This window comes from Triticum urartu, chromosome 5A (assembly GCF_056163025.1).
Source record: "Triticum urartu cultivar PI428250 chromosome 5A, HENAU_Tu73, whole genome shotgun sequence".
NCBI lineage: Eukaryota > Viridiplantae > Streptophyta > Magnoliopsida > Poales > Poaceae > Triticum > Triticum urartu.
In genome coordinates this window covers 147,984,184-148,055,948 of record NC_141877.1, presented here as the reverse complement: position 1 = coordinate 148,055,948, position 71,765 = coordinate 147,984,184, and the positions used below count along the sequence as shown (strand labels likewise).

Sequence of the window (71,765 nt, the reverse complement as noted above, 5' to 3'; positions counted from 1 at the left end):
CGAGCTTCTCAAACATTCATAACGTCTGCATCTGCTCCTGCAGTAGTTCTATCACCTAGCGGTGCATCAAGGACATAATTCTTCTGTGCATCAATAAGGATAATCCTTAGATCACGGACCTAGTCTGCATCATTGTTATTATCATCTTTCAAATTAGTTTTCTCTAGGAAAGAATCATAAATAAAATGGGGAAGCTATACGCGAGCTATTTATCTATAACATAGATACGCAAATACTATCAGGACTAAGTTCATGATAATTAAAGTTCAATTAATCATATTACTAAAGAACTCCCACTTAGATAGACATCCCTCCAGTCATCTAAATGATCACATGATCCATATCAACTAAACCATGTCCGATCATCACATGAGATGGAGTAGTTTTCAATGGTGAACATCACTATGTTGATCATATCTACTATATGATTCACATTCGACCTTTCTGTCTTAGTGTTCCGAGGCCATATCTGCATATGCTAGGCTCATCAAGTTTAACCCGAGTATTCTGCACGTGCAAAACTGGATTGCACCCATTGTATGTGAACGTAGAGCTTATCACACCCGATCATCACGTGGTGTCTCGGCACGACGAACTATAGGAACGGTGCATACTCAGGGAGAACACTTATACCTTGAAATTTAGTGAGGGATCATCTTATAATGCTACCGCCGTACTAAGAAAAATAAGATGCATAAAGGATAAACATCACATGCAATCAAAATATGTGACATGATATGGCCATCATCATCTTGTGCCTTTGATCTCCATCTCCAAAGCACCGTCATGATCTCCATCGTCACCGGCTTGACATATTGATCTCCATCGTAGTGTCGTTGTCATCTCGCCAACAATTGCTTCCACGACTATTGCTACCGCTTAGTGATAAAGTAAAGCAATTACATGGCGATTGCATTTCATACAATAAAGCGACAACCATAAGGCTCCTGCCAGTTGCTGATATCTTTTATAAAACATGATCATCTCATACAACAATTTATATCTCATCATGTCTTGACCAGATCACATCACAACATGCCCTGCAAAAACAAGTTAGACGTCCTCTACTTTGTTTTTGCAAGTTTTACGTGGCTGCTACGGGCTTCTAGCAAGAACCGTCCTTACCTACGCATCAAAACCACAATGATTTTTTGTCAATTGTGTTGTTTTAACCTTCAACAAGGACCAGCCATAGTCAAACTCGATTCAACTAAAGTTGGAGAAACAGACACCCGCCAGCCACCTGTGTGCAAAAGCATGTCGGTAGAACCAGTCTCACGAACGCGGTCATGTAATGTCGGTTCGGGCCGCTTCATCCAACAATATCGCCGAATCAAAGTAAGACGTAGGTGGTAAGCAGTATGACTATTATTGCCTACAACTCTTTGTGTTCTACTCGTGCATATCATCTACGCATAGACCTGGCTCGGATGCCGCTGTTGGTGAATGTAGTAATTCAAAAAAAATTCCTACGATCATGCAAGATCTATCTAGGAGATGCATAGCAACGAGAGAGGAGAGTGTGTCTACGTACCCTTGTAGACCGAAAGCGGATGCGTTATGTTAACGCGGTTGATGTAGTCGAACATCTTCATGATCCAAACGATCCAAGTACCGAACGTACGACACCTCCGTGTTCAGCACACGTTCAACACGATGACGTCCCTTGAGCTCTTGATCCAGTTGAAGGTCGAGGGAGAGTTCTGTTAGCACGATGGTGTGGCGACGGTGTTGGTGATGTGGTCCACGCAGGGCTTCGCCTAAGCACTACGACAATATGACCGAGGTGGTAAACTATGGAGGGGGGCACCGCACACGGCTAAAGAACAATTGATGTGTCTTTGGGGTGCCCTCCCCCCCCCCCCCCCCGCCCCCGTATATAAAGGAGGAGGGAGGAGGCGGCCGGCCTAGGGGGCGCACCAAAGGGGGAGTCCAACTAGGACTCCCAATCCTAGTTGGACTCCCTTTACTTTTCCAAAGGGGGGAACGAGGGAAGGGAGAGGAAGAGGAGAAGGGTGTTGGGTAACGTAGTAATTTCAAAAAATTTCCTACGCACACGCAAGATCATGGTGATGCATAGCAACGAGAGGGGAGAGTGTTGTCTACGTACCCTCGTAGACCGAAGCGGAAGCGTTGACGCAACGTAGAGGAAGTAGTCGTACGTATTCCCGGTCCAACCAATCCAAGCACCGTTACTCCGGCACCTCCGAGTTCTTGGCACACGTTCAGCTCGATGACGCTCCCCGGGCTCCAATCCAGCAAATCTTCGGGGAGGAGTTCCGTCAGCACGACGGCGTGGTGACGATCTTGATGTTCAACCGTCGCAGGGCTTCGCCTAAGCACCGCTACAATATGACCGAGGTGTAATATCGTGGAGGGGGGCACCGCACACGGCTAAGGAACGATCACGAAGATCAACTTGTGTGTTCTAGGGTGCCCCCTGCCCCCGTATATAAAGGAGCCAAGGGGAGGGGGCGGCCGTCCAAGGAGGGCGCGCCAAGGGGGAGTCCTACTCCCACCGGGAGTAGGACTCCCTTCTTTCCTAGTTGGAGAAGGAGAAGGGGGAAAGAGGAGGAAGAGGGAAAGGAAAGGGGGGGGGGCCGCCCCCCTTCCCTTGTCCTATTCGGACTAGGAAGGGGAGGGGCGCGCGACCACCTCTTGCCTCCTTTCCTCTTCTCCCTTAAGGCCCATGTAGGCCCAATAACCCCCCGGGGGGGTTCCGGTAACCCCCCGGTACTCCGGTAAAATCCCGATTTCACCCGGAACGATTCTGATATCCAAATATAGGCTTCCAATATATCGATCTTTATGTCTCAACCATTTCGAGACTCCTCGTCATGTCCATGATCACATCCGGGACTCCAAACAACCTTCGGTACATCAAAATACATAAACTCATAATGAAACTGTCATCGTAACATTAAGCGTGCGGACCCTACGGTTCGAGAACAATATAGACATGACCGAGACACGTCTCCGGTCAATAACCAATAGCGGAACCTGGATGCTCATATTGGTTCCTACATATTCTACGAAGATCTTTATCGGTCAGACCGCATAACAACATACGTTGTTCCCTTTGTCATCGGTATGTTACTTGCCCGAGATTCGATCGTCGGTATCCAATACCTAGTTCAATTTCGTTACTGGCAAGTCTCTTTACTCGTTCCGTAATACATCATCTCACAACTAACTCATTAGTTGCAATGCTTGCAAGGCTTATGTGATGTGCATTACCGAGAGGGCCCAGAGATACCTCTCCGACAATCGGAGTGACAAATCCTAATCTCGAAATACGCCAACCCAACATGTACCTTTGGAGACACCTGTAGAGCACCTTTATAATCACCCAGTTACGTTGTGACGTTTGGTAGCACACAAAGTGTTCCTCCGGCAAACGGGAGTTGCATAATCTCATAGTCATAGGAACATGTATAAGTCATGAAGAAAGCAATAGCAACATACTAAACGATCGGGTGCTAAGCTAATGGAATGGGTCATGTCAATCAGATCATTCAACTAATGATGTGATCCCATTAATCAAATAACAACTCTTTGTCCATGGTTAGGAAACATAACCATCTTTGATTAACGAGCTAGTCAAGTAGAGGCATACTAGTGACACTCTGTTTGTCTATGTATTCACACATGTATTATGTTTCCGGTTAATACAATTCTAGCATGAATAATAAACATTTATCATGATATAAGGAAATAAATAATAGCTTTATTATTGCCTCTAGGGCATATTTCCTTCAAAGGGAAGGGGGGGTGCGCCCCCTCCCTAGTCCAATTTGGACTCCCTATAGGGAGGGGGCGCAGCTACCCCTTGTGGGCTGCCTCCCCTCTCCCCTATGGCCCATGTAGGCCCAATATTCCCCCCGGGTGGGGGGGGGGGTGTTCGGAAACCCCTCGGTACTTCGAAAAATAGATGAGTCACTCCGAACCATTCCGATGTCCGAATACAACCTTCCAATATATGAATCTTTACCTATCGACCATTCCGAGACTCCTTGTCATGTCTGTGATCTCATCCGGGACTCCAAACAAACTTCGGTCACCAAAACACATAACTCATAATACAAATCGTCATCGAACGTTAAGCGTGCGGACCCTACGGGTTCGAGAACTATGTAGACATGACCGAGACACATCTACGGTCAATAACTAATAGCGGAACCTGGATGCTCATATTGGTTCCTACATATCCTACAAAGATCTTTATCGGTCAAACCGCATAACAACATACGTTATTCCCTTTGTCATCGGTATGTTACTTGCCCGAGATTCGATCGCTGGTATCATCATACCTAGTTCAATCCCATCACCGGCAAGTTTTTTTACTCGTTCTGTAATACATTATCCCACAACTAACTCATTAGTCACATTGCTTGCAAGGCTTATAGTGATGTGTATTACCGAGAGGGCCCAGAGATATCTCTCCGATACTTGGGGTGACAAATCCTAATCTTGATCTATGCCAACCCAACAAACACCTTCGGAGACACCCATAGAGCATCTTTATAATCACCCAATTACGTTGTGATGTTTGATAGCACACAAGGTGTTCATCCGGTATCCGGGAGTTGCATAATCTCATATTTAGAGGAATATGTATAAATCATGAAGAAAGCAATAGCAATAAAACTTAACGATCATTATGCTAAGCTAACGAATGGGTCTTGTCCATCACATCATTCTCTAATGAAGTGATCTCGTTCATCAAATGACAACACATGTCTATGGTTAGGAAACTTAACCATCTTTGATTAACGAGCTAGTTAAGTAGAGGCATACTAGGGACAATCTGTTTTGTCTATGTATTCACACATGTACTAAGTTTTCGGCTAATACAATTCTAGCATGAATAATAAACATTTATCATGATATAAGGAAATGTAAATAACATCTTTATTATTGCCTCTAGGGCATATTTCCTTTAGTTTGAGTAGGGGATTACAGCGGGGTGCGAAAGAGTGGACCGCGTAAAAGAGATGATGATGGTGATGTTGATGAAGACGATCACCACGTCGATGATTCCCCCGATGGCACTCTGGTGCCACCAAGAGAGAGGGGGAGTGTTTCTCCCCTTTGTGCTTCCTCTTCCACGGCCTTTGCCTTAGATGGGGCAAGGTTCTTCCTCTGGTACTTGGCCTCCATGACGATGGTGACCCCTCCAGCTTCCTCCTCCATAGCCTCCGGTGATGTTGGCCCCCTCCGGCAGGGTGCTAGAGAGGGCCTAGTTTGGTTTTTCGTGTCTATAGAGGCTCACGGCGGCGGAACTTCTGATCTCTCTTCTGTTATGGTTTTTTAGGATTTATAGGAGGGGTTGGCGTCGGTTTCACGTTAGGAGGCCCCACGAGGCGATGATAAGGACTAAGGGCGTGCCCTAGGGGGGGTGCCCCCACCCTTGTGGTGGCCCTGGGACTCCTCTTCGGTATCTTTTCCTTCCAGTATTTTTTATATTTTCCAGAAAAATTCTCTGTTAATTTTCAGCTCGTTTCGAGAAATTTTATTTCTGCACAAAAACAACACCATGGTAGTTCTGCTGAAAACAACGTCAATCTGGGTTAGTTCTAATCAAATCATACCAAAATCATATGGAATTATTGTAAACATGGCATGAATACTTCATAAATTATAGATACGTCGGAGACGTATCAATGCCCTGCCCCCTACAAGAAGCCATACTACCGCAACACTAGGTTTGAAGAGGAGGAAGAAAGTGACAAAAATGAAGGAGAACAAAGCCCCAATAATTCAGAAGTGAAGAGGTGACATTACTGAGGTACAAAAGTGGCACATTTTGGACAAAAGAAAAATTATGGAAAGAAGCAGTGTAGGATGTTTTGCTTTTTGGTTAGGAAGTAGGATGGTTTGTAATGAAACCTGATGGTGGGATGTGGCTTTGGGTTTCACACAAACCATGCAAATGTAATGATACTTCCTTCCTATGTTGCACAACTTCAAGACCTTGTAATGTTGAACCCATCTATCCATCTTTGAGATCACTTTTAAATTCAATTACTAATAAGAGAAATGCCTTGCATATTACTATTTATTTATGCATTTGAGACTGCATATTACTGTTGATTTCTGCTGTCAATGCTATCAAAAGAAATTTTGCTAAAGTACAAAGAAACAAACAAAATGCTGCCAAATTTTACTTCCATTCCATTACCACAGTGCATGATCAAGATCTGGATACGTCAACAACCATTGAACACTGGATACATCATACCACCACATCACTTCTTAAAGCCTACATACACCAGTATTGCAATCAGTACAACAAATGCACCGAGAATACTCCTACAAGAAAAATGAGCTCATTCGTCTTCTTCAGTACATCTACATTGCATTTCTCCTACACATTCATCCTCTTTAGTACATCTTCAACAGTTCTTTGCATTTCTCATGCACATTCCTCTTCCACCTCTGTTTCTTCACTTGCAATGACACCATCCGAACCAAAACTGCTCAATCCACGGCTAAGGTACCCAACTCTGACTAGAAAATCCTCATAATTGTTTGGTCCATCTTCCCAGTAATAATGCTCGCAAGGATTTGGTGGAATCTGTGACAAATTGACTAAAAAATTAGCAAAAAAGGAACACACAAGAAACATCAAATCAAGGAAACAAAAAAAAGAGAAAATAAGCAAACTTACACGGTGACTGGGGCACTTGTAGAAAATCCCGTCAGGATTTGTTTCCAATTTACACGAGACGAATGGCACATCGAATATGACAACTAGGGCATGGTACCAACGGCAGCACACCCGCCGGTGCGGGCGATGAGAGGGGCGGCGAGAAAAGGGCTAATGCCGGAGGTGGAAGAGACGCTTGGACAACATTCTTCCCGCGATGCTTCACGGCCGAAGAGCTAGCATCTGCGGACATGGCGGCGACGGCGACAATGGCAGAAAGGGAGAGGAGAGAGCAAGCAATAGACCTAGGGACGGGGGAATGCGAAAACCAGAAGCTCCAGGGGCCGAATTGCAAAAAAGACCAAATGCCAGCCGCGGGAAATCTCCCGCCTGGGCCCGAGCGTCGACGTGACGGCTATCAAAGCACCACGCAAGCTAGTCAGATGAAAGTAAGACCTCGGATGAACAACTTAGAAAGAATTAGGACCCAGATGTGCATTTTAAAAGAATTGAGACCCAATCCATACTTTCTGAAAAGAATTAGGACTGCACTTGCATTTTACTCGGATGAGACCGTGAGAGACAGTACACTTATCACTTTGCTTTCTCCGCCAGCCGCCTCCTCTGCAGCACGCACCACCCCCACCACGGCCTCGCCCCGTCGCCCCCTATCGCCACCACGGCCTCGCTCCGCCGGCCCTTATTCCCACCACAGCCTCGCCCCACCGCCTCCTGTCAGCACCGCGGCCTTGCTCGCCGCCAACCCCGCGGAGGTTGACTCTGCCGCCACCATCTTACTGCCCCAGAGCAGATCGAGACGCGATCCGATGGACACGATGCGGGAAGGGGCATCTCAAATTGGACCGTGCGTCAACGTGCCCGCCTTAATCATCGCCCCCGTGCTTGGCTCACACGCTCCGGGAAGGAGTTGGCAGCTTGCGTACGTGCTAGGTTAGGTCCTAAAAATACTCTCTCCTGTTTGAGCTCGACTCAAACCCAACAAAACGTGGGCCCCGCCACTGCCATTGATTGAATTGGCTATGATGCCCGGAAAATACGTGCGCCCCACCAACTTTTGCTCTTTCCGACCAAGCCGCACGTTCCTTTCGGACCGATCGGACCGCCTAACCCCAACCCCAACAAGCCACCCAAGCCCCTCCGCCGCCGCCGGCCGGCAACCCCAGCCCTTCCTTTCTGCCCCCTCCGCCGTAGCGGCTTTCTGGATTGCCACCGGCTTGGGCCTCACCTCTCTCTGCGCATCTACTGGTTCGTTTCGGCCTGACATTTTTTTTTTGTTCCTGCTAAGCCCTAGAATTGGTTGTCTGGATTGATTTCCTTATTTTCTCCTCACTTTTCAAGCTCGGTGAAACCCTCTTGTCCTTTGAGAGACGCTACGCCCGTTGTGATGTGCTTATGTGACTATTCAAGGGGATTTTGGGGCATATTTGCGGCCTCTTTTAGGCCTGAAGGGGGTTGGAAGGGTTTGCAGGGGAGAATGAATTAGAAATGCGGAATGCACATCTCTGCTGTGACTCTGCAACATAAATTTTGGAGCAGCAGGGCATTTTACCATGTTATTTTGTACAAAAATTACAGTGTCATGCATGCATTTGTAACAGTTTACGACAACCATATGGGACATCAATATCACCTGTAGTGTTTTCTAATAATACGATCCCATGAATCTTCAATATGCGTTTTCCCCCTGAAAAAGGTTGCTGGAACATAATTACTGTTGTTTCATGTCCTATAACCACATCCTAGTAGTTTCCTTAATCAAATTGATCATTCTACTCCCTCCGTTCCTAAATATGAGTCTTTCTGGAGATCCCAATATAGACTACATACGGAGCAAAATGAATGAATCTACACTCTAAAATATGTATGTCTGTATACATCCGTATGTAGTTCATATTGAAATCTCTAGAAAGACTTATATTTAAGAACGGAGGGAGTAGTATATATTGCAGAAAGTTGTGTACCATTAGCTTTCCTGCAAATGCTTTTCTGTAACTCCTTGTTTTTCTATTGCAGCTTGCATATAATATAGTAGTACAGTAAATATGGCTACAAAAGTTCGCCCACCTTCTACTGACGCAGAAAAAATGGAGGTTGGAGAAATAGATACAAGAGCTCCTTTTGAATCTGTCAAAGCTGCAGTGAGCTTATTTGGTGAAGTAAGGTTTTCATCTGACAAATCAGCTGCGAGAAAGCCAAAGGCTCCTCAGGCAGAGGTAGTTACTTTGCAAGTTCAAATACTTAACATGCGCACATGCATGTTTGCCATGATTCACTCGCATAGCATGAATACTGAGGACACCTGCTTAACCCTTGACATCCTTATACAAGTATAATTTTGAAAAAGAAACGCATCGCGTGTTGTGAAAACTGCTAGCTCAAAATGTTGTGTCATAAATTTCATCACTGAGAAGTTCTAGATGTTTCTAATCTGTTGAAAGTATACGTGATTATTTTGGTACTGATCTTGCTTGTTTATCTCCTCTGAAATGTCTAATTATTTCCCATGCTGCATTTTGTTGTTGAGAAATTTACCCCCTTTCTAGTCAATTTAGTTTACAGCATGTTTCAGTGAGTAATATATGCTGTAATTTGGTACCCACTCAATGTTGTCACTTACATATGTTTTCCATTTATTTATTTTAATTGATGGTGACGGCGAGGGTGTCCTCCCATTTCAAATTGTCAGCCTTTACCTTATAGAAATAATGATTTTTTTAAGAATGTGGATTGTTTTTAAATTTACATCCTCGTGTTATGAGTCTTAAGATGATCCCTATGAATTGTGATCCATGTCATGTTTTTCTATCTAGGCTACTTAATTTTGATTGAAATTCGTAGGATCCCTTTGTACTGTTCCATGCAAAAATTCCCATTCATACAAATGTCTTGTAAGAACTCTGCGTTCTCCCTACGGTGTATCAGACACCCTTACCTTATAGAAATAATGATTTTTTTTAAGAATGTGGATTGTTTTTAAATTTACATCCTCGTGTTATGAGTCTTAGGATGATCCCTATGAATTGTAATCCATGCCATGTTTTTCTATCTAGGCTACTTAATTTTGATTGTAATTCGTAGGATCCCTTTGTACTGTTCCATGCAAAAATTCCCATTCATACAAATGTCTTGTAAGAACTCTGCGTTCTCCCTGCGGTGTATCAGACACCCTTTGGTGCAAACCCTAGGATTTCCAATCCTTTATGGCCCAGGAAGACATGCCATTGCAATTATGGTTTTCATATTCCTCTATGGAATCTTTGAGATCAAAGATACCCTTAAATTTGCAATTTCCCTATCAGATCAATCTGCCTACGCATATGTACAACAGCAAAGCCTTTCAGTCCCAAACAAGTTGGGGTAAGCTACAGTTGAAAACCATAAGATACCAAAATCAAGTCATGGTTCTGGCATGTAGATAGTTAAGTTCCACAAACCCTGCCCATGGCTAAATCTTTGGTGATATTCCAGTCCTTCAGACATGACATGCAGATATTTCAACCAACCAAAATACAATACCGCATTTCAGTCCCAAACAAGTTGGGGTAAGCTAGAGTTGAAAGCCATAATATATCTGGACCAAGTAGCTAACTTCCACGCACCCCTGTCCATGGCTAAATCTTTGGTGATGTTCGAGTCCTTCAGACTTGACATGCATATATTTCAACCAATCAACATACCATACCCACCTTGCCTTGCAATGCAGCGGCCACACATGATAACATCTTTGTTTTGTTCCTGGTAGAATATCAAGTAGCCTAATATTCATGGTAGATAACTTTATCTTTGGCCAGAGAATTGTGTCATTTTATGTAATTAGTACCAGTGGGAACTGGAGTTACTGGACTAATATTTTAAATTGGTTTGATTTTTCCATTATTTTGTTTTGTTTAATCTTTGGGAATGGAGGAAAAAAAGACGACTTGTTAGAAATTGCAATTGAAATTTTGCTCAACTGTACTAATTTTGCAGAAGTGACATATAGGCAGATAGTCGAACATAATTTGCATGATGGAAATTTGTATCACATTTTCAAATAATCAACCAGCTTAACCGCCCACTAGCTCTACATTTCCTGGCCTAAACTTCTTGGGTCTTCTTTCCAGTTATTTCACCTCTTCGCCTTTTTCATGACTTCTGATATTACTTGTACTGTCAGTCAGGAACAGTGTATTGTCTTTGCCCCTACATATCTGGCTTCTGCAGTTCACATATTACTGATGCAATTACATCGCATAATTGGCATATCTCTTCCTTATTATTCATGCAACACAGTTCACTGGCTCTATTTGGTATCTGATTATCCGAATATACTCTGACTCTGTTTTTTGAAACATACTTTCAGCAGAAGGTGTTAGCTAAGGAGACCGAACTTCATTTGGCCCAGAAAGAGTTGAATAAATACAGGGAACAACTGAGTAATGCTGAAACAGCCAGACTACAGTCCCTCTCCGAGTTGGAGAAAGCTAGAAAAACTGTTGATGAGCTAACTACTAAGCTGGATGCAATCAATAAATCCAAAGAGATGGCTATTCAAGCCACGGAAGATACAAAGACTCGAACCAAGCAGCTTGAAGGAGGCAACCCGAAGGAAGCTGTTCGAAAAGATAGTCCCTTGAAGCAGGAACTGGACAGTGCAAGGCAACAGTATGCGGTTGCTCTGGCAGACCTCGATGCAGCCAAACAGGAGCTGAGGAAGCTCAAGAAGGATTTTGAAACCTCATTAGATATGAGGCTGTCTGCTGCCCAGAAGGAAGAGGAATCATTGCACTCGATAGAAGCCAACAAGGAAAAGGCTGCTCAACTTCGTAATGAGTCTAAAGCAATTCAGGAATCGCTTATGCACATGAAGGCAGCTACAGAACAATTACAGGAAGAAGAGTCGCAAGTCCTTGATGAGAAGGATGTTGCTAGGAATGCATATAAACAGGCTTTGGAAGAAGCTGAGAAGAAATTGTCATATTTGAGAAATGAATTTGATCCTGCTGCTTATAAAACCCTTAAAGAAAAGCTAGATGAGACCAACTCTGAGATTTCATCAATGCAGAAAAAGATCGAAGATGCCCGTGCTCTAGATTTAGAAACTGTTGCTGCTATCACCACAGAATTGGATGATGCGAAGGAAATGTTGCAGAAAGTAGCTGAAGAGGAAAGCACACTTCAGAACTTAGTAGAATCACTGAAGCTGGAGTTAGCAGCTGCAAAGCAGGACCACAGTCAACTCAAAGAGAAGGATACAGATACTGAATCCATTGTTGCAGATCTACATGTCAAGCTTCAGAAATGCAAATCTGAGCTTGAGGTAGCTGTTTGTGCTGAATCAGAAGCTGCAACAGCTTCTGATGACTTGATGCTAGCTCTTCAACAGCTGTCGTGTGAGTCTAAAACTGCCCTGCAAGAAGCTGAAATGATGCAGAAGAGTGCAGCAGAGTTAAGAATTGAAGCTGAAGCAGCACGTGTTGCGTTAACAGAAGCGGAGGAACGGTTGCAATCAGCTTTGAAAGAAGCAGAAGAAGCAAAAGCAGCTGAAGCGAAGGCCCTTGATCAGATTAAGCAACTATCAGACAGAGCAAGTGCTGTTCAAGCTTCAACTTCTGAACCCGGAGGAAAGGTCACAATCTCAAAAGCGGAGTTTGAATCTCTTAGCCGTAAGTTAAAGGAGTCAGAGAAGTTGAGTGAGATGAAAGTAGCTGCTGCCATGGCGCAAGTGGAAGCTGTTAGGGCCAGCGAGAATGAGGCAATACAGAAAATGAAAACTGCCCGGAGAGAGATGGAGGACATGGAATTAGCAACAGAGGAGGCACTGAAGAGGGCGGAGATGGCTGAAGCAGCAAAGAAGGCTGTAGAAGGTGAGCTTAAGAGGTGGCGTGAAAAGGAACAGAAGAAAGCTGCAGAGTCCGTGTCTTCTGCAGAAGCGCAAGCACACGCAACCACACTTTCATCTGTACACAAGGCTCCTGCTGGAAAACCCACCGAGAAGAATGATGGGCATCAAAGGAACAGCAGAATGCTGTTGAGGAAGGGCTTTGTGTTGCCAAACATCACAGGCATGTTTCATAAGAAGAAGGGCCATGTCGATGGCAGTTCTCCATGATACCTTCCTGGGGAAAAATCTGTATGATATCATCATGGCTTTTCATTCTCATTGATATTTTTGTGGTTCTAGTTCATGTTTCCACTTTGTACAATATAGATGGTTGCATGCCATACTTTATGTAATATATTTGTGGTTGCTTGTAGTATGTTCCTGACATATAACTGCATCCTATGTATGAATGTTTTATCTGTTTATTTTCTAACTCCTTTTCGGTCTCTGATAGGTACTACTAGTAGTTTTTCTGCTTCTCCAAAAAAGTAGTTTTTCTCCTTATATAAACATGATAGAACCACGTTTGATTTCATATAATATGTGTACAAAACCATTTGATTTCACATAATGTTATTTCGAATTTGAAGTTTATTTGAGTTTGGGAGATTATTTAAAATAATTTCCAATATCGTAATGAAAGAAAGGAGTGGACATAATATGACTTCTCCAAATAATAGTGTTGGATATGTTTTAAATAGGATCCATTGCATTTGGGTATTTCAAAACCATTTGTGATCTCACAAGCGTGATAAGCAACTCAAAACCAATCCACAACAACAAAAAAAACATTTATGGTTATTTATAAAACCCTATATACTTATTTTAGGGAAATTACAAATGCCTAAATGAGGCATGAGCAAAATAAAAATTATTTACCGAGCTTAGTTTTGGCTGGAAATAATTTTACTATGTCCAGCACACTTATTTTTGTTTATTGTGAATTTTATTGGATTTATAGGAAAATGTTTGGTAATATTTTAAAAATCAAAACCTTTTTGTTATTTTAAAAAAAGAAAAAAGAAATCCTAGACTATATGGGCCAAATCCAGTCCATGACCCATTTCTCTTCATCTTCGCGCAAGAGCAACTTCACCTAAAGAAAACAGGTTGTAGCAGGGCCCAACCCAAATGACATCCTCCCTATCTCCCTTCCCGGCCTCACTGACGATTGAGCCCTACCCAAGGCATCATCCTCCTCCTCCGGTTGCTGACGTCAACCGACGAGAAAAACGACCCGCACCTCACCCCCTCTACCTCCCTGGCCCCACATGCTTCGAGAAGTCCCCCAATCCTCGCTCACGACCTCTTTCATCCTTAGTATGCCATCGAGGCCACTCTAGTGGCCATTACGGCAAACCCGAAAAGGCTGCCACCAATTCCACCGTGAGCAGCTCCATCAACCTCCTCCCCTCTCCTATATAAACCACCCGAAGCATTGCACGCTGCTCCGAACCAATCGCCCTCTCGAAGAGGAAGCTTGTCTCCACTAGACGGTGAGCAATTGCTCATTAGAGTGTTGAATCGTTGTCGTCAACCGTGACCTCGCAACCGATGGACCAGAGGCCCTCCTCTTCTCCCCTTTCTCTTCATTTTTCAGAGGCTCGTCTCTGACTTCTTCGAGGATCAAAGCTGCCGATAATGCTCCAAAACATTTGTAGACACGACAAAACAAAGGAAACAAAATAAATTACAAACTACGAATGCTCACAATGAAAAGAGTAAAAATCAGAAATCATGCATAATTGACATATACTTGGTTTGGTGCAGAGCTGGCCATCCGAGCCGTGCCTGTCAGGCTAGCCCGTTAGCACGGTGCCACGACACGAGATTGGCCTGGCCTGGAACGGGCTAATCGAACTGTGCCAGGCACGCCATGGGCCATGCTTGGGCCACTAGGCTGAGCATGCCGGGCAGCACACGACCAGTTTATCTTTTTATCTTTTTATATTTCTTGTATATATGGCCTATAACTAGCCCAATAGGTTAAATTGGCCCAAAAATAGCCCAACAAGCCAATAACACATGAGCCTACATGTCTAGCACGCCGATGGTTTGACCCTATTAGTAAAGGGGTTGTGCCTGGGCGTGAAGGCGCCCACGTGCACGACACACCCGTCTATTAACCGTGCCCCTGTGGGTCGTGCCGTGCCAGCCTGTTTGGACAACTTTGGTTCAATGAGACATAATATATGGAGATAACATGCAATAAATGGGCTCTAAAATTCGTAAAATATAGAGCCACCGGTTTGTGACCTTCTCAGTCATGTAGTCATTAGGGGTGTTAAATGTGACAAGCAAGTTGGCCCATCCAGTCGTTATGGCCTGATGTCCAAGGATAATTCTATGGAAGGGTGCATTGACATGTATCATTCAGGAGCACATGATCCCCATATTGTCGAGGGTGTCCATTTAGGATATTGAAACCTCTATTGTCGTCCATTAGTGTTTTCGTAAGCTGAACTCCAATAATGATGCGACCAAGGACTAGGGGTGATGGTGCCATACATCGGGGCACCTGACCTTCGGAGAACAAGGTTGCTAGGCCTGCCTCGGAGCTCGGACATAGCCTAGGCCCCTCGCCACTAACGGTGGGCTTCTTCCAGAAGGATATACATTAATTGTACCACAATACATGTACTCTGGTAGAAAACTTGGGTGCCAAGCCATGTAACATGACTTGGGCACTTGTAACCCATCTATATAAGGGGAGGTAGGGGCCTCCCAAGTCGGCATCTATCATCTCCTCATCTCTTCACAACAGAAACACAATCAATACACTCATATATGCAGGATCTAGGGTATTACTCCACCATGGAGGCCCGAACCTGGGTAAATCCGTGTCTTATGTGTACCCCAATCCGATCCTCTATGCGCACTCCGCCCCATGAGGAACCCTATGCAGGGATCTGACGGGATTTCGCTCCGTCAGTTGGCGCGCCAGGTAGGGGCTGGTGTGCATAGATACTATGTTCAAATGGGATTCTTCATCAACATCAACTTCAACCTCAATCAAGATCATGGAGAATCTTCCATGGAGGTTAAGGGCTCAACGTCAACATGGCCTTGTGACCTACAGAATTTCCCAGAAAACATATCCGTTTTCATCGTCCCCATATCCTCGAGCATCAGTTTGACGTTTCCTTCGGAGAGATTGTGTGGAATTACGTCTACAACAACCCCTCAAAATTTCAACACGACCCGATCTGCGAGTCTCCAGCAATCTCCGAAATACCAAGATACTAACGAATTTGAATGAGAATCCATGCGAGCTCAGGGAAACGAGTCCAGCGGCCAACTCCGACATCCTTTGGAAGATCCAACAGTTGATCTCATGCAGGTGTGTGTTGTCAACAACCCATCAAAATTTCAGGCCGATCCGACCGTTCAAATCCGGGACGAGCCCAAAGAGTGCATCAAGGTATGCGTTAGTTTCCTGCGTGAAAATAGATCCGACCTGAGTTCATCCTTCTTCATGGACGAGCTATCAAACTTCATCGCATGGAGACCTTCACCACTCGAAGACCTCCTCGGTGGACCTCCATGTCGGGGATCTCCATCGTGCGGACCTCCATGGCATGGACCTTCTCCGCGGACCTCCTTCGCCCGGACCTCCATGGCGTAGACCTTCGGCGCCACGGACCTCCATGGCATGGACCTCCACTACAAGGACCTTCATGGTGCAGAACTTCGGCGCCACAAACCTCCTCTGCTAGATGTCTACCGTCGGCCTCCTCACGCCAACCTAATCTTCATGCGTGGACCTCCTCCGTGGGAGGTCTACCGTCGACCTCCTCGCATCGACCTCATCTTCACCGCACGGACCTCCTCAGCCGGAGGTCTCACCGCACGAGCCCATCGTGTGGCTGTCAATCTGCAAACCTCGCAAGAACCGGCTCGAGGGCACTGTCTCACCGTTTACAACCAGGTGCTATCTATCTAATCATTCAACCATATGTATTACTATGACAAATAATGTCGATGTCTGTGGGTACTACTTTCTGCAGATAAATCAACTATGCTCCTATTGCATCGTTGGTTCGCCGCTCATGCCTCATCACTCGACGGACTCAGGCTACACCACACGAGCTTCCACGCGTGAACTGCTACTTGTGAACTGCGTTGGGATTTTCCCCAAAGAGGAAAGGTGAAGCAATATAGTAGCAGATAAGTATTTCCCTCAGTGAGAACCAAGGTTATCGAACCAATAGGAGAACCAAGCAAATCCTAGTCAAACAACACCTGCACACACAAGAGCAAATACTTGCACCTAACGCTAATTGTCAATCTGCTTGAACTTGTTACTTGCAAGGATTAAATCTGGTAGTGGTAGATAGATAAATTGCAAAGTAAAATAAAAGTAAATAAATTGCAGCAAGGTATATTTGATTTTTGTAATATGATAAAAGTAGACCGGGGGCCATAGTTTTTGTTGGGAAATGTAGCATGCAATTTCAAAAAAAATCCTACGCTCACACAAGATCTATCTAGGAGATGCATAGCAACGAGAGGGGGAGAGTGTGTCTACGTTCCCTCATAGACCGAAAGTGGAAGCGTTTGGAAACGCGGTTGATGTAGTCGAACTTCTTCTCGATCCGACCGATCAAGCACCGAACATACGACACCTCCGAGTTCTGCACACGTTCAGCGCGATGACGTCCCTCGCCTTCTTGATCCAGCAAGGTGTCGAGGAAGTAGATGAGTTCCATCAACACGACGTCGTGATGACAGTGATGGTGAAGTGATCTGCGCTGGACTTCGCCTAAACACCACGAGAATATGACCGGGGGTGTAAACTGTGGAGGGGGCGCCGCGCACGGCTAACAATTGATGTTATTTGTTCTAGGTGCCCTCTCCCCACATATATATAGGTGGGAGGGGGAGGGGAGGCATCCAGGGGCACCCTAGGGTTGGCCGCCGTCCCCTAGGGGCCCTGCCTTGCCCTGCGCCCCCCTTTCCATATATGCATGAAGGGGAAGGAAAGAGGGGGGGGGGTGAGGGAAGGAAGTGGGAATCCTAATCCACACTTTCCTTCCCTTCTCCCCTTTCCTTCTCGCCCCTATAGACTTATAGGGCGCACCAGCCCCTTGTGGGCTGGTGTGTTCCTTCACAAGGCCCTTATGGCCCATAGGATTGTCGGGGTACCCGAAACACCTTCCGGTGACCCGATACCCTCCGAAACACTTCCAGTGTTTGAATACCATCGTCCTATATATCAATCTTTACCTCTCGGCCATTTTGAGACTCCTCGTCATGTCTGTGATCTCATCCGTGACTCCAAACAACATTTTATCACCAAATCACATAACTCATATAATACTAAATCGCCATCGAACGTTAAGCGTGCGGACCCTACGGGTTTGAGAACTATGTAGACATGACCAAGACACCTCTCTAGGCAATAACCAATAGCGGAACCTGGATGCTCATATTGGCTCCTACATATTCTACGAAGATCTTTATCGGTCGAACCGTTAGGACAACATACACAATTCCCTTTGTCCATCGGTATGTTACTTGCCCGAGATTCGATCGTCGGTATCTCCATACCTAGTTCAATATCGTCACCAGCAAGTATCTTTACTCGTTTTAATACATCATCCTGTAACTAACTCATTAGTCACTTTGCTTGCAAGGCTTCTTATGATGTGCATTACCGAGAGGGCTCAGAGATACCTCTCCGATACTCGGAGTGACAAATCCTAATCTCGATCTATGCCAACCCACAAACACCTTCGGAGATACCTTGGAGCATCTTTATAATCACCCAGTTATGTTGTGATGTTTGATAGCACACAAGGTATTCCTCCGGTATCCAGGAGTTGCATAATCTCATAGTCGAAGGAATATGTATTTGACATGAAGAAAGCAATAGCAATAAAACTGAACGATCAATATGCTAAGCTAACAGATTGGTCTTGTCCATCACATCATTCTCCTAATGGTGTGATCCCGTTATCAAATGACAACTCATGTCCATGATTAGGAAACCTTAACCATCTTTGATCAACGAGCTAGTCAAGTAGAGGCTCACTAGGGACTCAGTGTTTTGTCTATGTATTCACACATGTATCAATGTTTTCGATCAATACAATTCTGGCATGAATAATAAACATTTATCATGAATAAGGAAATATAAAATAACAACTTTATTATTGCCTCTAGGGCATATTTCCTTTAGTCTCCCACTTGCACTAGAGTCAATAATCTAGTTCACATCGTCATGTGATAAACACCCATAGTTCACATCGCCATGTGACCAATACCCCAAAGAGTTTACTAGAGTCAAATAATCTAGTTCACATTGCCATGTGATTAATACCCAAGAAGCACTAAGGTGTGATCATGTTTTGCTTATGAGAGAGGTTTAGTCAACGGGTCTGTCACATTCAGATCCATATGTATTTTACAAATTTCTATGTCTACAATGCTCTGCATGGAGCTATTCTAGCTAATTGCTCCCACTTTCAATATGTATCTAGATTGAGACTCGGATTCATCTGAATCGGTGTTAAAGCTTGCATCAACGTAACCCTTTACGACGAACTCTTTATCACCTCCATAACCGAGAAACATTTCCTTAGTCCTCTTAGGTAACTAAGGATAATCTTGATCGCTGTCTATTGATCTAATCCTGGCTCACCATTGTGCCCCTTGCCAAACTCATGGCAAGGTACACAACAGATCTGGTACACAGCATGGCATGCTTTATAGAACCTATGACCGAGGCATAGGGAATGACTTTCATTCTCTCTCTATATTCTGCCGTGGTCGGGTTTTTGAGTCTAACTCAACTTCACACCTTGTAACACAGGCAAGAACCCTTTTTTTGACTGATCCATTTTGAACTTCTTCAAAACTTTATCAAGGTATGTGTTTTGTGAAAGTCCTATCCAGCGTCTTGATCTATCTCTATAGATCTTGATGCCTAATATATAAGCAGCTTCACCGATGTCTTTCATTGAAAAATTCTTGTTCAAGTATCCTTTTATGCTATCCAGAAATTCTATATCATTTCCAATTAATAATATGTCATCCACATATAATATTAGAAATGCTACAGAGCTCCCACTCACTTTCTTGTAAATACAGGCTTCTCCGAAAGTCTATATAAAACCATATGCTTTGATCACCTCATCAAAGCATATATTCCAACTCATAGATGCTTGCACCAGTCCATAGATGGATCGTTGGAGCTTGCACACTTTGTTAGCACCTTTAGGATCGACAAAATCTTCTGGTTGCATCATATGCAACTCTTGTTTAAGAAATCCATTAAGGAATGCATTTTTGATATCCATTTGCCAGATTTCATAATCATAAAATGTGGCAATTGCTAACATGATTCGGACAGACTTAAGCATCGCTACGGGTGAGAAAGTCTCATCGTAGTCAACTCCTTGAACTTGTCAAAAACACTTTTGTGACAGGTCGAGCTTTGTAGACAGTAACATTACCATCAGGGTCAGTCTTCCTCTTGAAGATCCTTTTATTCTCTATGGCTTGCCGATCATCGGGCAAGTTCACCAAAGTCCACACTTTGTTCTCATAAATGGATCCTATCTCAGATTTCATGGCCTCAAGCCATATGTCGGAATCTGGGCTCATCATAGCTTCTTCATAGTTCGTAGGTTCGTCATGGTCTAGTAACATGACTTTTAGGACAGGATTACCGTACCTCTCTGGTGCGGAATGTGCTCTGTTCGACCTACGAGGGCCAGTAGTAACTTGATCTGAAGTTTCATGATCATCATCATTAGCTTCCTCTCTAGTTGGTGTAGGCATCACGGGAACGATTTTCTCTGTTGTGCTACTATCCAATTTGAGAGAATGTACAATTACCTCATCAAGTTCTACTTTCCTCCCACTCACTTCTTTCGAGAGAAATTCCTTCTCTAGAAAGGATCCATTCTTAGTAACAAAGATCTTGCCTTCAGATCTGTGGTAGAAGGTGTACCCAATTGTTTCCTTAGGGTATCCTATGAAGACGCACTTCTCCGATTTGGGTTCGAGCTTATCAGGCTGAAGCCTTTTGACATAAGTGTCGCAACCCTAAACTTTTAAGAAATGACAACTTAGGTTTGTTGCCAAACCATAGTTCACACGGTGTCGTCTCAACGGATTTAGACGGCACCCTATTTAATGTGAATGCAGCTGTCTCTAATGCATAACCCCAAAACGATAGTGGTAAATCGGTAAGAGACATCATACATCGCACCATATCTAATAAAGTACAGTTACGACGTTCGGACACACCATTACGCTATGCTGTTCCACGTGGCGTGAGTTGTGAATCTATTCCACAATGTTTTATATGAAGGCCTAACTCGTAACTCGAATATTCGCCTTCACGATCAGATCGTAGAAACTTTATTTTCTTGTTACGATGATTCACCACTTCACTCTGAAATTCTTTGAACTTCTCAAATGTTTCAGACTTGTGTTTCATGAAGTAGATATACCCATACCTACTCAAATCATCTGTGAAGGTCAGAAAATAACGATGCCCGCCGCGTGCTTCAACACTCATCGGACCGCATACATCGGTATGTATTATTTCCAATAAGTCATTAGCTCGCTCTATTGTTCCGGAGAACAAAGTTTTAGTCATCTTTCCCATGAGGCATGGTTCGCAAGTATCAAATGATTCATAATCAAGTGATTCGAAAAGCCCATTTGCATGGAGTTTCTTCATGCACTTTACACCAATATGACCTAAACGGTAGTGCTACAAGTATGTTGCACTATCATTATCAAATTTGCATCATTTGGCATCAATATTATGAATATGTGTATCACTACGATCGAGATTCAATAAACCATTTACATTGAGTGTAAGACCATAGAAGGTTTTATTCATGTAAGCAGAACAACAATTATTCTTTGACTTAAATGAATAACCATATTGCAATAAACATGATCCAATCATATTCATGCACAACACAAACACCAAATAATATTTATTTAGGTCCAACACTAATCCTGAAGGTAGAGGGAGTGTGCGATGGTGATCTTATCAACCTTGGAATCAATTCGAATACACATCGTCACCTCGCCCTTAACTAGTCTTTGTTCATTTTGCAACTCCTGCTTCAAGTTACTAACCTTAGCAACTGAACCGATATCGGATACCCAGGGGATACTATGAACACTATTAAAGTACACATCAATAACATGTATATCAAATATACTATTGTTCACTTTGCCATCCTTCTTATCTGCCAAGTATTTGGGGACAGTTCCGCTTCCAGTGACCATTTCCTTTGTAGTAGAAGCACTCAGTTTCAGGCTTGGGTCTAGCTTTGGGTTTCTTCATGGGAGAGACAACTTGTTTGCCATTCTTCTTGAAGTTCCCTTTCTTTCCCTTTTGCCCTTTCTCTTAAAACTAGTGGTCTTGTTAACCATCAACATTTGATGCTCTTTCTTGATTTCTACCTTCGCTGATTTCAGCATCGCGAAGAGCTCGAGAATCGATTTTGTCATCCCTTGCATATTATAGTTCATCACAAAGTTCTAGTAGCTTGGTGATAGTGACTAGAGAACTCTGTCAATCACTATCTTATCTAGAAGATTAACTCCCACTTGATTCAAGCGATTGTAGTGCCCAGACATTCTGAGCACATGCTCATTAGCTGAGCTATTCTCCTCCATCTTGTAGGCAAAGTACTTGTCAGAGGTCTCATACCTCTCGACATAGGCATGAGTCTGAAATACCAATTTCAGCTCGTGGAACATCTCATATGCTCCGTGGCGTTCAAAACATTTTTGAAGTCCCGATTCTAAGCCATAAAGCATGGCGCACTAAACTATCAAGTAGTCATCATATCGAGCATGCCAAACGTTCATAGCGTTTGCATCTGCTCCTGCAATAGGTCTGTCCCCTAGCGGTGCATCAAAGACATAATTCTTCTGTGCATCAATGAGGATAATCCTGAGATCATGGACCCAGTCCGCATCATTACTACTATCATCTTTCAACTTATTTTTCTCTAGGAACATATCAAAAATAAGGGATCTATATTGCAAGCTATTGATCTACAACACAGATATGCAAAACTATAAGACTAAGTTCATGATAAATTAGGTTTAGTTAATCAAATTACTAATGAACTCCCACTTAAATAAACATCCCTCAAGTTATCTAAGTGATACATGATCCAAATCAACTAAACCATGTTCGATCATCACGTGAGATGGAGTAGTCATCCATGGTGACATCTCTATGTTGATCATATCTAGTATATGATTCATGTTCGACCTTTCGGTCTCCAGTGTTCGGAGGCCATGTCTGTACATGCCAGGCTCGTCAAGTTTAACCTGAGTATTCTGCATGTGCAAAACCGTCTTGCACCCGTTGTATGTGAACATAGAGTCTATCAAACCCGATCATCACGTGGTGTCTCGAAACGAAGAACTGTCGCAACGGTGCATACTCAGGGAGAACCCTTATACCTTGAAATTTTAGTTAAGGGATCATCTTATAATTCTACCGCCGTACTAAGCAAAATAAGATGCATAAAAGATAGACATCACATGCAATCAAAATATGTGACATGATATGGCCATCATCATCTTGTGCTTTTGATCTCCATCTCCAAAGCATCGTCATGATCTCCATCATCACCGGCTCAAGACCTTGATCTCCATCGTAGCGTTGTGGTCGTCTCGCCAACTATTGCTTCTACAACTATCGCTAAGGCATAGTGATAAAGTAAAGCAATTACATGGCGTTTGCATTTCATACAATAAAGAGACAACCATAAGGCTCCTGCCAGTTGCCAGTAAATTTTACAAAACATGATCATATCATACAATAACGTATATCACATCATGTCTTGACCATATCACATCACAACAAGCCCTGCAAAAACAAGTTAGACGTCCTCCACTTTGTTGTTGCAAGTTTTGCATGGCTGCTATGGGCTTCTAGCAAGAACCATTCTTACCTACGCATCAAAACCACAACGGTGATTTATCAATTTTTTTGTTTTAACCTTCAACAAGGACCGGCCGCAGTCAATTTCGATTCAACTAAAGTAGGAGAAACAGACACCCGCCAACCACCTTTATGCAAAACTAGTTGCATGTCTGTCGGTGGAACCGGTATCATGAACGTGGTCATGTAAGGTTGGTCCGGGACGCTTCATCCAACAATACCGCCGAATCAAAATAAGACATTGGTGGTAAGAAGTATGACGATCATCGCCCACAATTTTTTTTGTTCTACTCGTGCATATCATCTACGCATAGACCTGGCTTAGATGCCACTGTTGGGAAACGTAGCATGTAATTTCAAAAAATTTCCTACGCTCACACAAGATCTATCTAGGAGATGCATAGCAACGAGAGGGGGAGAGTGTGTCTACGTACCCTCATAGACCAAAAGTGGAAGCGTTTGACAACGCGGTTGATGTAGTCAAACTTCGTCTAGATCCGACCGATCAAGCACCGAACGTACGGCACCTCCGGGTTCTGCACACGTTTAGTGCGATGACATCCCTCGCCTTCTTGATCCAGCAAGGTGTCCAGGAAGTAGATGAGTTCCGTCAACACGACGACGTGGTGACGGTTATGGTGAAGTGATCTGCGTAGGGCTTCGCCTAAGCACCGCGAGAATATGACGGGGGGTGTAAACTATGGAGGGGGGCGCCGCACACGGCTAACAATTGATGTTGTGTGTTCTAGGCGCCCCTCCCCACATATATATAGGTGGGAGGGGGGGAGAGGCAGCCAGGGGTGCCCTAGGGTTGGCCGCCGCCCCCTAGGGGCCCTGCCTTGCCTTGCGCCCCCGTTTCCATGTATGCATGAAGGGGAAGGAAAGAGGGGGGGTGTGAGGGAAGGAAGTGGGAATCCTAATCCACACTTTCATTTTCCTTCTCCTCCCCATATAGCCTTATAGGGCGCACCAGCCTCTTGTGGGTTCGTGTGTTCCTTCACAAGGCCCATATGGCCCATAGGATTGCCGGGGGTACCCGAAACACCTTCCGGTGACCCGATAAGTACCCGATACCCTCCGGAACACTTCTGGTGTCCGAATACCATCGTACTATATATCAATCTTGACCTCTCGGACATTTCGAGACTCCTCTTCATGTCTGTGATCTCATCTGGGACTCTGAAAAACATTTGGTCACCAAATCACATAACTCAAATAATACTAAATCGTCATCGAACGTTGAGCGTGTGGACCCTACGGGTTTGAGAACTATGTAGACATGACCAAGACACCTCTCCTGTCAATAACCAATAGTGGAAGCTAGATGCTCATATTGGCTCCTACATATTCTACGAAGATCTTTATCAGTCGAACTGTTATGACAACATACACAATTCCGTTTGTCCATCGGCATGTTATTTGCCCGAGATTCGATCGTCGGTATCTTCATACCTAGTTCAATCTCGTTAACGGCAAGTCTCTTTACTTGTTCCATAATACATCATCCTATAACTAAATCATTGGTCACTTTGCTTGCAAGGCTTCTTGTGATGTGCATTACCGAGAGGGCCCAGAGATACCTCTCTGATACTCGGAGTGACAAATCCTATGTAGCGCCCCGAGACCGATGTGCCAGGTGTCCTCCGCTTATTTGCTGTTGTTGGCTTGTCATTTGCTTGCGTGTTGCATCTTTTCATGTCATCATCCGCATTGCATCATCATGTTTTCAAAACTTGCATCCGTCCCGGTCTCCTCGTCCTCTCTGTTGTCCGTTTTGAGCCCAACCACACTTGCACGCACCCGCGGCATGTCCGAGATAGTATTTTATAAGTAGCCGGAAAAATGTTCTCGGAATGGGATGAGAGTTGACGTGTGGTCTTATTATAGTGTAGATATACCGCCTGTCAAGTTTCATCGCATTCGGAGTCCGTTTGACGTCCCAACGTTAAACTATAGCGGCATTATAGCCGGGCACACGTCGGACGTTTTCGGTCTTCGAAAACTGTTGCCGGGCTTTCCCTCTCTTTCCTCTCTAGTCCGTCTGCACAATCCGCTATCACCGCCAGGCCCCGAAACCCCTCCTTGCATGGTGCATCGACCCCTCACGTGCTCGTCCGAAAGTTGTCCGGAACCCGACCCGGACTGTCGCCACCGTTGGATCCGGATCATCCCCAAACGTCTACAAAACGTCTTCGTTTTGTTAATTGGACTCCCTAGCCTATTTAACCTGACCGTCCAATTTTAATCGGAGGGACGAGATAGCCCCTAATCTAACCCACTCACTATATAAACTAGACCAACCCTAAATCCTAGGCAGTTTGTCCCTTCCATCAAATCCTAGCCGCCGCCACCCCAGTCTCTTCTCTGTTTCCGTGCCTGACCAACCATCGCGGCTCGTTCCCACAACCGCCTCTTTCCAGCTTCAGCGCCTCGTCCCCGAGCTCTCGGACGCCACCGTTCCCGTCCATCACAGGCGACTGAAACCAGCAGGCCCCAGCGCTGTAGCACCTGATCGTCTTGGCCTCCACCTGCAGTCGACGACACCCCCGGTAACCCTGCGCCTCTTCCCGATTCAGGAGGAGAGGAGCTCCTCCCGAAGCCTTTTCCTCGCCATCGCCGTTCGGCGCCGTCGGTGAGCCGTCCGCCAGGAACTGCCTCGCGCCCTCGTTTCTCTCTGTTTCCTTCTCCTCCCTATCTCGATTTTCTTCTCTCTCATGTAGCTCTCTCTCTCTCTCTCCCTGTACTGCAGCAGTAGGAGCTTCCGCCGCTGTTTCGCGTCAGATCCGGCCCAGGACCGCCAGATCCCGCCGCCTCCGCCATGGATCCCCCATCCCCAGACCTCCTGCCGCTCGCCGGAGCCCTCAGCGCCGCCGCTGCCCTTCTTCCTGTCGAAAAGAGGAGGACGAAGCCTCTGCCTCAAGTCGTTCGATGCGACCGCGTTGACTCCCGCTGTTTTGACCGAGCCGGCCCACAGTTTCTTTTCCAGCGAGGCCCAGCCTCCCATCCAGCGGCACGCGAAGCCCAGCTCCCAAACCGGCCTGCTGTCTCCCCACCGAGCCAGGCCAAGGCCCGAAGTGATCAGCCCCGCCCCTGTTGCTGTTGGGCCAGTTCTTGTTTTGGCCCGTAATGTTTTTTTCCAGATCTGGTGTTTTTGTCTTTTTTCAGAGTTTGACAGTTTTACAGAAAAACCCTCCATGTTCATGCTTTAATAACTCATCATCCATGCACCGGATTAAAACATTATATATGAAATTTTCTTAGAATTTCATCTAGTTTAATAATATGCAACTTTCATCCATGTTAAAAATGCTTAAACTGTTGTTTGAATTAATTTACTCCTATGCCATGCTAAAATGATTTAATTCATAACTAAATAACCGTAGCTCCAAATTCAATAAACTTTATATGTAAATGGGGTAGAATTATGCCTAGTTTATCATGGTGACCTTACTTTGCATGTTTAACAACTTTAAAATTGTGTTTAGGGCAGAACAGTACCAAACCTTAAAATATGCATACGGGGATTTACCGGAATTGTTGTTCGTTGCTTCCGGCCTCATTTAAACTTGCCTAGATAGGTAGTTTTCATTTGCTTCACCCCTTGCCATGTTAAGAACATTTAATATTGTTGGGTACATAACAAGATCGAACTAAATAATGGAATGTGGTGTTTTGTCAATATGCATCTCGTTGCATATTGAGCTCCACTTAATTTGTAGGATTGTTTTGTGCATTTTGCCATGCCATGCTTCTTTAAACCGTACATGCATCATACTTGATTGTGCATCATGCCATGTTTATGTGGTGGATGTTTTACTATGTTGTGTGCTTCTTTCCAGTGTTTGTTTCTTCGGGTTGGTTCCGGTAACGTCGCGTTTGTGAGGACCCGTTCGACTACGTCCGTTTGTCTTCTTCACGGACTCGTTCTTCTTCCTTGCGGGATTTCAGGCAAGATGACCATACCCTCGAAATCACTTCTATCTTTGCTTGCTAGTTGATCGCTCTTTTTCTATGCCTATGCTGCGATACCTACCACTTGCTTATCATGCCTCCTATATTGTTGAACCAAGCCTCTAACCCACCTTGCCCTAGCAAACTGTTGTTGGCTATGTTACCACTTTGCTCAGCCCCTCTTATAGCGTTGTTAGTTGCAGGTGAAGATTGAAGTTTGTTCCTTGTTGGGACATGGATGTGACGCCCCGATTTGACCGTACACTAATCATGCACGCAAATGTGTACGATTAAGATCAAGGACTCACGGGAAGATATCACAACACAACTCTACAAATAAAATAAGTCATACAAGCATCATATTACAAGCCAGGGGCCTCGAGGGCTCGAATACAAGAGCTCGATCATAGACGAGTTAGCGGAAGCAACAATATCTGAGTACAGACATAAGTTAAACAAGTTTGCCTTAAGAAGGCTAGCACAAACGGGGATACAGATCGAAAGAGGCGCATGCCTCCTGCCTGGGATCCTCCTAACTACTCCTGGTCGTCGTCAGCGGGCAGCACGTAGTAGTAGGCACCTCCGGTGTAGTAGGAGTCGTCATCGACGGTGGCGTCTGGCTCCTGGCTCCAGCATCTGGTTGCGACAACCAGGTAGAAAGGATAGAGGGAAGAGAAGGAGAAAGCAACCGTGAGTACTCATCCAAAGTACTCGCAAGCAAGGAGCTACACTACATATGTATGCATTGGTATCAACTGGAATAAGGCTATTATATGTGGACTGAACTGCAGAAAGCCGGGATAAGGGGGGATAGCTAGTCCTTTCGAAGACTACGCTTCTGGCAGCCTCGTCTTGCAGCATGTAGAAGAGAGTAGACCGAAGACCTCCAAGTAGCATCGTATAGCATAATCCTAACCGATGATCTTCCCCTCGTCGCCCTGTGAGAGAGCGATCACCGGTTGTATCTGGCACTTGGAAGGGTGTGTTTTATTAAGTATCCGGTTCTAGTTGTCATAAGGTCAAGGTACAACTCCAAGTCGTCCTGTTACCGAAGATCACGACTATTCGAATAGATTAACTTCCCTGCAGGGGTGCACCACATATCCCAACACGCTCGATCCATTTGGCCAGACACACTTTCCTGGGTCATGCCCGGCCTCGGAAGATCAATACGTTGCAGCCCTACCTAGGCACAACAGAGAGGTCAGCACGCCGGTCTAAATCCTATGGCGCAGGGGTCTGGGCCCATCGCCCATTGCACACCTGCACGTTGCCGAAAGCAGAACTAGCCCCCTTAATACAAGAGCAGGCTTACGGTCCAATCCGGCGCGCGCCACTCAGTCGCTGACGTCACGAAGGCTTTGGCTGATACCACGACGTCGAGTGCCCATAACTGTCCCCGTGTAGATGGTTAGTGCGTATAGGCCAGTAGCCAGACTCAGATCAAATACCAAGATCTCGTTAAATGTGTTAAGTATCCGCGAACACCGACCAGGGCCAGGCCCACCTCTCTCCTAGGTGGTCACAACCTGCCCTGTCGCTTCGCCACAAAGATCCACACGGAGGGCCGTTGGGACAAAGGTCCTTTCAGCCCCCAATCCGTGAATCACTCGCGGGTGCTCCACAAGCCGACCCGTCTTTCGTCACCACATGTATCATGTATAAAGTATATAGTATATACCCGTGATCACCTCCCGAGTGATCACGGCCTGATAATATAGCATGGCATACGGACAAGAATGTATGGCCACTGATGATAAACTAGCATCCTATACTAAGCATTAGGATTGCAGGTAAAGGTAACAACAGTAGTAGGAAGGACAGGCTATGCATCAGAATAGGATTAACGGAAAGCAGTAACATGCTACACTTCTCTAATGCAAGCAGTAGAGAAAAGAGTAGGCGATATCTGGTGATCAAAGGGGGGGCTTGCCTGGTTGCTCTGGCAAGAGAGAGGGGTCGTCAACACCGTAGTCGTACTGGGTAGCAGCGGCGTCGGTCTCAATGTCTAGCGAGAGAAGAGGGGGAAGAAACAATAAATATAATGCAAAAAAATGCATGACGATGCATGACATGACAAAGCATGATTCTAGGTGTGCCCTAACGCGTTACGAGGTGGTACCGGTGAAGGGGAGGAACATCCGGGAAATTATCCCCGGTGTTTCGCGTTTTCGGGCAGAGGAGTTGGAGGGGAAAAGTTGCGTGTTCGCTATGCTAGGGATGCGTGGTGGACAAACGGGTTGCTATCCGGATTCGTCTCATCGTTCTGAGCAACTTTCATGTCGAAAATAATTTAATCCGAGTTATGGTTTATTTTATATTAATTTTTAAAGATTTATCTATTTTCTAGAATTAATTTAATTTTTTTAAATCCGAATTATCCAAAACAGTGACTTCTGATGTCAGCATGACGTCATTATTGTGTCAGCGGTCAACTAGTCAGTTGACCTAGTCAAACTGACATGTGGGTCCTACTGTCATTGTCTATGACTAACTAAACTGGTTTAATTAGTTTAGTTAATTGATTAGGTTAGTTAAACACAATTAATTAAGTTAATTAATTAGTTAATTGTTTTATTATTAATTATTATTTTTAATTCTCTTTTTTTTAAACATTTTTGTTTTGGGCATGGGCCCCGTTCGTCATAGGCCCTAGGGGCCTTTGCGGGTGTGCGGGTATCGGGTGCAGCCCGAACGGGCGATGGCCCTCGCAGGGGCGCACCCGACGGGGCGGCTGGCGGGCGCGGGCGCCGGTGCACCGGTGAGCGGGCGACGCGGCAAGGCAAAGGCGGCCGGCGCAAGAAGCAGGCGCCGGCAAGGGTGAGTGGGGCGAGTGGCGTGGGGACGAGGCCGCGGCGAGGCGCGCGGGCACATCAGAGAGGCAGGCGGAGGTGCAGCACCACGGGGACCGGACGCGGTGTGCGCGGCGATGTGCGCAGGCGCGTGAGCAAGGGCAGGGGGGTCGCGGTGGCCAGCGGGGGCGGGGCACGACGGCGAAGCGTGGTGAGCAGAGAAAGGGAGGAGGGGAGGTGGCGGCTCACAGGGGGCCGTAGGGTTTGAGGCAACGGGGCTTGGGGCGGAGGACGGAGACGACGGCGTCGTAGACGGGGAGGCAGTCCGGTGGGGAGGCGTGGTCGAGGCGGCGCCTAGCGCCGGCGATGACGACGGGCGGCGTCGTGCTTGGCGATGCGTCGGCGGGGGAGGGTTCTGGCGCAGGAATGGCGACAGAGGTGGGTGTAGGGGAGGGAGAGGCGAGCTCGGGGGAGGAGCAGGGCGTGGCTGGCGGGAGGTGCTGCGGGGTCGAGCGGGATCAGGGGCGACGGGGTCGCGCGGTTTGTTTCCCCTTCCCGATCCAGATCTGGATCGGGGGGGGGGGGCGAGGGGAGAACGACGTGGGGAGGGGAGTGGAAGCGAGTGGGGGACGTGGGGTGGCGCTAGGGTTCGGCCCAGTGGGGAGGGGGTTATGCAGGGGGCGACTGGGCCGGCCTGGGGCCCGATGGCCTGCTGGGCCGAGGCCCAGTTGGGGGTCTTTTTTTTCTTTGTTAGTTTCTTTCTTTTATTTATTTCCCTTTTCTGTTTTAGTTAGTTTAGCTCATTTAGGTATTTTTTAAAATTGTGTTTGCTGCACCATAATTACCCTTGTAATATTCGGCACCCACCGAACATTTTTGTTTCAACTTTTGAAAACTTTTATTGTTGCCATTAATTTTGGTTTTGAACTTGACTTGGTTTGACTCGGTTTCGAACTAACGGTAGATTAGCAATAGTAATCGTGGTGACATGGCACCATTAGCATGGAATTACTGTAGCTTGATTACCAGGCGTTACAAAACTCCTCCACTACAAGAAATCTCGTCCCGAGATTTTAGGAGGTAGAAGGAAACAGTGCGGGGTATTCATCACGCAGGCGGTCCTCGCGTTCCCAAGTGGCTTCGTCTTCAGAGTGATTCGACCACTGGACTTTGAGGAACTTGATCGCCTTCTGACTTGTGCGGCGTTCAGCTTGGTCGAGAATGCGGACCGGATGCTCTTTATAGGAGAGGTCCTGTTGCAATTCAAGCACTTCATGATCCACTGCTCGGATTGGATCCTTGAAGCAACGGCGGAGTTGTGACACATGGAACACATCGTGAACCTGAGAAAGGTTCGGCGGAAGCTCCAGTTGATATGCCACTTTTCCACGCCTTTCGAGAATAGTGAAGGGACCGATATAGCGAGGAGCTAGCTTGCCCTTGATCCCGAAGCGGTGAGTACCCTTCATTGGTGTAACTCGAAGATAAGCCTTTTCGCCAGGTTGATAGACCATGTCTTGGTGATGACGGTCATACTGACTTTTCTGACGTGACTGAGCAGTCTTGAGATTCTCGCGAATAATGCGAACTTGTTCTTCGGCCTGTTGGATAATATCCAGACCGAAGAGTGGACGTTCCCCCGTTTCTGACCAGTTCAGAGGGGTTCGACACTTTCGTCCATATAGCACTTCGAAGGGGGAGATCTTAAGACTAGCTTGATAGCTATTATTATAAGAGAACTCGACATATGGAAGAGATTCCTCCCATTTCTTACCGAATGATATTACACAAGCTCGAAGCATGTCTTCGAGAACTTGGTTGACACGTTCAACCTGTCCTTGCGACTGAGGATGAAACGCAGTACTGAACGACAGATGAGTTCCCATAGCTTCTTGGAAACTCGCCCAAAACCTTGAAGTGAATAAGCTGCCACGGTCTGAACTGATAACCAGTGGAATACCGTGAAGTGAAACAATTCTGGCCATGTAGAGAGTAGCAAGCTGACTAGCAGTGATTGTCTCTTTGACCGCCAGAAAATGGGCAACTTTGGAAAGCCGGTCAATGACGACAAGAATAGCATCATTACCTTTCTGCAATTTGGGAAATCCAGTGACGAAGTCCATTTCAACATGGTCCCATTTCCATTCAGGAATAGAGATAGGTTGCAGAGTTCCAACAGGCCTTTGATGCTCTGCTTTGATTCGGCGACAAACGTCACACTCAGCAACATAACAAGCAATGTCCTGCTTCATATTAGACCACCAGAATCTTTGACGAATATCCTGGTACATCTTTGTACCACCAGGATGGATGGACAGAGGCGTATCATGGGCTTCTTGCATAACCCTTTTAGTCTTATCCAGGTTTTTCTTCGAACATGGTACCACTAGGCGGCCTTTGAAATACAAGGCGCCATCGTCGGCGATAGTGAAGAATGAGGGCTTTCCTTCTGCTAGATGGCGTTTAATCTTATGGACTTCAGAGTCATAACCTTGAATAGTCTTCATACCAGCTTCGAGATCTGGTACGACAGCCAGGGTATTTAGAGAACCCTTAGTAACAACAAGAAGATTCATCTTGCGGAACTCCGGGGGAGGGGGAGCGAGTGCTCCAGGAGGAACAATATGGAGGTTCAGCTTTCTAAATTCCTCGACAAGCGAGGGCTAAACTTGGTGAACCTGGAGGTGGTTGCAGTAAGACTTGCGGCTCAAGGCATCAGCCATTACATTAGCCTTGCCGGGGGTATAAGATATACCCACGTCAAAGTCTGCAACAGTCTCCATCCATCTCTGCTAGCGGAGGTTCAGATCTGGCTGAGTAAACAGATACTTCAGACTTTGGTGGTCGGTGAAGATCTTGCAACAATTACCGAGAAGGTAATGTCGCCACTGCTTTAGTGCATGAATGACAGCAGCAAGCTCGAGGTCGTGAACTGGGTAGTTTTCTTCGTGAGGGCGCAGTTGACGAGAGGCATAAGCAATCACTCTGCGCTCTTGCATTAGGACACAGCCTAATCCTTGACGGGAAGCGTCGCAGTAAATGACGAAGTCCTTCTTAGTATCAGGTGGAGCAAGCACGGGGGCAGAGGTCAACCTGTCTTTGAGCGCCTGAAAACTTTCCTAACACTTGTCTGTCCATTCGAACTTGACACCCTTATGCAACAGATTAGTCAGAGGGCCTGGCAATCTTGGAGAAGTTCTCGACGAATCGACGGCAATAGCTGGCGAGACCGAGAAAACTTCGGACTTGCTTGACATTCTTCGGAGGAGTCCAATCGAGAATAGCCTGAACTCGTTCAGGGTTGACGGCAATACCATCCTTGGAGATGACATGCCCAAGATAGGTTACTTCGGGGAGCCAGAATTCACACTTGGAATACTTAGCATACAGTTGGTGCTCTCGAAGCTTTTCTAGCACCAGACGAAGATGTCCAGCATGTTCTTCCTCGTTCTTGGAAAATACAAGGATATCGTCCAGATAAACCACGACGAACTTGTCGAGGTAATCCATGAATATATAGTTCATTAGACGAGAGAAGGTGGCGGGAGCATTCGTTAAGCCGAATGACATGACGGTGTACTCGTATGATCCATACCGAGTCACGAAGGCGGTTTTTGGGATATACTCTTCATGAACACGGATCTGGTGGTAACCTAGACTCAAATCGAGTTTGGAGAACACTAATGAGCCAGCCAGTTGATCATAAAGATCATTGATCCAAGGAAGAGGATATTTATTCTGAATGGTAGCTTGGTTTATAGGACGGTAGTCTTGGACTAATCGGTTTGTCCCATCCTTTTTCTTAACAAAGAGAGAAGGTGCTCCCCAAGGAGAGCAACTTGGGCGAATGAAACCTTTGACAAGAGATTTGTCGATTTCCTCCTTAAGCTCAATGAGTTCATGCGGCGGCATCTTATAGGGTCGTTTAGCTATAGGGGTGGTGCCGGGTTTCAAGTCGATGATGAATTCGACAACTCTAGCAGGGGGAATCCCTGGAAGTTCTTCTGGGAAGACATCTTGGAATTCATGAACGACGGGAATGTTTTCAATGCCCTCGAGTGGTGCAGCGTTCAATGCATTCAAGGCATAAAGTCGTGCCTCGGCGTTCTGAACTAGATGAGCTTGGTAAGCTATTATTTCGTCAGAAGGGTGTAGCAGATGGACGACCTTAGTGGCGCAAACTATAGAAGCAATATGCGCTTTCAACCAATCCATTCCCAGAATGAGGTCGATGTTAGACGACTTCAGGATAATGGGAGAGGCATAGAATTCTAGCCCTTCGATTTCCACGGGGACATCGATGCCAACCAGTGAGGTTTGACATTGTCCCACGGGGGTTTTTACCAATACCGAAGTGTTCATCTCCTCACATTTAACGTCATGCTTGTATGCAAAATCTTCTGACATGAATGAATGCGATGCTCCTGAATCGAATAAAACAGATGCAGGTACTGAGTTTACGAGGAGTGTACCCATCACGGTAGCAGGCTGGTCTAGAACTTCATTGAGATCAACATGGTTGGCATGAACACGACCATAAGACTTGGCATTGTTGTTGCGAGGCTGGTTGCTTCCACGACCAGCTGTGGGGAGGGCCAGTTGATTCTGGTTCTGATTGCAATCCCTAGCACGGTGACCTGGCTGACCACACTTGTAGCAGAGACCATTATTGGGAGTGGGAATAGGAGCTTGTGGTGGTGGAGCTGGAAGTCTTGGCTGCCTAGTTGGAGGAGCAGGCAGACGAGGTGCAGCATAGGTCTGCCTTGGGGCAGGTGCATTCGGCTGGTACATGCTGTTGGGAATCCATATCTTGCGCTTCTGCGAAGACGGGCCCGAAGATGAGCCCATGTCACGGTTGCGCCTGTGAGAGCTCTGGTATTCCTGCAGACCAGTTTCGACATTGATGGCTTTGTTCACCAGAGTGGCGAAATCAGCAAAGTCATGCACTAGAAGTGCGAGCTTGATGTCAGCTTGAAGGCCATCACGGAACTTCTCCTGTCTGCGTGCATCAGTTGCAATGTCCTCTTCAGCATAGCGGGACAAGTCCAGAAACTCCCGCTGATAAGCTTCCACAGTTTTGTTGCCTTGGGTGAGGTTGCGGAACTCACGCTTCTTCCGGTCCATGACTCCCTGAGGAATGAAGCGAGCATGGAAGGCAGCTTGGAAGTCTGGCCAGGTGATGATTGTTCCAGCTAGCAGAGTACGCCTGTGGCTGTCCCACCATTGAGCTGAGGGTCCTTTCAGGAAGAAGGAAGCAAAGGTGACATAGCTGGCAGGGGCTACATCAGCAGACTCCATCTCATAGGTGATGTCACGAAGCCAGTCGTCAGCATCCAGAGGCTGAGTTGAGCTGCGGTACACGGTTGGGTTGAGGCGCATGAAATCCTGCAGAGTCACTTGGGTTGGTTGCTGGTTCATGTTGGGGCGAGGAAACTGAGCCATAATATTCTCCATGAACTGACGATTCAGTTCAAACTGTTGCATCATCCCAGCCATGTACTCAGGCGGTGGTGGGGCGTTGCCACCACGACCACGACCACCTGGTCTAACCATCCTGCTAATATATAACAGGGGTAGTTCAGCATTGAGAAATTTGCAAAGAAAAGAATCATTCATGATGAAACATGCACAACGAAAGCAGCATGATAGATACTACATAGTAGTCGGCATATCTTACAAAAGAGATCATGCATAGAGTTCGTTACACAGAGTTCGGTACACAGGCTAAGACATCATAGGCGGCACACAGGCTTGCGGCGAATGCATCTAACACTAACAAGCAAGTCTACATCAGTCCCATGCGGTACTGCGGAGGTAGGTGTAGCCCGACAGCTGGTAGTGACGCGAAGGGAAGACCTCCACGCGTGTAGCCTGGGGTCCGCGGATACTCTGGCGCAGAACCCGATGCGCAGGTGGCAGGAGAGGACCCAATGCAGGAGAGTAGCCTCCCACATCTGGCCAGCCGACGCCCTGGGGCATCACGGTCCGCGCAGGGTAGATCGCAGAACGCGACAGATCACCAGAGCGGACAGAGGGGTGCAACAGCGTCAGAGCACGATACAGGTGCTGGCGGGTGGTGTACAGCTCGTGGCGAAGAGCTCGGTTAGCTCTATCCAGCCCATCAGCATGCAGAACCAGGTTCTGATGGTAGAAGGGCTCTCGGGTGACAGTGGAGTAGGCAGCAGTGTAGTATCCCTCCGCACCAACATCGGATGCGATAGCAATGTGCCTGAAGGGGGAGGTATCCAACTCCTGATACTCTCCACGAAGACGTGTCAAAGCAGCATAAGCAGCATCGTGGACCGCCATATCGATAGTCACTCCAACACCATGAGCAGTGTGCAGCACGGTAGTGGAGTCATACTCCCGAGAGTAGAGGTGGACGATGGCACGGTACTGCTCCTGGTTGAAGTCCTGATACTCCTCATAGACGGTGTACTCAGGGTGCCAGCGATAACCCAGATAGGTCATCATCTCAACCAACACAACAGGTGATCCTGAGGCACCAATGGCCGTCGTGTGGCGCATGACCTCCCTCGTGGGTTCCATCTGAAAACAAAGATGTTTTCACAGGAGTCAAATGACAATGTGGATAATGTTCAAATACTACTCTAAAGAATAACTAGGGCTTATCCAACTTTGGGGTGAACGTGGTCACGGATCCTAGTGTTAGAGTTAGTAAAATCGTTTAACCCGAGTAGGAGAGAGTTCAAAGTCCCAGAGTAAGGATCGAGGAGTAAAAGAGCCTAATACCACCCAGATGGCGATGTGGGCCCGTAAGGCACACAACCATGTTAGTAAAAGTTTTTGTATGTCTAGACTCAACTTCGGCCAAGGAGTGTGGAAGGGGGATTCCTACAGGCAGTCGGCTCTGATACCAACTTGTGATGCCCCGATTTGACCGTACACTAATCATGCACGCAAATGTGTACGATCAAGATCAAGGACTCACGGGAATATATCACAACACAACTCTACAAATAAAATAAGTCATACAAGCATCATATTACAAGCCAGGGGCCTCGAGGGCTCGAATACAAGAGCTCGATCATAGACGAGTTAGCGGAAGCAACAATATCTGAGTACAGACATAAGTTAAACAAGTTTGCCTTAAGAAGGCTAGCACAAACTGGGATACAGATCGAAAGAGGCGCAGGCCTCCTGCCTGGGATCCTCCTAACTACTCCTGGTCGTCGTCAGCGGGCAGCACGTAGTAGTAGGCACCTCCGGTGTAGTAGGAGTCGTCATCGACGGTGGCGTCTAGCTCCTGGGCTCCAGCATCTGGTTGCGACAACCAGGTAGAAAGGATAGAGGGAAGAGAAGGAGAAAGCAACCGTGAGTACTCATCCAAAGTACTCGCAAGCAAGGAGCTACACTACATATGTATGCATTGGTATCAACTGGAATAAGGCTATTATATGTGGACTGAACTGCAGAAAGCCGGGATAAGGGGGGATAGCTAGTCCTTTCGAAGACTATGCTTCTGGCAGCCTCGTCTTGCAGCATGTAGAAGAGAGTAGACTGAAGACCTCCAAGTAGCATCGTATAGCATAATCCTAACCGATGATCTTCCCCTCGTCGCCCTGTGAGAGAGCAATCACTGGTTGTATCTGGCACTTGGAAGGGTGTGTTTTATTAAGTATCCGGTTCTATTGTCATAAGGTCAAGGTACAACTCCAAGTCGTCCTGTTACCGAAGATCACGGCTATTCGAATAGATTAACTTCCCTGCAGGGGTGCACCACATATCCCAACACGCTCGATCCCATTTGGCCGGATACACTTTCCTGGGTCATGCCCGGCCTCGGAAGATCAACATGTCGCAGCCCTACCTAGGCACAACAGAGAGGTCAGCACGCCGGTCTAAATCCTATGGCGCAGGGGTCTGGGCCCATCGCCCATTGCACACCTGCACGTTGCCGAAAGCAGAACTAGCCCCCTTAATACAAGAGCAGGCTTACGGTCCAATCCGGCGCGCGCCACTCAGTCGCTGACGTCACGAAGGCTTTGGCTGATACCACGACGTCGAGTGCCCATAACTGTCCCCGTGTAGATGGTTAGTGCGTATAGGCCAGTAGCCAGACTCAGATCAAATACCAAGATCTCGTTAAATGTGTTAAGTATCCGCGAACACCGACCAGGGCCAGGCCCACCTCTCTCCTAGGTGGTCACAACCTGCCCTGTCGCTTCGCCACAAAGATCCACACAGAGGGCCGTTGGGACAAAGGTCCTTTCAGCCCCCAATCCGTGAATCACTCGCGGGTGCTCCACAAGCCGACCCGTCTTTCGTCACCACATGTATCATGTATAAAGTATATAGTATATACCCGTGATCACCTCCCGAGTGATCACGGCCCGATAATATAGCATGGCATACGGACAAGAATGTATGGCCACTGATGATAAACTAGCATCCTATACTAAGCATTAGGATTGCAGGTAAAGGTAACAACGGTAGTAGGAAGGACAGGCTATGCATCAGAATAGGATTAACGGAAAGCAGTAACATGCTACACTTCTCTAATGCAAGCAGTAGAGAAAAGAGTAGGCGATATCTGGTGATCAAAGGGGGGGCTTGCCTGGTTGCTCTGGCAAGAGAGAGGGGTCGTCAACACCGTAGTCGTACTGGGTAGCAGCGGCGTCGGTCTCAATGTCTAGCGAGAGAAGAGGGGGAAGAAACAATAAATATAATGCAAAAAAATGCATGACGATGCATGACATGACAAAGCATGATTCTAGGTGTGCCCTAACGCGTTACGAGGTGGTACCGGTGAAGGGGAGGAACATCCGGGAAATTATCCCCGGTGTTTCGCGTTTTCGGGCAGAGGAGTCGGAGGGGAAAAGTTGTGTGATCGCTATGCTAGGGATGTGTGGCAGACGAACGGGTTGCGTATCCGGATTCATCTCGTCTTTCTGAGCAACTTTCATGTTGAAAATAATTTAATCCGAGTTATGGTTTATTTTATATTAATTTTTAAAGATTTATCTATTTTCTAGAATTAATTTAATTTTTTTAAATCCGAATTATCCAAAACAGTGACTTCTGATGTCAGCATGACGTCATTATTGTGTCAGCGGTCAACTAGTCAGTTGACCTAGTCAAACTGACATGTGGGTCCTACTGTCATTGTCTATGACTAACTAAACTGGTTTAATTAGTTTAGTTAATTGATTAGGTTAGTTAAACACAATTAATTAAGTTAATTAATTAGTTAATTGTTTTATTATTAATTATTATTTTTAATTCTCTTTTTTTAAACATTTTTGTTTTGGGCATGGGCCCCGTTCGTCATAGGCCCTAGGGGCCTTTGCGGGTGTGCGGGTATCGGGTGCAGCCCGAACGGGCGATGGCCCTCGCAGGGGCGCACCCGACGGGGCGGCTGGCGGGCGCGGGCGCCGGTGCACCGGTGAGCGGGCGACGCGGCAAGGCAAAGGCGGCCGGCGCAAGAAGCAGGCGCCGGCAAGGGTGAGTGGGGCGAGTGGCGTGGGGACGAGGCCGCGGCGAGGCGCGCGGGCACATCAGAGAGGCAGGCGGAGGTGCAGCACCACGGGGACCGGACGCGGTGTGCGCGGCGATGTGCGCAGGCGCGTGAGCAAGGGCAGGGGGGTCGCGGTGGCCAGCGGGGGCGGGGCACGACGGCGAAGCGTGGTGAGCAGAGAAAGGGAGGAGGGGAGGTGGCGGCTCACAGGGGGCCGTAGGGTTTGAGGCAACGGGGCTTGGGGCGGAGGACGGAGACGACGGCGTCGTAGACGGGGAGGCAGTCCGGTGGGGAGGCGTGGTCGAGGCGGCGCCTAGCGCCGGCGATGACGACGGGCGGCGTCGTGCTTGGCGATGCGTCGGCGGGGGAGGGTTCTGGCGCAGGAATGGCGACAGAGGTGGGTGTAGGGGAGGGAGAGGCGAGCTCGGGGGAGGAGCAGGGCGTGGCTGGCGGGAGGTGCTGCGGGGTCGAGCGGGATCAGGGGCGACGGGGTCGCGCGGTTTGTTTCCCCTTCCCGATCCAGATCTGGATCGGGGGGGGGGGGGGGGGGGCGAGGGGAGAACGACGTGGGGAGGGGAGTGGAAGCGAGTGGGGGACGTGGGGTGGCGCTAGGGTTCGGCCCAGTGGGGAGGGGGTTATGCAGGGGGCGACTGGGCCGGCCTGGGGCCCGATGGCCTGCTGGGCCGAGGCCCAGTTGGGGGTCTTTTTTTTCTTTGTTAGTTTCTTTCTTTTATTTATTTCCCTTTTCTGTTTTAGTTAGTTTAGCTCATTTAGGTATTTTTTAAAATTGTGTTTGCTGCACCATAATTACCCTTGTAATATTCGGCACCCACCGAACATTTTTGTTTCAACTTTTGAAAACTTTTATTGTTGCCATTAATTTTGGTTTTGAACTTGACTTGGTTTGACTCGGTTTCGAACTAACGGTAGATTAGCAATAGTAATCGTGGTGACATGGCACCATTAGCATGGAATTACTGTAGCTTGATTACCAGGCGTTACAAAACTCCTCCACTACAAGAAATCTCGTCCCGAGATTTTAGGAGGTAGAAGGAAACAGTGCGGGGTATTCATCACGCAGGCGGTCCTCGCGTTCCCAAGTGGCTTCGTCTTCAGAGTGATTCGACCACTGGACTTTGAGGAACTTGATCGCCTTCTGACTTGTGCGGCGTTCAGCTTGGTCGAGAATGCGGACCGGATGCTCTTTATAGGAGAGGTCCTGTTGCAATTCAAGCACTTCATGATCCACTGCTCGGATTGGATCCTTGAAGCAACGGCGGAGTTGTGACACATGGAACACATCGTGAACCTGAGAAAGGTTCGGCGGAAGCTCCAGTTGATATGCCACTTTTCCACGCCTTTTGAGAATAGTGAAGGGACCGATATAGCGAGGAGCTAGCTTGCCCTAGTCAACACCGTAGTCGTACTGGGTAGCAGCGGCGTCGGTCTCGATGTCTAGCGAGAGAAGAGGGGGAAGAAACAATAAATATAATGCAAAAAAATGCATGACGATGCATGACATGACAAAGCATGATTCTAGGTGTGCCCTAACGCGTTACGAGGTGGTACCGGTGAAGGGGAGGAACATCCGGGAAATTATCCCCGGTGTTTCACGTTTTCGGGCAGAGGAGTCGGAGGGGAAAAGTTGTGTGATCGCTATGCTAGGGATGTGTGGCAGACGAACGGGTTGCGTATCCGGATTCATCTCGTCTTTCTGAGCAACTTTCATGTTGAAAATAATTTAATCCGAGTTATGGTTTATTTTATATTAATTTTTAAAGATTTATCTATTTTCTAGAATTAATTTAATTTTTTTAAATCCGAATTATCCAAAACAGTGACTTCTGATGTCAGCATGACGTCATTATTGTGTCAGCGGTCAACTAGTCAGTTGACCTAGTCAAACTGACATGTGGGTCCTACTGTCATTGTCTATGACTAACTAAACTGGTTTAATTAGTTTAGTTAATTGATTAGGTTAGTTAAACACAATTAATTAAGTTAATTAATTAGTTAATTGTTTTATTATTAATTATTATTTTTAATTCTCTTTTTTTTAAACATTTTTGTTTTGGGCATGGGCCCCGTTCGTCATAGGCCCTAGGGGCCTTTGCGGGTGTGCGGGTATCGGGTGCAGCCCGAACGGGCGATGGCCCTCGCAGGGGCGCACCCGACGGGGCGGCTGGCGGGCGCGGGCGCCGGTGCACCGGTGAGCGGGCGACGCGGCAAGGCAAAGGCGGCCGGCGCAAGAAGCAGGCGCCGGCAAGGGTGAGTGGGGCGAGTGGCGTGGGGACGAGGCCGCGGCGAGGCGCGCGGGCACATCAGAGAGGCAGGCGGAGGTGCAGCACCACGGGGACCGGACGCGGTGTGCGCGGCGATGTGCGCAGGCGCGTGAGCAAGGGCAGGGGGGTCGCGGTGGCCAGCGGGGGCGGGGCACGACGGCGAAGCGTGGTGAGCAGAGAAAGGGAGGAGGGGAGGTGGCGGCTCACAGGGGGCCGTAGGGTTTGAGGCAACGGGGCTTGGGGCGGAGGACGGAGACGACGGCGTCGTAGACGGGGAGGCAGTCCGGTGGGGAGGCGTGGTCGAGGCGGCGCCTAGCGCCGGCGATGACGACGGGCGGCGTCGTGCTTGGCGATGCGTCGGCGGGGGAGGGTTCTGGCGCAGGAATGGCGACAGAGGTGGGTGTAGGGGAGGGAGAGGCGAGCTCGGGGGAGGAGCAGGGCGTGGCTGGCGGGAGGTGCTGCGGGGTCGAGCGGGATCAGGGGCGACGGGGTCGCGCGGTTTGTTTCCCCTTCCCGATCCAGATCTGGATCGGGGGGGGGGCGAGGGGAGAACGACGTGGGGAGGGGAGTGGAAGCGAGTGGGGGACGTGGGGTGGCGCTAGGGTTCGGCCCAGTGGGGAGGGGGTTATGCAGGGGGCGACTGGGCCGGCCTGGGGCCCGATGGCCTGCTGGGCCGAGGCCCAGTTGGGGGTCTTTTTTTTCTTTGTTAGTTTCTTTCTTTTATTTATTTCCCTTTTTCTGTTTTAGTTAGTTTAGCTCATTTAGGTATTTTTTAAAATTGTGTTTGCTGCACCATAATTACCCTTGTAATATTCGGCACCCACCGAACATTTTTGTTTCAACTTTTGAAAACTTTTATTGTTGCCATTAATTTTGGTTTTGAACTTGACTTGGTTTGACTCGGTTTCGAACTAACGGTAGATTAGCAATAGTAATCGTGGTGACATGGCACCATTAGCATGGAATTACTGTAGCTTGATTACCAGGCGTTACAAAACTCCTCCACTACAAGAAATCTCGTCCCGAGATTTTAGGAGGTAGAAGGAAACAGTGCGGGGTATTCATCACGCAGGCGGTCCTCGCGTTCCCAAGTGGCTTCGTCTTCAGAGTGATTCGACCACTGGACTTTGAGGAACTTGATCGCCTTCTGACTTGTGCGGCGTTCAGCTTGGTCGAGAATGCGGACCGGATGCTCTTTATAGGAGAGGTCCTGTTGCAATTCAAGCACTTCATGATCCACTGCTCGGATTGGATCCTTGAAGCAACGGCGGAGTTGTGACACATGGAACACATCGTGAACCTGAGAAAGGTTCGGCGGAAGCTCCAGTTGATATGCCACTTTTCCACGCCTTTCGAGAATAGTGAAGGGACCGATATAGCGAGGAGCTAGCTTGCCCTAGTCAACACCGTAGTCGTACTGGGTAGCAGCGGCGTCGGTCTCGATGTCTAGCGAGAGAAGAGGGGGAAGAAACAATAAATATAATGCAAAAAAATGCATGACGATGCATGACATGACAAAGCATGATTCTAGGTGTGCCCTAACGCGTTACGAGGTGGTACCGGTGAAGGGGAGGAACATCCGGGAAATTATCCCCGGTGTTTCACGTTTTCGGGCAGAGGAGTCGGAGGGGAAAAGTTGTGTGATCGCTATGCTAGGGATGTGTGGCAGACGAACGGGTTGCGTATCCGGATTCATCTCGTCTTTCTGAGCAACTTTCATGTTGAAAATAATTTAATCCGAGTTATGGTTTATTTTATATTAATTTTTAAAGATTTATCTATTTTCTAGAATTAATTTAATTTTTTTAAATCCGAATTATCCAAAACAGTGACTTCTGATGTCAGCATGACGTCATTATTGTGTCAGCGGTCAACTAGTCAGTTGACCTAGTCAAACTGACATGTGGGTCCTACTGTCATTGTCTATGACTAACTAAACTGGTTTAATTAGTTTAGTTAATTGATTAGGTTAGTTAAACACAATTAATTAAGTTAATTAATTCTTTAATTAATTATTTTTTATTATTAATTATTATTTTTAATTCTCTTTTTTTTAACATTTTTGTTCTAGGCATGGGCCCCGTTCGTCATAGGCCCTAGGGGCCTTTGCGGGCGTGCGGGTATCGGGTGCAGCCCGAACGGGCGATGACCCTCGCAGGGGCGCACCCGACGGGGCGGCTGGCGGGCGCGGGCGCCGGTGCACCGGCGAGCGGGCGACGTAGCAAGGCAAAGGCGGCCGACGCAAGAAGCAGGCGCCGGCAGGGGTGAGTGGGGCGAGTGGCGAGGGGACGAGGACGCGGCGGGGCGCGCGGGCACATCAGAGAGGCAGGCGGAGGTGCAGCACCACGGGGACCGGACGCGGTGTGCGCGGCGATGTGCGCAGGCGCGCGAGCAAGGGCAGGGGGGTCGCGTTGGCCGGCGGGGGCGGGGCACGACGGCGAGGCGTGGTGAGCAGAGAAAGGGAGGAGGGGAGGTGGCGGCTCACAGGGGGCCGTAGGGTTCGAGGCAACGGGGCTTGGGGCGGAGGACGGAGACGACGACGTCGTAGACGGGGAGGCAGTCCGGTGGGGAGGCGTGGTCGAGGCGGCGCCTAGCGCCGACGATGACGACGGGCGGCGTCGTGCTTGGCGATGCGTCGGCGGGGGAGGGTTCTGGCGCAGGAATGGCGACAGAGGTGGGTGTAGGGGAGGGAGAGGCGAGCTCGGGGGAGGAGCAGGGCGTGGCTGGCGGGAGGTGCTGCGGGGTCGAGCGGGATCAGGGGCGACGGGGTCGCGCGGTTTGTTTCCCCTTCCCGATCCAGATCTGGATCGTGGGGGGGGGGAGGGGAGAACGACGTGGGGAGGGGAGTGGAAGTGAGTGGGGGACGTGGGGTGGCGCTAGGGTTCGGCCGAGTGGGGAGGGGGTTATGCAGGGGGCGAGTGGGCCGGCCTGGGGCCCGATGGCCTGCTGGGCCGAGGCCCAGTTGGGGGTCTTTTTTTTCTTTGTTAGTTTCTTTCTTTCATTTATTTCCCTTTTCTGTTTTAGTTAGTTTAGCTCATTTAGGTATTTTGTAAAATTGTGTTTGCTGCACCATAATTACCCTTGTAATATTCGGCACCCACCGAACATTTTTGTTTCAACTTTTGAAAACTTTTATTGTTGCCATTAATTTGGGTTTTGAACTTGACTCAGTTTGACTCGGTTTCGAACTAACGGTAGATTAGCAACAGTAATCGTGGTGACGTGGCACCATTAGCATGGAATTACTGTAGCTTGATTACCCGGGCGTTACAATGGAGATGTTGTTCCTTGTTGGAACATGTTTACTTGTTGGGATATCACAATATCTCTTATTTAATTAATGCATCTATATACTTGGTAAAGGGTGGAAGGCTCGGCCTTATGCCTGGTGTTTTGTTCCACTCTTGGCGCCCTAGTTTTCCGTCATATCGGTGTTATGTTCCCGGATTTTGCGTTCCTTACGTGGTTGGGTAATAATGGGAACCCCTTGACAGTTCGCCTTGAATAAAACTCCTCCAGCATGGCCCAACATTGGTTTTACCATTCGCCACCTAGCCTTTTCTTTCCCTTGGGTTCTGCAGACTCAAGGGTCATCTTTATTTTAACCCCCCCGGGTCAGTGCTCCTCTGAGTGTTGGTCCAACTGAGCGATGTCCGAGGCTACCAGGGGCAACTCTGGGTTGGCTTACCCGACGTCTTGCTCATCCGGTGTGCCCTGAGAACGAGATATGTGCAGCTCCTATCGGGATTTGTCGGCACATCTGAGTGGCTTTGCTGGTCTTGTTTTACCATTGTCGAAATGTCTTGTAACCGGGATTCCGAGTCTGATTGGGTCTTCCCGCTAGAAGGAATATCCTTCGTTGACCGTGAGAGCTTGTCATGGGCTAAGTTGGGACCCCCTGCAGGGATTGAACTTTCGAAAGCCGTGCCCGCGGTTATGGGCAGATGGGAATTTGTTAACGTCCGGTTGTAGAAAACCTAAAGTTGACCTTATTTAAAATGCATCAACCGCGTGTGTAACCGTGATGGTCTCTTTCCGGCGGAGTCCGGGAAGTGAGCACGGTGTTGGAGTTATGCTTGACGTAGGTTGTTTTAGGATCACTTCTTGATCATACTTTCTTGAACGTGCTTTGCCTTCTCTTCTCGCTCTCATTTGCGTATGTTAGCCACCATATATGCTAGTCGCTTTCTTCAGCTCCACCTCATACCTTTACCTTACCCATAAGCTTAAATAGTCTTGATCGCGAGGGTGCGAGATTGCTGAGTCCCCGTGTCTCACAGATACTTCCAAAACCAGCTTGCAGGTGCCGATGAGTCCGTGTAGATGAGGCAACCAAGCTCAGGAGGAGCTCGATGAAGATCTTATCCTTTGTGTTGTTTCGTTCTAGTTGATCAGTAGTGGAGCCCAGTTGGGGTCGATCGGGGACCTTGTCGCTTTTGGGGTTTTTCTTTTATTTTGGTTCCGTAGTCGGACCTTGAGTGTATTTGGATGTTGTAATGCTTTATTCATGTATTTGTGTGAAGTGGCGATTGTAAGCCAACTATGTATCTCTTTCCCTTATGTATTACATGGGTTGTGTGAATATTACCTCACTTGCGACATTGCTTTCAATGCGGTTATGCCTCTAAGTCGTGCTTCGACACGTGGGAGATATAGCCGCATCGAGGGCGTTACATCCTAATCTCGATCTATGCCAACCCACAAACACCTTCGGAGATACCTGTAGAGCATCTTTATAATGACCCAATTAAATTGTGGCGTTTGATAGCACACAAGGTATTGTTTCCGTATCCAGGAGTTGCATAATCTCATAGTCGATGGAATATGTATCTGACATGAAGAAAGCAATAGCAATAAAACTGAACGATCAATATGCTAAGCTAACGGATGGGTCTTTTCCATCACATCATTCTCCTAATGATGCGATACCATTATCAAATGACAACTCATGTCCATGATTATGAAACCTTAACCATCTTTAATGAGCGAGCTAGTCAAGTAGAGGCTCACTAGGGACTCAGTGTTTTGTTTATGTATTCACACATGTATCAATGTTTCCGATCAATACAATTCTAGCATGAATAATAAACATTTATCATGAATAAGGAAATATAAAATAACAACTTTATTATTGCCTCTAGGGCATATTTCCTTCAGTTTTCACTAGAGGCTTCTCTCTCATAATAATAGCATATGGTGGGTAGACAAATTATTGTTGGGAAATTGATAGAAAAGCGCATAGTTATGATGTTATTCATGACAATGATCATGTATATACACATTATGCCCATGACAAGTAGACCAAAACGATTTTGCATCTACTATTATTACTCCACTTCGATAGTGCTTCTATGCTTGCCTCCTATTAATTATGTTCATGAAAAATAGGGTAATGCATGAAGTATGATGATATAATGTAGACGGAATAAAACCAAGCAATATGATTGAACCCCGTCGTTTTACCCTTAATGGCAACAATACAAATACGTGTCTTGCTACCCCTTCTGTCATGAGGTGAGGAAACCGCAAGATTGAACCCATCACAAAGCACCTCTCCCACTAAAGATAAATCAATCTAGTTGGCCAAACCAAACAGATAGATCGGAGAGAAATACAAAGCTATAACAATCATGCATAATAATGTTCAGAAAAGACTCAATTACTTTCAATGCATAATCTGATCAGAAACCCACAATTCATTGGACCCAACAAACACACCACAAAAGAAGATTACATCGAATAGAACTCCATGGAGCAAATGTGTCCGATGATTCGTAATCATATGACTCTAAAATCCATCATTATGGAATTTCTCCATGCGGTTTTCTCCAATGTGACTAAATGCAGTACCACACATATGTGGTATCCTTTTAGTCTTGCGACATTTAGCGAGAGTGTTATGGATGTTCAATTTTATCATGAATATTCATAACTTAAATCCTATTCACAATAGGAGTATGGCCCTTTTGTTCATTCCAAATTGAAAATTTAGGATGTTACAAACCTAACCACCTTAATATGAATCTCGCCCTCAAGATTTGGGTTGGCTAGCAAATAGGTGCGGGTGGTCTCGATGGAGGTCTTCTTGTTTCGAGGTGGCTTCCTCCTCGGAGTGGTGGCTCCACAGAACCTTGCAAAACTTCATGATCTTGCTGCGGGTAACTCTGTTTGCAGTCTCAAGAATCCTGACGGGTTTTTCCTCATACATCAGATCACTGTCAAGCTGTATGGCCTCTAGGGCATTGTGTCTCTCAAAGGAATATCGGCCATGTCAGCATGGCATTTCTTCATCTAGGAAACGTGAAAGACATGGTGAACTCCTGACAATCCTTCCGGCAATTCAAGCTTGTATGCAACTTCTCCTCTGCATTCAAGAATTTTGTATGGGCCTATGTATCTGGGTGCTAATTTTCCTTTAACAGCAAACCTCTTGATTCCTTGAAGTGGAGACACATGGAGATATGCTCAGTCTCCCACTTTGTATGCTACCTCCTTGCATTTACTGCCGACATAACTCTTCTGTCTCGTCTGGGCTATCTTGAGTCTGGCACGAATCAACTTGACCTTCTCTTTGGAGTCTTTGATAAGATTGGGACCCAAAAGTTTTCGGTCTCCAACACCATCCCACAACAATGGTGTTCAACATCTCCTTCCATATAGAGCCTCAAAATGGGCCATCTTCAGACTATTTTGATAACTTTTGTTGTATGAGAAATTCGCGCAGGGAAAATTATCATCCCAGCTAGCTCCATAGTCTAGCACGCAAGCTCTCAAAATGTCCTCTAGAATCTGATTGACTCTCTCAGTCTGTCCATCTAACCGCGGATGAAAAGCCACACTGAACTCCAGCCTCGTACCCAAAGTTTCATGTAGCTGATTCCAAAACTTTGAGGTAAATTGGGTTCCTCTATCTGACATGATACTCCTTAGAACTCCAGATAGACATATAGTCCTGGTCATGTATATCTTGGCTAACTTAGAACTGGTATATGTGGTCTTCACGGGAATGAAGTGAGCTTCCCTGGTCAAGTGATCAACCACTACCCAGATAGAATCATAACCTGAACGAGTCCTGGGTAACCCTGTGATAAAATCCATCCCAATTTTTCCCATTTCCACTCGGGTATCGGCAAATGTTGGAGTAACCCTGCTGGCTTCTGATGTTCTGCCTTTACTCGCTGACAAACATCACATACTCCTACGTACTCGACCATATCCTTCTTCATACCTGACCACCAAAAACTTTCCTTCAAGTCTAGATACATTTTGGTGTTGAGTGGGTGTATTGAGTAGGGTGAATCATGAGCCTCTTGCAGAATTAACTTCCCGACCTCTAGGTCATTGGGCACATAGATAGGATCCTGAAACCATATAGTTCCATGTTCATCGTCATGAAAACCTTTAGCTTTTCCTTTACTCATATTTTCCTTTATATTCGCAATTTCCTTTTCTGACTTCCGGGATTCCCTAATTCTTTAGGTCAATATGGACAAAATCTCCAGTGTGGCAACATATCCTCTCGGAACTATCTCCAAGCGAAGGTCTCTGAGATCGTCGGCTAACTCCTGGGGTAATCCTCCTGCTATGAGGGTGTTCACATAACTATTACGGCTCAAGGCACCTGCTACAACATTTGCTTTCCCTGGGTGATAATGCAATCTCATGTCATAATCCTTGATCAAATCTAGCCATCTCCTCTGTTTGAGGTTCAATTCCTTCTGCGTGAAAATGTACTTTAAGCTCTTCCTTGTTGCCATTAAGGGTAAAACGATGGGGTTTTTAATTCATATTAGTTGAGTTTACTTTTTCTACATCATGTCATCTTGCTTAACACATTACTCTGGTTTTATTAACTTAATACCCTAGATCCATGCTGGATAGCGGTCGATGGGTGGAGTAGTAGTAGTAGATGCAGGCAGGAGTCGGTCTACTTGTCTCAGACGTGATGCCTATATACATGTGACGCCCCCGATTTGACCGTACACTAATCATACACGCAAACGTGTACAATCAAGATCAGGGACTCACGGGAAGATATCACAACACAACTCTACAAATAAAATAAGCCATACAAGCATCATATTACAAGCCAGGGGCCTCGAGGGCTTGAATACAAGAGCTCGATTATAGACGAGTCAGCGGAAGCAACAATATCAGAGTACAGACATAAGTTAAACAAGTTTTCCTTAAGAAGGCTAGCACAAACTGAGATACAGATCGAAAGAGGCGCAAGCCTCCTGCCCGGGATCCACCTAAACTACTCCTGGTCGTCGTCAGTGGGCTGCACGTAGTAGTAGGCACCTCCCGAGTAGTAGTAGTCGTCGTCGACGGTGGCGTCTGGCTCCTGGGCTCCAACGTCTGGTCGCAGCAATCGGGTATAGGAAAGGGGAAAAGGGGGAGAAAAGCAACCGTGAGTACTCATCCAAAGTACTCGCAAGCAAGGAGCTACACTACAATTGTATGCATTGGTATCAAATGGAAAAGGGGGTATCATATGTGGACTGAACAACAGAATGCCGAAATAAGAGGGGAATAGCTAGTTCTGTCGAAGACTACGCTTCTGGTAACCTCCATCTTGCAGCAGGAGAAGAGAATAGACTCAAGTCCTCCAAGTAGCATCGCATAGCATAATCCTACCCGGCGATCCTCTCCTCGTCGCCCTGTGAGAGAGCGATCACCGGTTGTATCTGGCACTTGGAAGGGTGTGTTTTATTAAGTATCCGGTTCTAGTTGTCATAAGGTCAAGGTACAACTCCAAGTCGTCCTATTACCGAAGATCACGACTATTCGAATAGATTAACTTCCCTGCAGGGGTGCACCAGATAACCCAACACGCTCGATCCCATTTGGCCGGACACACTTTCCTGGGTCATGCCCGGCCTCGGAAGATCAACACGTCGCAGCCCTACCTAGGCACAATAGAGAGGTCAGCACGCCGGTCTAAATCCTATGGCGCAGGGGTCTTGGCCCATCGCCCTTTGCACACCTACACGTTGCGAACGCGGCTGGAAGCAAACCTAGCCTAGCAGGCGTTCCAGTCCAATCCAGCGCGCGCGGCTCAGTCACTGACGTCACGAAGGCTTCGGCTGATACCACGACGTCGAGTGCCCATAACTGTCCCCGCGTAGATGGTTAGTGCATATAGGCCAGTAGCCAGACTCAGATCAAATACCAAGATCTCGTTAAGCGTGTTAAGTATCCGCGAACGCCGACCAGGGCTAGTCCCACCTCTCTCCTAGGTGGTCTCTACCTGCCCTGTCACTTCGCCACAAAGATCCACTCAGAGGGCCGTCGGCACAAACGTCCTTTCAGCCCCCAATCCGTGAATCACTCGCGGGTGCTCCACAAGCCGACCCGTCTTTAGTCACCACATGTATCATGTATAAAGTATAAAGTATATACCCGTGATCACCTCCCGAGTGATCACGGCCCGATAGTATAGCACAACAAACGGACAAGAATGTAGGGCCACTAATGGAAAACTAGCATCCTATACTAGGCATGTAGGATTCCAGGTAAAGGTAACAACAGTAGTAGCAAGGACAGGCTATGCATCAGGATAGGATAACAAAAAGTAGTAACATGTTACACTACTCTAAGGCGATATCTGGTGATCAAGGGGGGGGGGGGCTTGCCTGGTTGGTCTGGCAAGAGAGAGGGGTCGTCAACACCATAGTCGTACTGGGTAGCAGCGGCATCGGTCTCGATGTCTAGCGAGTGAAGAGGGGGAAGAAACAATAAATATAATGCAAACAAATGCATGACGATGCATGACATGACAAAGCATGATGCTAGGCATGCCCTAACGCGGTACGAGGTGGTACCGGTGAAGGGGGAAAACATCTGGGGAGTATCCCCGGTGTTTCGCGTTTTCGGGCAGAGGAGCCGGAGGGGGAAAGTTGCGTGTTCGCTATGCTAGGGATGCGTGGCGGACGAACGGGTTGCGTATCCGGGTTCGTCTCGTCGTTTTGAGCAACTTTCATGTACAAAGTTTTTCCATCCGAGTTACGGTTTATTTTATATTAAGTTTAAAAGATTTAAATCATTTTTAGGATTTATTTAATTATTTAAATGAACATTATCCATAATAGTAAATCATGACGTTAGCATGACATCATGCTGACGTCAGTAGTCAACTGTGTAGTTGACTGGGTCAACTACGTGTGGGTCCCGCATGTCATACACTAATTAGTTTAATTTGGGTTTAGGTAATCTAATTACTGTTTATTTAAACTAACTAATTAATTAGATTAATTAAACATGATTAATTAACTTATTTATTTATATTTATTATTATTATTCTTTTTTTCATTTTTGTTCACAGGGGGGCCGTTCGTCTGTGGCCCGGAGGCCTATCGGCCGCGGGCACTGGCGAGGCCGCAACCCGATGTGGCGCAGCGGGCGCCCGCACGCTGCTTCAGGCGCAGCCAGCGGGGGGGGGGGGGGGGGGGGAGGCACGGCAAGCCGGGGCGCGCGCTCGCTGGCGGGCGGTGGCGGCCAGAGGAGCAGCGGTGCGCGGGGCAGAGCGGGCCGACACGAGCGGCGGCTATCGCTAGAACAGGCGGAGCGGGACGCGGGGGGGGGGGGGGGGGCGAGCAGGAGCAGCAGGGCGCACGAGCGGCAAAGGGACGCAGCGGCACGACGCGACGCAGGCGGGACAAGCACTACAAGCGCGGGGGCAAAGGGGGCGTGGGCGCGGCCTCAAGTGGGTGAGCGTGTGCGGGCGCGAGTCCAACGGCGCGAGGGGCAGGGCCGTCGCAGGTGCGACGATCTACGGCGCGGACCGAGCGGCGGGAGCGGGGTCGACGCGTGGTGACTGGACTGGAGGAAAGAAGGGTTAGAGGAGGGCCTCACATGCGGCGTCGATGCACGGGGCAGCGAGGCTCATAGGAGCCAAGTCGAGGGGGAAGTTGAGGACGGGCGACGACGGTGGGGCGGTCCGGCAACGGGGAGGGGCTCCGCGCGACGGCGGCGTCGAGGCAGAGGAGCTCCGGTGGGGTTGCCCCGACGAAAGGCGACGGTGTTGCTGGAGATTCGACGAAGGTGCGACAGCGGCCGCAGGGGAGGGGACGACGCGAGCGTCTTGGCGGTGGCGGAGTCCGGCGACGGGGTCGGGGTGCTGGCGATGTGGGGCGATGGGGTCGGGGCACTTGCTCGATCCAGATGGGGCGGAAAGGGGGGATCGTGGGGGTGGGGTGCGAGTGGGGAGGTGTAGCAGTTAGGGTTTGCTGGGAGGGGGGTCTAGTAGGCCAGGGGCGCGCGGGGGTGGGCCGTCAGGCCGCTCGGCCACACGGCCAACTGGGCCAAGGCCCAGTCGGGGGGGGGGGAGTTGTTTTTCTATCTTAGTTTTTGTTTTTATTTAATTTCTTTTTCCTGTTTTCTTTTACATACTAGTTTACTTTTGTTTTATATAAAATACAAAGGTTCTACCCAATTTAGTATTAGTAGTTAATGCCACTGCCACAAATATTTTGGCACATTAAATAAAGTAGTTTGTATTTGTTTATTATTTTAAGAGCATTAAAAAAATAGTGTTGTCGTTGTTTTACATACTATAGTGCACTTAAATACTTTACAGAAGTGTGGTTTCATCACCAATATTTAGTATGGATTATTTGCCACAAATCAAACATTTTAGTTTTAATATTTGAAAACTTTTATTGTTTGCTTGATTTTGAATTTTGAATTCAAACCGGGTTCGAACTAACGCGGGTTTATCAACAATAACCGAGGTGACGTGGCATCATTAGCAGGGAATTACTGTAGTCTAATTATCCGGGCGTCACAATTCTCCTCCACTACAAGAAATCTCGTCCCGAGATTTAGGAGGTAGAGAGGGGGGGAGGTCTAGTTACGAAATTCTAATAGATCTTCTCGGCCTTGGTTGCTCTTCTCGAAGAGATCGATCCATTACATTGACGTCTTCATTTCTTTGCTTCAGGTCATCATGATGATGTCGGCATCCTTTCTTCGAGAACTCCATCGTACTTACGAATAGGAAAGGGGCAGCCTGACAATGTTAGAACGCTACCAGGGGTAATCATTGAAGGTTATCCCACGAATGAACATTTGAGTATCTCTCGAGTTGAACGAATAAAACATGTCGAGAGCAAAATAATATGGTACAATAAGAAGTTTCAAACGGGTAGAAATGGGTAGACAATCGTTCGATGACTAACACAAGGTGTGAAAGGGGTACAGAGTAATGAGAATAAGTATTACGTCTGATACCAGAATAGATCACTAGGAAGGTGGTTCGCGAATTACACACGAAGCCTAGCATGAGGAATAACCCTGGAAACAGGGGGTGTACACGAGGGTCAGGTTTCGATCCTGGGAACTGTGGGTTATGGGCCCACCATGTGGTAAAAAGTAGGAAGGTCGGTGACATCTTGTACGATCATGTAAGCCAGGCATGTCAGAGGATAGTCTGTCGGTTATGTCGGCAACAACATCGGTACCAAGGGCGAGGGACGAAGAGAACCATTTTCCTGCTCGTTAAACGAGGCGGACCAATAGGCAAAGTTCTCGTCCATCGGTGGTTACCGAAATGCCATCAACAAATGCAACAGGGTCTTACTGACACGGTTGTACACCAAGGTGTCTACATAAGCAGGAGAAAATTACTTCTTAGATCATATAGATCACCAGAAAGGTTAAACAAGACAACGAAAGGGAAAATGTGGTTATCAGATTAAACAGGACAATGGAAAGGAAAAGGTGTTTAAACACATATTTCAAGGGTATATCCTTCCCAAGGACAAGCAGAGAATGATATCCATGGCAGGATATAATGTAGAAAACTCTTTAGGTAAGGTGAGAGAAATTTCATGACTTTACCCATACAACGGTGTTTGGATAGTTGAGCAGGAAACATTTAGCATTGGGCTTCAAATGTTCCGGCTGAAAATCGGAGTACCATAGACATGCTTCGAGATAGCGTTGACATGGTCAACAGGTGAAGATCAGACCTCGGGAACAAAAAGGATCCATCAAGAACAACTTATAACATAAGTCTTACAATTTCCTCACGAAAGAATGGATAACCTTGCTAAAAGGAAACTATAACAATAGGTCCTCCGGCCAGTTGTGATGGGCATGACATCACCTTACCGGGTCATATAAAGACCAATCTTATAACTCTGGAAATATGATCCAACCATCATATCTGACCGATATTCAGATCTGATTGGTGTCAGGATACCTCAGACTCAGGATGTCTGAGAAGAAAAGGTGCAACAAAAATTGACGGGATGACATTATTGACACAAAAGATGGTAATAATCCAAGGTAAAGAAGAACAATTGTTGGATAGCATGGATCTCAAGGTATAACACAAAACACTAACAAGTTTGTGTTGAACGGAAGGCAATAAAGTGGTCGATGATAACACAATCATCGAGGGGCAAGGATGGTATTTCCCATCATGAATTCGATTCAGACTTGGAGGAAGGCATATCATTCTTGGTGATGATCACGACACATTTGTCGAGAGTTTTCCTGAAGATGTAATCAATCGGCGATGACATCAAGTCAAATGAATGATGGAGCGAAAGGTTATTGGAACCATGGTTACAACACAAACTCGAAATCAAGCTTGTTGTTTGAGGTGAAAGGGCATGACGAGGAAGATCGACGTAAGCTTAGCTATCGTCGCAAATTGTGCTCCCGGAAGAAGGACCAGATAGTACAGTTAAAATTAGCACTATCATGATATATCCGAGCAGGCTAGGAATGACGTGATCGAGTTCAAACTCATAAGTAAAGAAGATTACTAATAGTTGTTTAATCACGACGCGGACTCGATTCAGTTACCGATTTCCTTGAGTGTTTAATAACTCAGGGCCCGTGAAAAATTGGAATCAGTGAGAATGTAGCACTTGATGGAGAACTCATAAGAAGTTATGCAGTTCCATGATAATCTTGAGATACCAGGGGGGTAATACTCGACGACAAATCAAAGTAGAGGTTGGACTAGGGTAATGCTCTACAGAAGACAAGTGCTTAAACTTGCACGAGAAATGGTATTTAAAGGAGAACATGTTCGGAATCCACAATCATAAAGGATCGAACCACGGATACAAGATGTACTTATAATCAAGGGGGTAATTATTTTTACGAGCAGCTTCCATGATAAGTTATACATCGTGTCCATGGGCATGAACGCAAAGTTCAAGGTCGACTCCCACTTCTCCAATGCATAAACTTTCATTCACTTCTCTTTTTCGAAGAAATTGTAGTGTTGAATTATTTGGCAAAATACCAGACGAGTATGACTCGTGAAAACTTTCGAGTTCAGACATAATATGGAAGGCATAGGTTCAACCCGTCGAGGCATCTTAGGAGCATATACCACAATTTCAGGAATAAATAACACAAGCTCGATAGTAGAGCATGCTGGAGAAAGCAGAGGATACAATTTACCAAAGGCATTATGTATCCGAGGAAAGGCTCACAAGCTTATAGAATATGAAGGACGATGGCGGATAAAATCCATCAAAGGATCTGGTGGTCCACAAGGGGTCTGATGTGAGCATCGATACTCAACCAGAGGAAGAAGGAATGCAAGGAGATCAGTTTATGGAAACAACTGACTAACTCAAAGTTCAAATGCAAAGGAATTATCAATTCCAAGACAAGGGATCAGAAGCAATGCTCTGATTAGGGATGGATAAGTTGAATAGCCTTAGGGGTACAATCGATGGCAAAATTTGATTGGTCGAGATCCAGCTCATATTTAAAATGACATTTGAGTCGGAAGGACGAAATGAAGGATCTGATTAAGGATTGCATGCCTTCGCAACATATTGTATCAATGGGCTCAAAATGATAGTGGCAAAGGATGCCAATAAGATTACTAACCTTATGGGATTAACCATAATGCAAGCAAGCAAGAATTTCAAGAGCAGTAAGCTGCTGAGGATTTTCGAAAGATCAAATAGTATTTCGAAGACTTTGGTGAAACACATGAACAACCGGGGAGAAACAAATCCTCAGTGTGTGTGAGGATTAATTTGTAGGTGTATTCAGGTGACAAGGATCTGCAAGGCAGTAGGCACAAGGATTCTCGGAACAACAACGAGTATTTCAGGGTATCTTGTAATAACAAGAGCAACTGGGGACTAAGGTAAGAATGGCAAGTGCATGTAGTTATCTATAGGGTTTGATGGTGGAAGGGAGTTGCAAACGCAATGAGCACAAGTTCTCGCGATAACCTTAGAGAGTATCCTATGAATCTTCTGGTGCAGCAGGCGATCATCTGTAATAAGGGGCTCTCCGGAAGGAAGTAATTACGAGAACCTAAAGTTAGCATTAGCAAAATCATTTAACCCGAATAGGGGAGATATTAGAGTCCCAGAGTATAGGTCGAGGAATAAAAGATCCTAATACCACCTAAATGGCAACGTGGGCCCGTAAGGCACACAACCATGTTAGTAAAAGTTTTTCACTGCCTAGACTCAACTTCGGCCAAGGAGTGTGGAAGGGGGATTCCTACAGGCAGTCGGCTCTGATACCAACTTGTGACGCCCCCGATTTGACCGTACACTAATCATACACGCAAACGTGTACAATCAAGATCAGGGACTCACGGGAAGATATCACAACACAACTCTACAAATAAAATAAGTCATACAAGCATCATATTACAAGCCAGGGGCCTCGAGGGCTCGAATACAAGAGTTCGATCATAGACGAGTCAGCGGAAGTGTCGGAGAAATGGGCCACGGGTAGGCTAACCCGAGCCCCAGAACCTTTCAAGACGTCGGGGCAGGCTGCGCCCCTCAAGACCCCAGGACGAAGAGCCGCCTTCTGAGAAGTCGGCGGCAAGACGACCGACTGCCCACTCGCGGCCGAGTCCCGGGGATGACTTCAGGGTAAGCCGACTCCTGACTGGCGACTTCTAGAGAAGCCGGCCTTGGGGAGTCGGCCCACGACTCCAGCAAAACCCCATGTCCTCATCAAGAGGGACAGGACAGGGGAGTGGCTACAGTGAAGACTGCTCCCACCCGTTTCTAGAGGCAGGCATGGCTACAGTACGCCGTACTCGCGGAGATCTCCGTGCGGCGTGGCACTGTTGCCATGCCAGCCCTGCATCAGCACCGGTGGACCAAATCCTGCGCCCACGACGGCTTGTCCGTACGGCCTTGGGGCAACGGGTCCCACCAGCCCACGGGACCCCTGGAGACGGCAAGTGCGCCACCAGTCGGACTCGTTGGGAGTCGGCCCCTGGGAGTCGGCCAGCTCTTCCCCCGGGGCCCACGCACCATTAACCAGATGTGATGGGGAGTGGCAATAGTGATCGCCTGCCAGGCGGCGGGGCTGTTGCCACGACTCCATGACGAAGCCCACGTCATTAGAAGCACGGCTACAGTAATCAGCAGCCGGCAAGACCCGCCCGCAGCGGACGCGGCCTGTCAGCTCCGTACCTGGCCAGTCGGCAGGGCCCACCAGTCGGCGGGCCCCAGCAGTCGGTGGAGAAGACGGAGGCCGGAGGCACTAATGGCTGGGCCCGTGTCCAGCCGGATTACCATTGTACCCCTGGGGGGTAGGCCTATATAAACCCCCAGGGCAACCATGCAAAGGGTTGGAACCTATTAGCTTTAGGCCAGATCATATAGGAGGGAGAGAGCTAGCCTTGCCCTCTCCTACCTCCAAGAAACAGCTCAAGGAGCAATCATGTAAACATTTTGCCATAGTGATCATGCGGAGACCCCGTAGAGCAGCAGTAGGGGTATTATCTCCCCGGAGAGCCCTGAAGCTGGGTAAGATTCGCCGGCGTGCATGTCTACGCCTCATCCCATTTCCAGGCACCGGCGATGTTCTACTTGCCCCCACCATGATAAGCCATCCTTTGGCATATGTCGCACCCAACCCCCGACATTTGGCGCCCACCGTGGGGCCTGGTGCACCGCCGTCCGGAGACCTGTTCTGGACGGGAACCCTTTTCCTCCTTAGCGAGCGCAGCTAGCCAGGCACGCCAGACGGAGTTTGCACCGACGCATTGCGCGGCATTGAGATCACGTACGCAGCCAGCTGCCTCGCCGAACTTGTCGGCGAGGTTCGCCTCTCCGACGAACCTGCATCCAACGCAGGCACGGGCGGCTCCGAGAGCCTCCTCGCGGGCCTCCTCGATCAACTCCACGTCTCCAGCGAGCCTGCCATGGACTTGGAGTCTGTAGGCTCCACCGACCCGATGCTGGTCGACTCCGACACCGCATCGCTCGACGCGTTCCCCACTAATGTGGTGGTCTATGACGAACCTCTCCCTCGCGCGGAGAGCGACGGGAGCACCGTCACCGAGGTGCTCGTCATCAGTCATGACGAGTCTCCCGGCGGAGGAGCACATGACCCACTCGGCGCGGCGCTACTAGACCTGACTGCGCCCATTCCGGAAGACGTTGACGCAGAAACGTTGGAGGCGCGCCGCCTTCAGCTCGTCAAAGGCGCGAAGAAGCTGGCCAGCATGAGACGCTTGTCGGAAGCCTACCAGCGAGAGATGGATCGCGCTGTCGGCGGCTCGCCGGCCCCGGCAGGGCCCAGCCGCCTTGGCGCGGTCCAGCAGCGCGGCATAGCCATCGCCAATCTGTTCGGGGCAAGTCACCCTGTGTATGCTACACCAGCGGAGAACATCCGAGCCGCCCAGGCGGCGGCGGACGAGCTGGACAATTTCAAGGGCGAAGAGCGCCGCCTGATGATGGAGCGAGTCCAGCGGCTCCTCGACGCGGCTGCCGCGCAGAACGAGGCCGGCTGCCGCACAGAGGCGCCGCATCGGCAAAACGACGACCTTCGCCGAGATCAAGGTGCGACGTCTCGGACGCCGACTGGCGGTGCCCGAGGAAGAAGAGACAAGGATCCGGCTGTCAGCCACAGTCGGACTCACATTACCATAGAGCGCGACCGAGACGGCCGCCCGAGAGCAGTGGAACGACGGGACAACTGCCCGCCTCCCCCTCCTCGCAAGGAAAGGCGAGTCTCCACGCCGCCTATTGACCACCCGACTCTCGGTGACCGCCTTGGCCGCCGAGAGGGAGTCGGAGAAAACGACGCCCGCCATCGGATCGACCGACTTCACCGATCCCTGGCGCTGGAAGAAGAAGATGAGTTGGGTCCGCCTTGTTTCGGGCCCCGCATTCGAGACGAGCCCTGTCCCAAAGGGTTCACGCTCCCAAGAGACACGACCAAATATACCGGCTCGGTGAAGCCGGAAGACTGGCTAGTCGACTACTCCATGGTTGTCAGCATAGCAAACGGCAACAAGCGTGTCGCCGTAAAGTACGTTCCGCTCATGCTCCAGGGCACGGCCCGGACCTGGCTGAACAGCCTGAAGCCCCGCAACATCAACAGCTGGGTCGACTTCACTGAAGCATTCGTCCGCAACTTCACCAACACGTACAAGCGTCCTCCCAAGCCTCGTCAGCTCTCCTTGTGCATGCAAGGTCCCGACGAGTCGACTCGCGGCTACCTCACGCGTTGGGCCAAGCTTTGGAACTCCTGTGAGGGCGTGCACGAGGTGCAGGCTATCGAGTACTTCACTGCCGGGTGCAGAGAAGGCACCCTCCTCAAGCACAAGCTCCTCTGCGACGAGCCAGAAACCCTCGACGAGCTGCAAGAACTCCGGCGGGAGATGCCAGTCGGCGACAACAGCAGGGCAACCACAAGCGCAAGGCCCCACAGCCGGCTTCCAGCACCCGGCAGGTCGCAACAGTTGAAGCCCAGCAGCCGGATGGGCAGCCCCCGCCCAAGTGACAGAAAGGCGGCAAGCCCAACTGGTTGCCGGCCTTCTCCTACGAGCAGACTCTGGATGGACCTTGCAAGTTCCATAGCGGCGCGAAGCCGTCAAATCACACTACCCGGAAGTGCCACTGGCTCACCAGGATCGCCAAGGGAGACGGCCTCCTACCTCCCCCGCCTACTGGGCAGCCGCCGCCGCCTCCACCCCAGCAGCCGGCTGTCAGGCCAGTCGGCGCAGTACAAGACGAATACCCCGAAGAACACAGAGCCTACGTGGTGTTTACTAGTATGGCTGACGATCGACGCAGCAGGCGGCTGCAGCGACAAGAAGTGAATGCTGTAGCATCAGAGACGCCAGAGTTCATGCACTGGTCCGAGAAGCCAATCAGCTGGAGCAGGGCTGACCACCTAGAAGTGACGCCGAGTCCGGGCTCCTATGCCTTGTTCTTGGATGCCACCTTTGCTACGGATAGATGAGCCGCGCATTTCTCACGAGTTCTGATAGACGGAGGCAGCAACATCAACATCCTGTACAAAGACACCATGGAGAAGTTAGGAATCAAGCAAAGACAGCTTCAGAACAGCCGGACTGTGTTCCACGGCATTGTTCCTGGGCTTTCCTGCTCACCAATCGGCAAGATCCTGATGGACGTCCTCTTTGGAGACAAAGATCACTTCCGCCGAGAGTCAGTTTGGTTTGAGGTGGTGGACCTTGAGAGCCCATACCATGCGCTACTCGGCCGACCCGCCTTGGCCAAGTTCATGGCGGTCCCCCACTACGCCTACCTCAAGATGAAGATGCCCAGTTCCAGGCAGATTCTGACTGTAGCCGGCGACTACCGGAAGTCGTCTGCCTGTGCGGCTGAGAGCAGTCGGCTAGCCGAGTCCCTGGTGATCGCGGCCGAGAAGCGGCTCCTTGAGCGAGTTGTGGCGATGGTCGGCAAGCAGCCAGAGGTATCGCCCAACCCAAAGGAGTCGGAGGTTGAGGGCTCGTTCAAGCCGGCCAAGGAGACAAAGAAGATACCCCTGGATCCGGAGCACCCGGAGAGGTACGCTGTCGTAGGCGCAAACCTCGACAGCAAATAGGAAGGCGAGCTCATCGATTTCCTCCATGAGAATCGGGACATCTTCGCATGGTCCCCCAAAGACATGCTAGGTGTACTGACGGAATTCGCCGATCACAAGTTACATGTCCGATCTGATGCAAAGCCGGTCAGGCAGCCCCTGCGCCGCCTATCAGAAGAGAAGAGAAGAGTTGTCGGAGAAGAGATAGCCCGACTCCTAGCAGCCGGCTTCATTATGGAAGTATTCTTTCCGGAGTGGCTAGCCAATCTGGTCCTGGTACTGAAGAAGAACAAGCAGTGGCGAATGTGTATTGACTACACGAGCCTCAACAAAGCCTACCCCAAGGACCCGTTTTCCCTACCAAGAATTGATCAAGTGAAAGACTCCACCGCCGGATGCGAGCTGTTGAGTTTTCTGGATGCATATTCAGGATATCACCAGATCAAGATGAACCAGGCTGACAGACTGAAGACCGCCTTCATCACGCCATTTGGAGCCTTCTGCTACCTCACCATGAAGTTCGGCTTGAGGAATGCCGGCGCCACCTTTCAGCGTTGCATGCAGAAGTGCCTCCTCAAGCAGCTGGGCAGGAACGCCCACGTCTACGTGGACGACATGGTGGTGAAGACGGAAAGGCGTGGAACACTGCTAGAAGACCTCAAGGAGACCTTTGAGAACCTGCGCCGATTCCAGATCAAGCTCAACCCCAAGAAGTGTGTCTTCGGAGTACCAGCCGGCCAGCTCCTTGGCTTCCTGGTCTCTAAATGCGGCATAGAATGCAACCCTGTAAAGATCAAGGCCATTGAGAGAATGAAGGTACCCAACCGACTGCTGGATGTGCAAAAGTTCACTGGCTGCTTGGCGTCCATCAGCCGATTCATCAGTCGGCTGGGCGAGAAAGCTCTCCCCTTATACCAACTCATGAAGAAGACCACTTTTTTCGAATGGAACCACAAGGTGGACGAAGCTTTTCTCCAGTTGCAGAAGATGCTGACTACTCCACCCGTTCTGGCGGCTCCGACTCCTAAGGAACCTATGCTCCTGTACATCGCCGCCACCAGCCGGGTAGTCAGCACGGTCATTGTAGTGGAACGCAAGGAGGAAGGCAAGGCGCTACCTGTCTAGAGACCGGTATATTACCTGAGCGAGGTACTGTCGACCTCCAAGCAGAACTACCCCCACTACCAGAAGATGTGCTATGGCGTACACTTCACCGCCAAGAAATTGAAGCCTTACTTTCAAGAGCATCCAATCACTATGGTCTGCACGGCCCCACTTGCCAAGATCATCGGAAGCCGAGATGCTTCTGGCTGAGTGGCCAAGTCGGCCATAGAGCTGGCTCCCTACGCCATCCACTACCAGCCCCGCACCGCCATTAAGTCACAACCACTGGCCGACTTTCTCATTGACTGGGCCAAGACCCAGTACCTACCTCCAGCGTCCGACTCCACCCATTGGCGGATGCATTTTGATGGCTCCAAGATGTGCACCGGCTTGGGAGCCGGCGTCGTCCCCACCTCTCCTAAAGGCGACAAGCTCAAATACGCACTACAAATCCATTTTGCCGCCTCCAACAACGTCGCTGAATACGAGGCGCTCGTTCACGGGCTCCGGCTTGCCAAAGAACTTGGCATTCGCCGGATCTTGTGTTATGGCGACTCGGACTTAGTGGTCCAGCAGTCATCTGGCGACTGGGACGCAAAAGATGCAAACATGGCGAGTTACCGTTTCCTCGTGCAGCAACTCAGTGGGTATTTCGAAGAGTGCGAGTTCCTCCATGTGCCAAGAAATGACAACGACCAAGCAGACGCCTTGGCGCGAATCAGCTCTACCCGCCAAGCAATACCATCCGGCGTCGCCCTTCAACACCTCCTCAAGCCGTCTGTCAAGATTTCACCAGAATCAGACTCCATCTTTGTGCCGGATCCTCCCGAAGAAGTCGGATCCGACTCCAGAGCCCCGGCAGACGGTACAGTCGAGGCCGGCCCAGGGACCGCAGTACCCGGCCCGGGGACTGCGGCGGCGGACTCGAAGACTCCAGAACTCGGCCCAAGAACCGCGCCAGTCAGCTTGGGGACTTCATTAACCCGGCAAGCGGTTGTTGACTCCAACCCATCGCCTCCCAACCCAACCGCCCTCGTCCAAGTCGTAGTTCTGGCAGTCAAAGAAATAGCAGCACCCTCATGGGCCCAGCCCATCCTCAAATTCCCGGTGAGCAAAGAGCTGCCGACTGATGAGACCTCAGCTCGGCAAGTACAACACCGAGCGGCAGCCTACACCATAGTCAACAGAGAACTGGTCAGGCGCAGCGTTACTGGTGTCTACCAGCGCTGCGTAGAGCCAGAGCAAGGCCAAGCAATTCTCAAAGACATCCATCAAGGCGAGTGCGGCCACCATGCGGCTTCAAGAGCACTCGTCGCAAAAGCCTTTCGACACGGTTTCTTCTGGCCGACTGCCTTAGAAGAGGCCAAGGAATTGGTCCAAAAATGCAAGGGGTGCCAGAAGTTCAGCTCCAAGCCGCACCAGCCGGCTTCTGCACTCAAAACCATCCCTATTGCCTGGCCTTTCGCAGTTTGGGGTCTAGACATGGTGGGACCATTCAAGACGGCACGAGGTGGCTTAACTCACTTACTTGTCGCAGTGGACAAGTTCACCAAGTGGATAGAAGCGAAGCCAATCAAGAAACTGAACGGTCCGACTGCCGTGACTTTCATCTCGGATATCACAATTCGGTATGGCATACCACACAGCATCATCACCGACAACGGATTTTTTTTTGCCAAAGGCGCCTTGGCCCGTTTCTTCGCAACACAGGGCATCCAACTGGACCTAGCATCCGTCACTCATCCATAGTCAAACGGCCAGGTGGTGCGAGCAAACGGCCTCATCCTGTCCGGCATCAAGCCCCGACTGGTCGAGCCTCTGGAGCGGTCGGATGGCTGCTGGTTCGACGAGCTGCCAGCCGTCCTCTGGAGTCTGCGCACGACTCCAAACAAGTCAACCGGCTTCACGCCTTTCTTCCTCGTCTACGGTGCCGAAGCCGTCATCCCAACGGACATAGAGTTCGACTCCCCACGAGTCATCATGTACACCGAGGAGGAAGCAGAAGAAGCACGTCAAGACGGTGTCGATCTGCTGGAAGAGGGCCGGCTGTTGGCACTCAGCCAGTCCAGCATCTACCAGCAGAGCCTGCGCCGATACCACAACAGGAAGGTCAAGCCAAGATCTTTCCAAGAAGGCGACCTTGTGCTCCGGCTGATCCAGCGAACAGCCGGCCAGCACAAGCTTTCGGCGCCTTGGGAAGGCCCTTTCATCATCAGCAAAGTGCTGGGCAACGACTCCTACTACCTGATTGACGCTCAGAAGCCCCGAGCACGCAAGAGGGACGACTCCGGCAAGGAGACAGAGCGGCCATGGAATGCAAATTTCCTCCGAAGATTTTACAGTTGATGCAGTATGTACCACGCTACCCTTTGTATTAAAGTACCAAGACTTCGGGCCCCCCGAGACGAGCTCAGGGACTGCCCTCTTTTGTCTGTAGGAAAAAAAATTATGCCTACAAGTATGTTACTCTTTGTTATGCCGCTTGACACTGGGCTTGGCAAGTCAGCCCGGGGACTTGCCGCCTTGCACTATGAAATGCTTCCTGCAGTCGGACAAGTAGTGTGTAACGCCTAAACCGTCTCCTATCAGAAGCCGCAGCTCGCAGAGCGACTGTACGGTGGGCAGGAGTAAGGTGGAATGGGCGTTCGCATGAAAAATGGCTAAGGACTCAAAGCATAAAACATAGCTCAAGACGGCTTCCAGCCTTTTTTCGCAAACCGACTCTCGAATAGTCGGATTGCCGCTTTCTATTCAACTTGCTTAGAAACTCTTAAAAACGGCTAAGTACTTGCCTTCCCAAAGTAGCCAAGCATTCGATCCAATGGCAGTCCGCAGAGCGGCTGTCCAATTGGCAAGGCAGGAAACTAAGGGAAAGCGGCAAAGGAAAAAAAAGCCAAAAGAGCAATGAGCAAGCAAAGATAGAATTCGGATAAATGTTTACATAGCATAGGCCCATGGCCGAATCTTCGAGCAGAAGTTCAAAATACACCCCGTGGGTGGAATTGTGCGAATTAACAAGTTCTTCAAGACTACTAAAGCGGACAAAATAAAGATAAGGCGGCAGCTTAGGAAGTGGCAGACGGATTCGGAAAGTCGGAGGAGGCGGCAGTGTCAGGCGTTGGGGCGGCCGGCCGGGCAGTCTCGGCTTGATCGCCTCTGGCAGCAGTCGGCTCAGTCGCACGTGGCTCGTTGCTGGAGGCACGGTCGAGCTGAGGCTGGCCATCCGCTCCGTCTTCTGGTGCCTCCGTCTCGCCTCCATCCTCTGCCACGCCTTCTTCCTCGACGCTGGAGCCGATCACCTCCGCCGAGTCCTCGCCGTAGTCTGGGTTCATCCCAAACCACTCCGGCGGTACCTCCTCGCCATTTTCAGACCGCTCGGGGATGAAGATACTGGTGTTGGTGTACTCGGCGATCGCCACAGCACGCTTGACGAGGGCGTCTTCTGCAGCTGCCAGCTCCGGCTGGGCCTCTGACCGGAGTGTGGCCAGCCGGTCTAGATCTAGCCCTGGATACCACGCCTTGACGAACTCCAAGGCCCGACGCGCTCCAGCTCGGGCCGAGGAACCCTTCCAAGCCTCAAGACGACCAGCTGCGACCTCTAGCCAGCCGGCAGTCGGGCTGGGGGTGCGCGGAGCCTGCATGTCCGGCCACAGGGCGGCAATCGCCTGGGCACCGACACGCTGAAGCTGGCGTAGCATCCGGTGAGTCGGCCGAAGGTGAGCCTCGATGCTCAGGATATGCTCATCAAGGGTTCGGGGTGCGTCGGCGGCGATCTCTGCGCCTTCCGCCCTCCGAACTTCACGGTCAGCCTCGATGGCTTGGATGGCGGCCGGCGAGTGCCCAGGGAAGAAGTCTGCCAAGATGGAAGAAACGAAGAAACAAGTCAAAAACCAGGAGTCGGCACGATTTATAATCGGCGGCTCGAAGAAAGAAAGTAAAGAAACTCACCATCAACGATGTCTTCAATCTCATGGAAGCCAGAGGTCAGCATCGCCTCCTTGTCAGTCCAGGAGGAGCGCTCGCTCGCGAACTCGGCCAGGAGGGCGGTTTCCGCCTCTTCCGCCTCCTTCTGCATCTTTGCAAGCAGCCCCCTCTACTCTGCCAATTGAGTGGCCAGCAGATCGCGCTCTGTGGCGAGCTTGCTGCACTCCTCCCCCTTGGCGCGCAACGCCGGAGTTGGCGTCGCTCAGTTGCTGTTGAAGAACAGCGTTGGCTTCTGAAGAGAAGGAAGAAAGAAGGCGTTAAGTCATCAATAAAGAAGGTCGCCAGGGAGATCTGGCCCGACTGCTCAGCAGTCGGCCCGAATCTCGGGGACTACAGCCCGCGGGTGTGCCAGCGCGCCCCCGCAAAGAAGAAAAAGGACTTACTCCGGCTCTCCAACAAGTCGGCGGTCTGCTTGCCCAGCTCTTCAACATTACGGTTGAAGGCAGTAACGCGGAGATTGTGGTAATCCTGTGACAAGTGTTTCAGACAAAAGTTAGTACCCAAAGCTCACCAATTGAAGTTCCGGGCCGCCTGCTCAGCAGCCGACCCGAAACTCGGGGACTACACCCAGTGGGTGCGCTGGCGCACCCCCACAGAGAGGAACAAGAAAACAAGGACCAAAGAAAAAACATACCCGGACGGCTGCCCGCGATGCCAGGTACACCTTGGTGCAGTTCTGGAGGGCGTCGCCCTCAGCTCGAAGCTTCGCCTGGACGTCTAGAAGCGCCTGGTTCAGCGGCCCTGTGCCGCCTCCTCGCACCCACCCAATGGGCGCGACGCTCGTTGCTTCGGCGTCTGGGATCGCTGAGCTGGCGGTGCCGGCCTCCAGGGGGCGGGGTGCCGAAGTCACCTTCTCCAGACGGCGGCGCGTTGGCGAGACAACTTGGAGGAGTAGCCTCGCCATGGCCTCGTCTTCGGTCGGCGGCACCAGAGGGTCCGCTGGCTGTTTGCCTTGCGCGCTCCCAGACGGCGGCGGAGGTGGCGGCAGAACGATCACGTCCGGCGTAGAGGAGTCGCCGCCTTCCTTCTCCATGATGGGGTTCTCGCAGCCGGCTTCCCCAGTCTGCCCCATGAACTTTGGAGGCGGTGGCGTAGAGTTCAGCGGGGTAACGAGCACCACCGATTGGCGGCGCGCGGCCTCCTCAGCCCGCCACTTCGTCGTGGCGACGGCTTCGGCCTCCGCCTGCCACTTCGTCGTGGCAACGGCTTCGGCCTCCGCTAGTTTCTTCTTGGCGGAGGCCTCCGCCTTATCGGCCTCCGCCTTCTCCAGGCGGGCGGCCTCTTCCTCGTTGTGCTTCTCCTGCACATTCCGCTCCGTCGCCTCCCGGAGGTCAGCAGCGGGGTCAATCCGCCGAGTGGTGGCGGACGTCTCCGCTGACCCCATGACGGAGGCGGCGGCAACCCTCTCAAGAGTGAGGGGAGCCCTGAAGCGAGGGAAGCAAGTAAAAGACTCAGACAAAGCCACAAAGAAAGAATAAAGCGTTGAGACGGAATACTCACGCGGAGACCAGTGGCGGCTTCTTCACTTCCTTACGGAAGCAGATGGCCTTCGCAGCCGCCTCGTCCCGCCGGGTCGCCGCAGCCGAGCCCTTGGGCTTCTTCGGCCGACTGCTGAATAAGGTCGGCACGGCCCTGTGTTTCTCCCCACCGCCTGGAGCACCCGGCACGGCAGAAGAGCCCGCGCCGGGGTGGCTGGTTCCCGGCCGATGGCGGGGGGCGACTTCTCCTTCGGCCTCGTCGTCAGGCCAGTCGGCGAAAGTGGCCAAAGGCCTGGAGCCGCTTGCTTCTCCTCCTCCTCCCTCGGCGTCGTCCTCCAAAGCCACCGCCCCCAGATCGGGGTCGTCGACGTCGCTCTCCGCCCGGTCGGCAAGGAACTCGTGGGCCGGCCCTGAGGTGCCGGCTAGTGGATGGAGGAGGGGATTCTGACCAAAGCCGACTGGTCAGGTCGCACAAAACAGACTCAACAAGAAAGAAGACAATCCAAAGAAAGAAGGAAAAAGGCAACTCACTCTAGGTGGGGGGTTGGCGCGGGAGTACGGCTCCTTGCCGAACCGCCAGTCCTCCAGCAGCTTGCTGTCCGAGAGGTAGTTCACCATGTAGGCCACCTCCTCGTGAGGCATGTCCTTGGTGAACATCTGACTCGGGTCACGGCGCCCGCTCATTTGACATATCATGTGGGGGCGGCTTTGGAGCGGGAGAACTCGGCGCGCCACAAAGGCGGCCAGCAGGTCCGGACCAGTCAAGCCCTCCGACTGTGTCAGCACTCGGAGTCGTGTGACGGCGCCGGCTCCCGCGAGCGTCAGCGACTTGGCCCGGTACGACCAGTTGGGCAGTCTCCCAGCCGGCGGGCCGGCTTCGAAAGTCGACAGGTTGACCCAATCGCCCCCCGCGAAGACGCTCTTCATGTAGAAGTATGACCGCTGCCACATCTTCACCGACTTTATCAGCTTGATGGTGGGGAAGGGGTTGTCGGCTCCCGATCTCCGCCCGGCGATGAACGCGCCGCATTGAGCCGGCACGCCTGTAGCCTGGGTGCCGAGCTTGCAGTAGAAGAACTCCTCCCAGAGCTCGAGGGTGGGGAGGACTCCGAGGTAGCCTTCGCACAAGGCCACAAAGGCGGACAGCAGCACCACCATGTTGGGCGTGAGGTGGTGCGGCTGGAGGCCGTAGAACTCCAGGAAAGATCGGAAGAAGCTGCTTGCCGGCAACCCCAATCCGCGCAGGCAACGCGAGCGGAAGATGACCCGCTCGCCCTCCTCCGGCGCTGGGGAAATCTCCTCCCTCGGGGCAAGACGCACCCGCACGTAGTCTTTGTCGGGGAGCCGACGAGTCTTGCGAAGGAACACGATATTGTCGTCGTGAACTTCTGAGCCGTCCCAGGTGCCGGAACTCACCGAGGGAGGCACGGCGGCAGAAGAAGAACTCATCGTGAGCTGATCGCCGCGGTGTTCGTCGGGGCTTGGGCGCACGGCGGGGCGAAGAAGAAGAAGAAGAAGGAGAAGAGAAAGGAGTAGCGGGAAGGAGGGGCGCGCGTGCTCTGCCGCGCCCCCTCCTCCCCCTACATATAGCCTCATGGGCTGCGAAGCCGAGGGGGCGGTCGTGGGATTTACTGCGCCCACAGCCCCACGACCCCCACGTTTCCACGACAAAGTTACTGCGCGCAGTAACTCCACGGGAATCCCAACCGTCCGCCTGGGCCACAACGGATCCGCTTGGGCGCCGAGGCATGGTAGTGGCGGGCCCCGCCTACGGGCCTGTCCCGTCGCACGCGTAGGCTGGCAGAATGGCCCAGCCACGTGTTATCACATGACAGGCCTGGAACGGGCGGCGGCCTGGAGGCTTAGCCAGCACGCTACTTGGATCCCGCCGCGACGTTCGAAATGTTGTGCGAGTCAGAGTTGGGCGAGTCCGACTCCTTCTAGCCGGCCCGGCAGAAGTCAACCAAGAACCACGTGTCGAGTACCCGGAAAGAGAAACTGATGAGGCTTCTCGGCCGATCATCCGCGGCGCCTCACCAGCTTCGGGGACTACTGTCGGAGAAATGGACCACGGGTAGGCTAACCCGAGCCCAGAACCTTTCAAGACGTCGGGGCAGGCTGCGCCCCTCAAGACCCCAGGACGAAGAGCCGCCTTCTGAGAAGTCGGCGAAAAGACGACCGACTGCCCACTCGTGGCCGAGTCCCGGGGATGACTTCAGGGTAAGCCGACTCCTGACTGGCGACTTCTAGAGAAGCCGGCCTTGGGGAGTTGGCCCACGACTCCAGCAAAACCCCATGTCCTCATCAAGAGGGACAGGACAGGGGAGTGGCTACAGTGAAGACTGCTCCCACCCCTTTCTAGAGGCAGGCATGGCTACAGTACGCCGTACTCGCGGAGATCTCCGTGCGGCGTGGCACTGTTGCCATGCCAGCCCTGCCATCAGCACTGGTGGACCGAATCCTGCGCCCACGACGGCTTGTCCGTACGGCCTTGGGGCAGCGGGTCCCACCAGCCCGCGGGACCCCAGGAGACGGCAAGTGCGCCACCAGTCGGACTCGTTGGGAGTCGGCCCCTGGGAGTCGGCCAACTCTTCCCCCAGGGCCCACGCACCATTAAGTAGATGTGACGGGGAGTGGAAATAGTGATCGCCCGCCAGGCGGCGGGGCTGTTGCCACGACTCCATGACGAAGCCCGCGTCATTAGAAGCATGGCTACAGTAATCAGCAGCCAGCAAGACCCGCCCGCGGCGGACGCGGCCTGTCGGCTCCGTACCTGGCCAGTCGGCGGGCCCCAGCAGTCGGCGGAGAAGACGGAGGCCGGAGGCACTAACGGCTGGGCCCGCGTCCAGCCGGATTACCATTGTACCCCTGGGGGGTAGGCCTATATAAACCCCTAGGGTACCCATGCAAAGGGTTGGAACCTATTAGCTTTAGGCTAGATCATATAGGAGGGAGAGAGCTAGCCTTGCCCTCTCCTACCTCCAGGAAACAGCTCAAGGAGCAATCGTGTAAACATTTTGCCATAGTGATCATGCGCAGACCCCGTAGAGCAGCAGTAGGGGTATTATCTCCCCGGAGAGCCCTGAAGCTGGGTAAGATTCGCCGGCGTGCATGTCTATGCCTCATCCCGTTTCCAGGCACCAACGACGTTCTACTCGCCCCCACCATGATAAGCCATCCTTTGGCATATGTCGCACCCAACCCCCGACATGAAGCAACAATATCTGAGTACAGACATAAGTTAAACAAGTTTGCCTTAAGAAGGCTAGCACAAACTGAGATACAGATCGAAAGAGGCGCAGGCCTCCTGCCTGGGATCCACCTAAACTACTCTTGGTCATCGTCAGCGGGCTGCACGTAGTAGTAGGCACCTCCCGAGTAGTAGTAGTCGTCGTCGACGGTGGCGTCTGGCTCCTGGGCTCCAACGTCT

At 49.4% G+C, this 71,765-nt stretch overlaps 2 protein-coding genes and 1 long non-coding RNA gene across 6 annotated transcripts; 2 read left to right on the top strand and 1 right to left on the bottom strand.

Annotated features, from left to right (window-relative positions):
- Positions 1-7,688: 7,688 nt before the first annotated feature.
- Positions 7,689-12,979, top strand: LOC125508551 (WEB family protein At5g55860). Of its 2 annotated transcripts, none has more exons than XM_048673287.2 (3): positions 7,689-7,915; positions 8,684-8,883; positions 11,016-12,979. In XM_048673287.2, the coding sequence occupies exons 2-3, from the start codon at positions 8,713-8,715 to the stop codon at positions 12,759-12,761; spliced, it is 1,917 nt and encodes a 638-aa protein (XP_048529244.1). In that variant the 5' UTR covers positions 7,689-7,915; positions 8,684-8,712; the 3' UTR covers positions 12,762-12,979. The 2 variants fall into 2 exon arrangements, with proteins under 2 accessions (XP_048529244.1, XP_048529243.1); XM_048673286.2 differs by having other exon boundaries at positions 11,013-12,979.
- A 12,796-nt stretch (positions 12,980-25,775) lies between these two features.
- On the top strand, positions 25,776-46,554 carry LOC125506978 (uncharacterized). Of its 3 annotated transcripts, XR_015604177.1 has the most exons (4): positions 25,777-26,101; positions 26,219-26,592; positions 27,309-27,417; positions 46,269-46,554. It is a non-coding gene; the product is annotated as an uncharacterized LOC125506978 (long non-coding RNA). The 3 variants fall into 3 exon arrangements; XR_015604176.1 differs by having other exon boundaries at positions 25,776-26,592; XR_015604178.1 differs by lacking the exon at positions 46,269-46,554 and adding an exon at positions 27,624-30,759 and having other exon boundaries at positions 25,776-26,592.
- A 19,384-nt stretch (positions 46,555-65,938) lies between these two features.
- Positions 65,939-66,864, bottom strand: LOC147970629 (uncharacterized). The gene is made up of 2 exons (XM_087522682.1): positions 66,822-66,864; positions 65,939-66,726 (listed from the first exon to the last, which is right to left on the bottom strand). The coding sequence occupies exons 1-2, from the start codon at positions 66,862-66,864 to the stop codon at positions 65,939-65,941; spliced, it is 831 nt and encodes a 276-aa protein (XP_087378808.1).
- Between the last annotated feature and the right edge of the window lie 4,901 nt (positions 66,865-71,765).

Bases quoted from the DNA above. Each gene is read 5' to 3' on its own strand.
- LOC147970629 (XM_087522682.1), bottom strand. From the start codon at position 66,864: ATGCTGACCTCTGGCTTCCATGAGATTGAAGACATCGTTGATG. The intron at 66,727-66,821 runs GTGAGTTTCTTT...CCATCTTGGCAG, and splicing joins GATTGAAGACATCGTTGATG to ACTTCTTCCCTGGGCACTCG.
- LOC125508551 (XM_048673286.2), top strand. From the start codon at position 8,713: ATGGCTACAAAAGTTCGCCCACCTTCTACTGACGCAGAAAAAATGGAG. The intron at 8,884-11,012 runs GTAGTTACTTTG...ACATACTTTCAG, and splicing joins CAAAGGCTCCTCAGGCAGAG to CAGAAGGTGTTAGCTAAGGA.